A 72089-nucleotide genomic window follows, 5' to 3' on the forward strand; every position below is an offset into this window, starting at 1 on the left:
GCGCTAGGAGAGTGGACGACATGTGAGACTTTCTGCATGACAGATTTCTCCATGCCCGTGTAGTCACATGCCTGCGGGAGACAGGTTTCTACAGGATTTTGGAGATCGGGCAGCTGCAGCTCGATTGTCTTTGGTCACGGTCCTGATAGAGCGGTGGAGACCAGAGATGCAGACATTCCACTTGCTCATTAGCGAGGCCATCGTCACACTGCACGACGTGGAGGTTTTATATGGGCAGCCCGTTGATGGACTACACGTTGCTCTGCCGCCTGGCATGAGAGAGATAACACGTGTGCAGTACCTGAACATGCTGCAGTGGCTCACTACTTTCCGACCAGAGGATGAGAATGTACTGCATGGGACCAGTCATTTTTTGTTGACAACTATTCGACAGTGGTTGGAGGCATTGCATCCTGAGATCTATGGCGATACACCAGATTATCATGTTGATTGATATACGAGGTTGCTGCTACTCCTTATGGTTGGAGGGGTCTTGTTCCCGAACACTTTGGGGAACCTAGTGAGCTTGAGATTTTTTCATCATCTTTAGCGGCTAGATAATTTACTCCAGTACAGTTGTGGCTCTACTGTTCTCGCCTACTTGTACAAGCATATGTGTCGGGCGAGCATGGGCACCCAGCGTGAGGTTGCTGGATTTTTGCTGCTACTACAGGTGACAACATATTCGAATACTCTATTCATTTTAATATACCAAGTAAAAATATATCTTAAATTTTACGTCAACTTTTTATGTTAGGTTTGGGCCTGGGAGCAGTTTCTACAGTCGTAGCCACCTCTACCCCCATTAGATCTGGATGTACCACCGGAGTTGCTCCCTCCAGCTAGGAGGTGGGTTCTCCGGTGGGGACATACGCGCGAGTACGAGGCTCGACATAATCTCTCCTTGTGCAGGGATATATTGGATTTGCTGGATGGCACACAGATAAATGTATATCTAAGTTTACTTGTCATTGCTTCAAACACAAGTTGCGTATATTGACGTTTTCTATTCTCCCTTAATAGTTCATTTGGATGCCATACAGCGACGTGGTGTTAGCTGGCTTGCCCTGTTATTGCTCAGTCGGCCGACTTATGTGGGGCTCTTCCATCCCATTGTTCTGCCTTGATATTGTGGAGCATCATGCCACCGAGCGGGTACTTCACCAGTTTGGCAGGCCGTAGATCGTACCGACATGTCCCACCTGGTAGACCATACATATTACCGGCGGGATGATCGTACCAAGGTGGACGATGCATATTTGCCATGGTACAGGATCAGATATTTACTTGGGACCAGCGATTTCACCTCCTCCCCCCCCCCTCCCTTCACGGAGTCGGAAGGATACTGAGCATAATTATATGCCCTGGTACTGCAGCGTTAACCTGACTTTTTGTCGGGAACCTCATTCTTCGAGCTAGTAGTCGGTACGTTCGATACGCCGGGAGGCATGAGGAACTAGTATGTTATTTGGTATTCTTACTTATAATTGTGATCTAGTGTTCCGTGATTTATAGTTTACATGTTGTGCAGGCTATTGGCCTACATTTAGTCCACCAGTTGGGACTACAGATGCAGCAGCATACTGGCGATCCTGCGGTCACTTTGCAGGAGTATGGCCGGCAGGTTACAAAGTTGGCTGCCCGGACACTGCATCAAGCCAGAGAGGACGAGCGCTTAGAGCACGTCCCTACTTATGTGGCACCAGAGCACTACCATCGAGGTAGTCTTGTACCACAACCGAGGGGAGCACGAGGTAGGGCTGTCCTACGAGGCAGGGGTGCCCCACGAGGGGCCGGAAAGGAGGTGTCCCCAGTAAGGGGGCGTTGAGGCACCTATTGAGGATGTTAGAGACGATATGCCGGGTGACCTCTATCAGCCAGACGAGCTTTACAGCAGCATGCCGTCATATAGCCTTCAGCTGGCGCTGATTCCAGCAGCATCGCAGGTGACCCCGTCAGATCCATTATTGATCATAGGCACGAGCATTACCGGAGATTGAAAGTAGTTCTTTTCAGGCCCATTGACCGCTGCTGAGGATCGGCCGACCCGAGATGTGGATGGTGGACGCCGGTTGAGTAATGGCTCATCGTCGACGGGTGCTGTGGATCTTTCATATGCACATGTATGTTTGTATTACTATTAAATTTAAATTTATTTTTATCTCATTGATTCGCCATAAATAACTTTATAATTTTCTTTTTAAGGGTTCATCCCAGCCCGTCATGGAGGCCACTTTGTGCGATGCTGAGCAGGATGCGACGGATGCTTATATTCAAGAGCCGGATAAGACCATGGTAATAAAAAAAATTTGACTTAACACGTACATAACTAATATATATTTTCATATACTAAGCTGACTTATTCTTTTGTAGGTTGTTGATGGACCGACGGCCCTTTCTACCATCCTACTAGCACTACTGACGATCATGTTGTAGCGCATCCTCCGATAAAGTGGCGACGTGATGAGGATGATCCTGATAGTGTATCCGGGCAGAATGGGATGCGCCTCAGGCCAGCAGCTACATTGAAGCACACAAGTTGTGGGACACATTGATTTTCTTTTTTTTTGTATTTTATGTACGCTATGTAAATGTTATTTTATGTAAATAATAATAACAATTTTTTATGTTTACATAATATGCGCATTATGTTTTTATTTTTCCGTTTCTTCTTTATTTTAATACTACAACACAAACATAGAAACTTAACATAATTTAAATGTAGTACAACTAATGAAAACACATGACATGGGAAACTATTACAACCCATATTCACGTACGTTAGTTTATTTCATAAGGTAGTCAATGTAAATCCATGAAGATATTATATTTCTATCTTATTTTTTTCTTCTTCCACCTCTTTGAGTTTATCTTTCAACTCCGCAATTTCTTGTTTATATTCTCATTCATATTTCCACCGTTTTTTTGTCAAATCATGAAGATTTTGCAAAGATTTTTTGTAGCATTCCTACTCACAGGGTTCATCAAGTCATATCTCAAAGTTGCAAAAAATTCCGTTTTTGCCTCCAAACCTGTTGTCACACATCCAGTATCTGCACCCAAGTTGACCGGCATCCCAACAATCCGCCATCATATAGCGTTTGCCACATTGGTACATACATATGGTCAGACATTTGTTAAAGCTAAAAAACCTACTTTTATGAAACGTTTTGCTATTTGTTATGGTTAAGCGCAGAAAACAACTATAATGTGCCCGTTATTTATAGGCAAGGCAACACATAAAACATAGTATTTAACCGTGCTATATATATTTACACAATGTCCACTTGTGAAGCCCATGTTGCATCAACCAATTATAGGCTCTTTCGTTTATCTACCGGATCGATTCCATGCGCCTCCTGAATTTGCACTGTTGGTGATCAATTGCAGCCATCCACATTAAGTCAGACAAGTCCTTATTGGGATATTTATTCTGAAAATTGGCTTTCAGGTACCTCACACAGTAATAGTGGTATGCATAGGGTTCCTGCCATTTAGCCAAATGCTCTAGAGAATTTAATATACCACCATGCCGATCAGATATTAGACAAATACCTGAACGTTGTTTGACAATGTTCTGCTTCAAGTGGTTCAAAAATAGCATCCACGTCTTTTGGCTTTCATTGGCACAGAAGACAAAAGCTGTGGAAATATTTGTTCATTGGCATCTACTGCAACAGCGATCAATGGCTTAATATCATACTTTCCATAGACATGAGTACCGCCTATGGAAATTACCGGAAAGTAATGCACAAAACCATCAATTGCTAGTTTAAATGCCCAGAACACGTATCTGAATATATATTCTGGTATTCCTGCACTCCGTTCAAGCTTCCATTCAACAACAGTCCTGGGGTTAAAGTGTTTCAATGCAGCCATATACCTGGGTGGAGATGTAAATGACTTATCCCAGTCACCATAAATAATTTTAAATGCACGTTTGCGCCTGAGACATGCCTTTCTTTTGGTAATAGTACAACCATATTCCTGGTGGACGCATGTAATACACTCTTTGATCTTGTACTTTATGAACGCTTCAATATGTGGAGTCAGTTGAAGAGAAATCAAGTCAACATCCAAGTTAAAGTGATTCCTATTGAATATGTCCATTTTACAATTGTGGGTGCCAATATATTTACTCACTTTCCAAAACCCTATTTCCTTCTTGCTCGCACGCAGCATCCAATGAAAACTCGTAAACCATCTATGGCAAATAGCCTTGTATACATCCGGACTTGACTCCATACTATCATCTCACGACACTTTCTTACGCTGTACATTTTTGCAACCCTGGTAAGGAGAGCTTTATCAGAAAAAACATGTCATTTGCCAGCACCGTTGGTCTAGACTCATCCCACATTGTTGTCCGAATTTCGTCAAGATCCCTTGTGAGGGCATCCACATCCGGCATACTTGGCAAATGATCAAGGTAGGGAATATGCCTTGAATGAAACGACACGTGGGACTCGTACACTCTTGGTCTAATGGGAGGTGGAGCATGCTCCCTCTTCAGCTCAGGTTCGGCATTCTATTCCTCCTCATCATCATCCTCGTCACGGAAGGGTGTGTCATCTCCAGAATCGTCGGTATTGTTGTCATAATCACTATTATCTTTCTAACTCTGCGCATCTACTAAATTCCGAGTAAATACGTCGTCTACGAGCAACTGACTGAGGACAAGACCATCAAGTTGCTTGTTTTCACTGCACAAACAACAAAATAATAAGCTACTGAAATTGATAAATACTTTACATATAGCTATATCACTACACTTACAAGTCGTAATGTGTTGACATTCTATGATGGACATTATTCTGTTGGTAATGACTCCGAATGGACCACCGTGATCCGACACACCAAAAGTACGCATATTCCAGCTGGGCGTGGGTTCTTAACTTGTTTCATATCTGGACGGTACCCCTTGTGGAATATATGAGTATTAATACAAATTCAATACGACAAAAATAAACATCGTAATACAAAGGAAAATTAAAGTTTACCAGTCGTCTTGTGGATTATGTAAAGTAGGAGAGAAATTATTTCCTCGCTCCTCGTTCGCCCGTGGAGATAAGTTTAGATCCGGCCAAGCTCTTTCAGCCGGAACATGTTCGGCTAAAACTGCTCCAGAATAATCATCCGATGATTGAGGGTTATCCCTATTTTGCGCAACCTCATTATTGCGAACGTCTTCAATCTTCACGTACATTTCCAATATTTTTATCAAAATAAGTTCCCAGTATTCATCCGGAGTCCCAAAAAATCTCTCAGAGTTTCGTAATCCTCGATGTTAAACTCAGTGTAACAAACAACCCCTTGCGGAGTCACAGAATACGAATATCTTCCGGTTATTTTAATATTTACCAAACGTTTGCTCAACCTCATTTTATTGCATAACAACGATACCAGTCTATCATACTCCATTGTAAGTGGCAACTTAAAATGACTCTGTGGAGATAAGCCATGACTCTATGGAGATAAACTATAACTCACTGAGTTATTCGCCACCACAACCTCCCCCCTCCCCCCAATATAATGAAACCCTTACTTTTCGCTCTTTAGACATTATGAAAAAAGTTTGAGTATTTAACAAGAAGAAAAATTTATCACGAAGTTGGAGTATTTCTGAATGATATTTTTCAAAACCCTTCACGCCTTTAAATAAGGCAATGCCCAATCTGAGGGGGTCAAATTTTTGGAAGTAAAACGCAGTTTAAAAGGGTGTTTTACATATTTGAATTATTGTTATGTCAGTTAAGCGCAAAAGAGTTATTGGTGGTCCCACAAAATATGTAAAATGCGGTAATGAACCGGCCGTTATATAGCCGTCTTATCAGCTAATATGTAAAACACGGTTCATTACCGCGTTTTATATAAACGCAGTAACGAACCGTGCTTTACCTTAGCGTTCCGAACGGCCGTTAAGGCATAACATAAACCGCGTTTTATATAAAATGATAACTTTTTTTTTCCACCAAAAAAAGTATTTTAAGTCCAAAAAATCACATTTATGCTCCGGGTATATATGCGTTGGAGTTGGTGCCTCCGCACTTCGTGGTATCTAATGAAAATGAAAGGCTTCTGTCAGTCAGTGACTGAATGACATATTGACATCATCAGTCTTGTGTATAGGAAATGTTTATACATCTCTTCTTTCTCCTTGATTGTATAATTCAACTATATAGTCACTAGTATGATCTTCCTTGAGCTTCTAATATCTGAAGGTGTGACACATTAACGCTTTGTTGAACTTATACCGACAAAATTAATGTATATTAAATTTCAACCAGTATACCATTACCAATCTTATGTTCTGAGCGGCCTGGAAAATTATGCCTGAAAATGTTTATTTGTGCTCTTTATTCGTCAGGGATAAATTACTATGTGGTAGACACCAGATCTTGTTTCCTCCTGTATAATCAGCAACATGTATAAACTGAGATAAATTGTCTCATGAGAATGTTCATTACGTATATTAGCACTCTAGAGCATACATAAGCGGCGAAACCAAAATTTAAAGTTAACAAGTTCATAATTGTTGTTTGTTTAAATTATTGGATTTTAAATTAATAAATTTTATATTCAATAAAATTATTAAGACAAATATAAAATTTGGACCAAAATTACTAAATTTTGCCGAATCCGTATTCCTCGTACTAGCTCTGCCCCTCGTTTACATGTGATGTTTGAAATGCACTTTTTGAGTTACCTTTCTTTGCTTTCTTTACCGTTGGAAGGAAAAATAGTGTATGATTGAATGTGATAGTGGAGTACATCTAGGTAAAGAATGAAGAAGAGATAGTGTATGATTGAATGGGAGAATGCAGAACCCCACCAAAGTGATAAATGAAGGAAAAGTAGTGTATGAATATTGAATGAGAAAGTGGAGACCACCAAAGTGATGATTTGATGGACACAAAGGCATTGATGGGGTTTGCTTTGCCTTTCCCACTTTGACCAGCTGGCTTTTCCATATTACTAGTATAATTTTTTTCAGGTGTGACATTGCCCCTAGGCCTTAGTTGCCCATAATGTAAGAGGAGTCCATCATAATTACTATGAAGTTATTTGCTTTGATCTAGGACTTTATATCAGCAGATGAAAGTCTAGTGAGCTTTATAGCTTATTATAAATCTAATTGGGACTTGGGAGGACGATGAAAAGTGAACATAGTAGTAGTTGTTTCTGACTAAAGTTAACAAAGTGAAGGGTGAGTCAAAGGCTTTTCTTGAAGGGTCTATGTTCAATAATATACTTCGGACTCTCCGTCTTATTTCTATTTTCTTATATCGATTTCATAACTCAAACTAAATTAAAGGAACAATAGCTTAATATAAGAATAGAGAAATTATGTCCTTCCTTCGCTTCGTTAGACAGGTAACTTTCTTTTCTAAGAAAGTTGCAAATCCTTAAAGATTGCAAATAAGTTTTCCTTTCAATTCCATTTTTTATTCATAGTTCATATTTCAACCGGTCAATATGTCAATACCAACCACTATTGCAATTCCGATCATGAGCCTACACCTGCATAAAATGAGATTATTAAATCAATGGTCAATTAATCTAGTGGATTAAAATTAAGTAGATGTCATCAAGGGTGGAGCAATGTTTGTCGAAGGAGTTCAACTGAATTCCTTCGTCGAATATTTATATATATATATAGCCAAATATATATTTGACCAAAAAGTAAAAAACCCTTTTGTCAAACTAATTATCAGTAATTTAGAAGGTAAATCTTAGCCAAATATAATTAATCCCAAATCCAAACACACAGAGTGCGAAAATGGAAGAAGAATAAGAACGCGCAATATTTCTTAATGTAATAGTCATACAAATTGTTTGATCAAAAAGTATAAAACCCTTTTGTCGAACTAATTATCAGTAATGTAAAAGGTAAATCTTAGTCAAACATAATTAATCCTAGATCCAAACATACATAGTGCGAAAATGGAAGAAGAATAAAAACAAGTAATGTTTCTTAATAAAATAATCATACATCAAACATGAAGGATAAGCTTACATCTAGGATAGATTTGCGTTGCAATCATGGGAGCAAGGAAGGGGAAGAGAAGGAACTGTTGAAGGCGGAGAGATTCCTCTTGTTGACTCTTATCACCGTAGCTCTTTGGAAAAAATCCCCCCCCCTTTATCTATATACATATATATACATACATATATATATATATATATATATATGTATGTATGTATTAACTTCCCCTGTTATCCAATGGTATTTAACCGACGTACTTTCTTACGATTGTACCCTTCATCGTTTGCTCGAACACAACACTTGTTCTATGATGTAAGCTTTCCAACGATTTGACCCCAGCAATGGCCGAGGTGCTCTTTGCTATCTCGCCCCGTAGGCATGATTACGGCTTGGTTGACCCCTTATCATTCCTCTTGAGGACAACCATTCTAGTCAGATTTTGACCCATACAGTTAGTCCATCCGCCCGTCAAGGTCGCCTCTTAGCGGGCTCAACGGATGGACTTTGTCTATTCAAAAGTTAGGAGAAATTTAAATGTTATGCATTGAGCGAGATCCTTAGGTCAAGGTGGCGACATGACGCATCAATGGTACCATCGGACTGTTACGTCATCTCGGAGCTGAATCATTGCATTGATTCAATGCATCATGAATAGACACTATGTATCAATTATGGCGCACGTTTCCCAGGCACCATATCATTTCTCGTGCCCTATCAGTTTTGATTGGCGGCTCTTAGGTTTCCCGCTCCGGATATTTATGTTCCTACATATAGGGGAAACCACCATTCGATTACTACACTTTTTGATTTATCTGAAGAATTTTGCAAACCTCCACCTTCTTTAATATTTCATACTTCTGATTTCATACTCCTGTTCGTCAAAACTTGACGCTGCTCCTCGCCGCTTGAATCTGCCTCTACCGTTGTTCCTCGCCACTTGCATGAGCTTTGGGTTCATATCGAGGCCCAACGATACATATACATGGGTTGTGTTCGCCTTTGTATATCCTTTGATTTTCTTTTCCTTTCCCTTGCTTGTTACACCTTTTTCTTTTGGCGTAGACCTTGGGCTTTATGTATGGCGAGTCTTTGATTTTTTAATTTTGGAATCCGACCTTGATCGGATCGAGTAGGATCTCGTCATGTGAGTCTGAATGGGGTTGCTTCGGACTTGCACATTCAGGCGAGATTGACGTCTGATTTATCGCTTTGGGCAGAATCGCCTTTGATTCAAACGAGGTTGAATTCGAATTTGCCGTTTCAGACGAAGTCAGTTTTGACTTGAACATTCGAGTGGAATCGAGTTCAGACTCGCCGATTTAAGTGAAGTCAACTTTTTCATATGTATTCGAGCGGGGTCAAACTTGGAATCTAGAGCGAAGTCAATTTCTGACTTATTTGAACAAGTTCAAAGGAAATTTTTCATTTGACGATGGCTGGTAGTCGTAAAGGTGTTATTTCAAGTGATCGGAATAGTAACCTATTCGACTCGGTGATGGTCAGTGGCCCGTAAGGGTGTCATTTCAAACTAGAGCCGAAATGTTAACCCGTTGTAATTCGAGTGAGGTCTAATTTTTGGCTATGGCCTTTGGCTGTAAGGGTGTTATTTCGAGTTAAGGTCGAAATTTTAACCTGTTGTAATTTGAGCGAGGTCGAATCCTTCTTTTGGTGATAGCCTTTGGCTGTAGGGATGTTTTTTCGAGTTAAGGTCGAAATGTTAACCCCGTTGTACTTCGAACGAGGTCGAATTTTTCTTTTGGCTATGGCCTTTGGGTGTAAGGGTGTTATTTCGAGTTAAGGTCGAAATTTTAACCCGTTGTACTTCGAACGAGGTCAAATTTTTCTTTTGGTTATGGCTTTTGGTCGTAAGGGTGTTATTTCGAGTTAAGGTCGAAATTTTAACCCGTTGTACTTCGAATGAGGCCGAATTTTTATTTTGTCTATGGCCTTTGGCCTAAAGGGTATTATTTCGAGTAAAGGTCAAAATTTTAACCCGTTGTAATTCGAACGAGGTTGAATTTTTCTTTTGGTGATGGCCTTTGGCCATAGGGGTTCCATTTCGAGTTAAGGTCGAAATTTTAACCCGTTGTACCTCGAACGAGGTCGAATTTTTCCTTTGGAAATGGCCTTTGGCCGTAGGGTGTTATTTCGAGTTAAGGTAGAAATGTTAACCCATTGTAATTCGAGCGAGGTCGAATTTTTCTTTTGTGATGACCCGGCCAGTCGTCTCATGAGTTACCACTCCATTTTTCTCCATTTATGCTTCTTTAAGATTCATTATTCGCGTTTTATGTGATCGAGTTGATTAGTTTGCGTTCGGGGAGAATTTGGTAAGAAATGAGACACTTAGTCTCTTTTAAGAAGGTTTAAGTTGGAAAAGTCAACCGGATGTTGACTTATGTGTTAGAGAGATCAGATGTGAGTTTCGATGGTTCGGTTAGCTTCGGGAGGTGATTTATGACTTAGGAGTGTGATTGGAATTGGTTCTGGAGGTCCGGTGTAGAATTAGGCTTCAATTGGCGAAGTTAGTATTTTGGCGATTTCCGGTTGGTAGGTGAGATTTTGATCCGAGAGTCGGAATGGAATTCCGAGAGTTGTTGTAGCTTCGTTATGTCATTTGTGATGTGTGTGCAAAATTTCAGGTCATTCAGACGTGGTTTGGTTGGGTTTTTGATCGAAAGCGTATTTCGGAAGTTTTTAGAAAACTTAGGCTTGAACTCAATGTGAATTGATGGATTTGGTGTTTTTGGGGTGTTTTGATGATTGGAACAAGTTTGAATGAGATTTTAGGATGTGTTGCTTCTATTGGTTGAGGTCCCGGGGGCCTCGGGTGAGTTTTGGGTGGTCAATCGGACCACTTTTGAGTTTCGAAAGTTGCAGAAAACTGATCTCAGCAGTTGCAGCAATTTATCTCTTCGTGTTCGCGTAAGGGTCCTCGCGTTCGCAAAGAGTAAGCGGAGGGAGGTGTGAAATTGGCCTTCACTTTCGCGAGGCAGGCCACGCGTTCGCGAAGGGGAGTGAGCTTGGTGCATCGCGTTCGCGAGGGGTACTATCGCGTTCGCATAGAAGGATTTGAGTCAGAGGATTAGAAGTGAAATTGTGCTTCGTGTTCGCAGGTGTGTTGTCGCGTTCACAAAGGGTCGCCTAGGCAAAGCATCGCGTTCGCAAGTCCTATGTCGCGATCGTGTAGAAGGAAAATCTGGTCAAGATAAGTTGTGCATCGCGAACGTGAGAGTTTGACCGCGTTCGCGAAGAAGGAAGGGTCAGACCTGGGCAGTAAGTTTATAAAACATTTCATCCGCGATATTGAGCCCTTTTTCTACCATAGTTGATCATTTTGAGAGCTCTTTGAGGGAGATTGAAGAGGGATTCAAGGAGAAGTGATGGAGGTAAGATTTATGATCCTAAAACGTGATTCTATTGTGAAATTAACCTAGAAATTCATGGAACCTAAGCTAAAAATGGAAGAACTAGGGCTTGGGATTTTGAACATTTAAATTGGGATTTGAAGGACCATTTTAGGTCGGATTTGAGAACTTTTGATATGTATGAACTCGTGGGAGGATAAGGAACCCGTTGATGTAATAATTCCTGAGTTTTGAGAAGTGGGCCCGGGGCTCGGGTTTTGCTAATTTCGGGATTTTGATATTTTTCGATTGTTTTCGCTTGGGCTTTATACCCTTAGAATATTGTGACGTAATTGTTTTGATTTTGGATAGATTCGACACGCGTGGGAGGCCGATTCGAGGGCAAAGGTATCGCGAACTAGAGTTGTAGCCGGCTCGAGGTGAGTAATGATTGTAAATAATGTCCTTAGGGTTTGAAACCCTGGATTGCACATCGTAGTGCTATATTGAGGTGAGACACGCGTTGGATGATGAGCGAGGGGTCTTTTACTACTGGGGATTGAGACTTGGTCCATCCCGACTGATGATTTTACCGCGTATTTGACTAAAACTTAATTGTTATCGTCATGATTTGGGCTAATTTCCATATTTGGGCTTCGTGCCAACTATTTGAACCCTTCGGGGATTTTGACTGATTTTCCTCACTATACTTGTTAAAACTCATACCCTCGATCATGTTTCAATCTGTTTTAAATGATTCAAGCCGGTTTTATCAAACTATTCCTAAATGAGAGGAATTTGTGGGCCGAGATCCCTATCTTCTATTATTGTGCTCGAGAGGCTGTGAGGTTAATGACTGAGAGGGGTTGAGAACCCAATGGTGAGGATATTATACATATTATGGATTGGGCTGCACGCCGCAGCAATACTTATATGGATCGGGCTGCACGCTGCAGCAATATAGCGCTTGGGCTGTAGGAGCCCCGCCGGAGTCTGCACACCCCCCAGTGAGCGCAGTCGACTATCTATATGGATCGGGCTGCACGCCATAGCGATGTACGGATCGGGCTGCACGCCACAGCGGTTATTCTGAATTCTGTTATTATGAGAGATATATGGGTCGAGAGTTGAGAATGAGCACTAAGTGATGAGAGTGAGCCCGAGGAGCTGATACTGTTCTGAGTGATTGATACTGTGCCCGAGGGGCGGATTTCTACTTGTTATTTACCTGCTAAATTACCTGTTACCTAATTTAAAGAGATTTCACTTGACTTCTTCACTGATTTACTGCTTTACGTGATTTTTACTGCTTTGCTATAGAACTGCTTTGTGCCTTTACGTGTTTTCATGCTTTCAGCCATTATTTATAATTATTACTTACTGGGTCGGAGTACTCACATTACTCCCTGCACCGTGTTGTAGATTCAGGATCGCAGATTCCGTTCCTGAGTGTTGATCTTCCCGTTCAGGTAGTGTTTCGAAGATCACGAGGTAGTTGTTGGCGTCCGCAGCCCTCGTGCCTCCCTTATCTTATCATTCTCATGTTCTTAGAACTATTGTATCAGGTTTAGTGATTAGTAGACTGTATCAGGATTTCTCTTAGTTGCTCATGACTTGTGACACCCCGGTTTGGGCTGTGTCGGAATGGTTTTTTTTTACTGTTGTTATCGTTAATTCTGCAAATTATGGATATTATATCATGCTTTAGAACTGTCTATGATATTTAACTGTTTAAAAGAGGTGTTCTATTTTGGTCGGGCTGGCCTTGTCTTCACGAGAGGTGCCATCACGATCGGATTCTGGAATTGGGTCGTGACAAGTTGGTATCAGAGCCTAGGTTACATAGGTCTCACGAGTCATGAGCGGATTTAGTAGAGTCTCGTGGATCGGTACGGAGACGTCTGTATTTATCCTCGAGAGGCTGCAGAACCTTTTTAGGAAAAAACTTCTTATTCTTGAAATTCTTATCGTGCGACCTTGTTGATCCGAGAACTAAACTTCTGTTATTCTATTCTCTCACAGATAGTGAGGACGCGAGCTACTGGATGAGGTGGATGACCATCAGTGCCACCCACTAAGACCACCAGAGGTCGAGGACGCGGTCGTGGTCGTGGCAGAGGCAGAGCAGCGAGGGCAGCACTTGTTGATCCACCAGCTGCCCCAGCTCCGGATCAGGCTCCAGCAGCACCAGTTTAGGCACCAGCTGTGCCCATCGTGATCCCGGGTCTACAGGAGACCTTGGCATAGATCTTGATAGTTTGCACTGGCTTGGCCCAGGCAGTTTCAGCCACCACAGCAGCAGCAGCTACTTCACAGGCCAGGGGAGGCAATCAGACCCCCGCTGCTCGCACACCTGAGCAGGTAGTGCAGGGACTACAGACACCGGGGGCACCTCCAGCCCAGCCAGTTGCACCAGCCCAAGAGTTCATTGTACCAGTTATGCCAGAGGATGAGCAGTGTCATCTTGAGATGTTTGGTATACTCTAGCCTCCATTATTTGGTGGTGCTGAGGGCGAGGATGCCCAGGGTTTTCTTGATAAGTGTCAGCGGATGATCCGTACAGCAGGGATTCTTGAGACTAGTGGTGTGGCATTTACTACTTTTCAGTTTTCTGGGGCCGCCTTCACTTGGTGGGAGGCGTATGAGAGGCGTAGGCCGGTTGGTGCAGTGCCCCTTACTTGGCAACAATTCTCCACTCTCTTCTTGGAGAAGTATGTATCACAGTCCCGCATAGAGGAGTTGCGTAGATAGTTTGAGTGGTTGAGATAGGGGGATATGACTATGTCACAGTATGAGTCAAGGTTTTCTGAGTTGGCTCGTCATGCCGTTTGGATGGTTCCGACAGACCGTAAGAGGATCAAGAGATTTTTTGATGGCCTAAACTACCATCTCCGTATTCTTATGACTAGAGAGAGAGTATTAGATGCTACGTTCGAGAAGGTGGTTGATATTGCGCACAAGATTGAGATGGTTCGCCGTCAGGATCAAGAGGAGAGGGAGGCCAAGAGGCCTCGAAGGTCTGGCCGTTACAGTGGTGCTCCTTTGAGGGCCCAGTTCCAGCATGGTAGAGGTCGTTCTTTCAGGCCCGCTCAGTCGGCCCGTCCAGAGTATCGCGGGGCATCTTCGGGTCATGGTCATCATGGATCTCAGCGGGGCCAGTCATCACTCATTGCCCTACCAACTCAGAGCTCGTCACGTGCCCCATCAGTCCAGGGTTCTTCCATACCAGGTCCTTCTACTGGTCATTCTGGTGCAGAGGTTCCCTTCAGTCCCCATCTCCAGCACCGGGTAGTTGTTATGAGTGTGGAGAGTTTGGACACATAAGGAGGCAGTGCCCTCGACTTCGTGATGGTCAGCTTCAGCAGAGGGGTCAGCCCTCGACTTCTTCTCCAGTTAATTCACCACCCGCCCAGCCAGCTAGGGGTGGGGGTCAGGCAGCCAGGGGTCTCCCCGGAGGGAGAGGTCAATCAGGCGGTGGCCAGGCTCATTTTTATGTTATTCCAGGCAGAACAGATGTTATTGCTTCAGATTCTGTCATTACAGGTATTGTTTCAGTCTGCCACAGAGATGCCTCTGTATTATTTGATCCCGATTCCACCTATTCTTATATGTCCTTGTATTTTGCTCATCATTTGGGTACGTCCCGAGAGTTTCTTGCTTTACCTGTTCATGTATCTACCCTAGTGGGCGATACTATTGTTGTAGACCGTGTGTACCGATCATGTGTGGTGACTATTGGGGGTCTGGAGACCTAAGTAGATCTATTTCTATTGAGCATGGTGGATTTTGATGTCATTTTGGGCATGGATTGGTTATCTCTTTGTCGTACTATTCTAGACTGTCATGCTAAGACAGTCACTTTGGCTATGCCGGGTGTACCGCAGATCGAGTGGCGTGGTATGACTGATTATGTTCCTAGCAGAGTGATATCATTCTTGAAGGCCTAGCATATGGTTGGGAAGGGTTGCCTTTAATATTTAGCGTTTTGTGAGGGATGTGGGAGCTGAGACTCCTAACATTGATTTTGTTCCAGTTGTGAGGGATTTTCCCGATGTGTTTCCTGCAGGCCTGTCGGGCATGCCACTGGACAGGGATATTGATTTTGGTATTAACCTGGTGCTGGGCACTCAGCTTATTTCTATTCCTCCGTATCGTATGGCACCAGCAGAGTTGAAAGAATTGAAGGAGCAGCTTCAGGAACTCCTAGATAAGGGGTTCATTCGTCCTAGCGTGTCACCTTGGGGTGCGCCGGTTCTGTTTGTAAAGAAGAAGGATAGCACAATGAGAATGTGCATCGATTATAGGCAATTGAACAAGGTAACAATTATGAATAAGTATCTTTTGCCTCGCATTGATGATTTATTTGACCAGCTTCAGGGAGCGAGAGTGTTCTCCAAGATTGATCTCTGTTCGGGCTATCACCAGTTGAATATCAGGGATTCAGATATTCTTAAGACTGCTTTCAGGACCAGATATGGTCATTACAAGTTTCTTGTCATGTCTTTCGGGCTGACCAATGCCCCAGCAGCGTTCATGCATTTGATGAACAGTGTATTTCTGCCTTATCTAGATTCGTTCGTTATAGTATTCATCGATGATATTCTGGTGTACTCTCGTAGTCAGGAGGAGCACGCAGAGCATTTGAGGGTTGTATTACAGAGACTGAGGGAGGAGAAGCTTTATGCAAAGTTTTCCAAGTGTGAATTTTGGCATAGTTCAGTGGCTTTCTTGGGACACATGGTATCCAGTAAGGGAATTCAGGTAGATCCAAAGAAGATAGAGGCAGTTCAGAGTTGGCCTAGACCGTCCTCAGCCACAAAGATTCGTAGCTTTCTTGGTTTGGCAGGCTATTATCGCTGGTTTATTCAGGGATTCTCATCTATCGCATCGCCCTTGACCAAGTTGACTCAGAAGGGTGTTTCATTTGTATGGTCAAACGAGTGTAAAGAGAGCTTTCAGAAGCTCAAGATAACTTTGACCACAGCTCCAGTATTGGTTTTGCCATCAGCTTCAGGTTTATATACTATGTATTGTGATGCTTCGAGAGTTGGGATTGGTTGTGTATTGATGCAGGAGGGTAGGGTTATTGCTTATGTTTCTCGTCAGTTGAAGCCCCATGAGAAGAACTACCCCGTTTATGATTTGGAGTTGGCTGCCATAGTTCATGCATTGAAGATTTGGAGGCATTTTTTATATGGCGTATCTTGTGAGGTATTCACTGATCATCGCAGTCTTCAACATTTGTTCAAGCAAAAGGATCTTAATTTGAGGCAGCGGAGATGGTTGGAGTTGCTTAAGGATTATGATATCACTATATTGTACCATCCGGGGAAGGCCAATGTGGTGGCCGATGCTTTGAGCCGAAAGGCAGTGAGTATGGGGAGTTTGGCATACATCCCAGTTGGGGAAAGACCTATAGCAGTTGATGTTCAGTCCTTGGCCAATCGGTTCGTGAGGTTGGATATTTCAGATCCCAGTCGGGTGTTGGCATATGTGGTTTCTCAGTCTTCCTTATATAATCACATCAGAGAGCGCCAGTATGATGATCTGCATTTGCTTGTCCTTAAGGATAGAGTTCAGCATGATGATGCTAGAGATGTGACCATTGGTGATGATGGGGTGTTGAGGATGCAGGGCCGGATTTGTGTGCCCAATGTGGATGGGCTTCGGGAGTTGATTTTGGAAGAGGCCCATAGCACTCGGTATTCTATTCATCCGGTTCTGCGAAGATGTACCAGGATTTGAGGCAGCACTATTGGCGGCGAAAAATGAAGAAAGATATTGTGGGATTTGTAGCTCGATGTCTCAATTGTCAGCAGGTGAAATATGAGCATCAGAGACTAGGTGGCTTGCTTCAGCAGATGGTTATTCCTGAGTGGAAGTGGGAGAGGATTACTATAGACTTTGTTATTGGACTCCTACGGACTTTGAAGAAGTTTGATGCTATTTGGGTGATTGTGGATTGGCTAACCAAGTCTGCGCACTTCATTCTGGTGTGTACTACCTATTCTTCAGAGCGGTTCGCAGGGATTTATATCCGAGAGATTGTTCGGTTGCACGGTTTTTCGGTTTCCATCATCTCAGATAGAGGTACTCAGTTTACTTCGCAGTTTTGGAGAGCCGTACAAAAAGAGTTGGGTACTCAGGTGGAGTTGAGCACAACATTTCATCCTTAGACGAACGGGCAGTCCGAGCGTACTATTCAGATATTGGAGGACATGTTGCGTGCTTGTGTTATTGATTTCGGAGGTTCATGGGATAAGTTTCTACCGCTTGCAGAGTTTGCCTACAACAACAGCTATCAGTCGAGTATTCAGATGGTTCTGTATGAGGCTTTGTATGGAAGGCGGTATAGATCTCCAGTTGGTTGGTTTGAGCCCAGCGAGGCTAGACTATTGGGGACAGATTTGGTTCAGGATGCCTTAGAGAAGGTGAAGGTGATTCAGGAGAGGCTTCGTACAACGCAGTCGTGTCAGAAGAGTTATGCGGACCGGAAGGTTCGAGATGTGTCCTACATGATTGGTGGGAAGGTCTTGCTGAAGGTTTCGCCCATGAAGGGTGTTATGAGATTTGGGAAGAAAGGGAAGTTGAGTCCACGGTTCATTGGGCCTTTTGAGGTACTTCGGAGGATTGGGGAGGTGGCTTATAAGCTTGCTTTGCTACCCAGCCTATCGAGTGTCCATCCGGTATTTCATGTTTCTATACTCCGAAAGTATATTAGGAATCCGTCTCATGTTTTGGACTTCAGCACGGTTCAGTTGGATGAAGATTTGACCTATGAAGTGGAACCAGCAGCTATTTTGGGTCGACAGGTTCGGAAGTTGAGGTCAAAGGATATAGCATCAGTGAAAGTGCAGTGGAGAGGTCGGCTCGTGGAGGAGGCTACCTGGGAGACCGAGCGGGAGATGCAGAGCAGATATCCTCACCTATTCGAGGTTTCAGGTATGTTTTTTTGACTCATTCGAGGACGAACATTTGTTTAAGTTAGGTAGGATGTGATGACCCGGCCATTCGTCACATGAATTACCGCTCCGTTTTCCCCTATTTTTGCTTCTTTATGCTTCGTTATCCATTTTTTATGTGATCGAGTTAATTAGTTTGCGTTCCGGGTGGATTTAGTAAGAAATGAGACACTTAGTCTCTTTTAAGAAGGTTTAAGTTGGAAAAGTCAACTGGATGTTGACTTATGTGTTAGAGAGCTTGGATGTGAGTTTCGATGGTTCGGTTAGCTTCGGGAGGTGATTTATGACTTAGGAGTGTGATCGGAATTGGTTCTGGAGGTCCGGTGTAGAATTAGGCTTGAATTGGCGAAGTTAGTAGTTTGGTGATTTTCGGTTGGTATGTGAGATTTTGATTCGAGGGTCGGAATGGAATTCCAAGAGTTGATGTAGCTTCGTTATGTCATTTGTGATATGTGTGAAAAATTTCAGGTCATTCGGACGTGGTTTGGTTGGGTTTTTGATCGAAAGCGTATTTCGGAAGTTTTTAGAAAACTTAGGCTTGAATTCAATGTGAATTGATGGATTTGGTGTTGTTTGAGGTGTTTTGATGATTGGAACAAGTTTGAATGAGGTTTTAGGATGTGTTGGTTCTTTTGGTTGAGGTCCCGGGGGCCTCGGGTGGTCAATCAGACCACTTTTGAGTTTCGAAAGTTGTAGAAAATTGATCTCAGCAGTTGCAGCAATTTATCTCTTCGCGTTCGTATAAAGGTCCTCGCGTTCGCGAAGAGTGAGCGGAGGGAGGTGTGAAATTGGCCTTCGCATTCGCGAGGCAGGCCACGCGTTCGCGAAGGGGAGTGAGCTTGGTGCATCGCGTTCGCGAGGGGTACTGTCGCGTTCGCATAGAAGGATTTGAGTTAGGGGATTAGAAGTGAAATTGTGCTTCGCGTTCGCAGGTGTGTTGTCACGTTCGCGAAGGGTCGCCTAGGCAAAGTATCACGTTCGCGAGTCCTATGTCGCGATCGCGTAGAAGGAAAATCTGGTCAAGATAAGTTGTGCATCGCGAACGCGAGAGTTTGACCGCGTTCGCGAAGAAGGAAGGGTCAGACCTGGGCAGTAAGTTTATAAAACATTTCATCCGCGAATTTGAGCCCTTTTTCGACCATAGTTGATCATTTTGAGAGCTCTTTGAGGGATTCAAGGAGAATTGATTGGAGGTAAGATTTATGAACCTAAAACGTGATTCTATTGTAAAATTAACCTAGAAATTCATGGAACCTAAGCTAAAAATGGATGAACTAGGGCTTGGGATTTTGAACTTTTAAATTGGGATTTGAAGGACCATTTGAGGTCGGATTTGAGAACTTTTGATATTTATGAACTCATGGGAGGATAAGGAACCCATTGATGTAAAAAAATTTGAATTTCGAGAAGTGGGCCCGGGGCTCGGGTTTTGCTAATTTCGGGATTTTTGATATTTTCGATTATTTTCGCTTGGGCTTTGTTCCCTTAGCATATTGGGATGTATTCGTTCTGATTTTGGATAGATTCGACGTGAATGGAGGCCGATTCGAGGGGCAAAGGCATCGCGAGCTAGAGTTGCAGCCGGTTCTAGGTGAGTAATGATTGTAAATGATGTCCTGAGGGTTTGAAACCCCGGATTACACATCGTAGTGCTATATTGAGGTGAGACACACGATGGATGATAAGTGTGGGGCCTTTTACTACTGTGGATTGAGACTTGGTCCGTCCCAACTGATGATTTTACCGCGTATTTGACTGAAACTTAATTGTTATCATCATGATTTGGGCTAATTGCCATATTTGGGCTTCGTGCCAACTATTTGAACCCTTCGGGGATTTTGACTGATTTTCCTCACTATACTTGTTAAAAATCATATCCTCGGTCATGTTTCTATCTGTTTTAAACGATTTGAGCCGGTTTTATCATATTATTCCTAAATGAGAGAAATTTGTGGGCTGAGATCCCTATCTTCTATTATTGTGCTCGAGAGGCTGTGAGGTTAATGACTGAGAGGGGTTGAGAACCTAATGGTGAGGATATTATATATGTTATGGATCGGGTTGCACGTCGCATCAATACTTATATGGATCGGGCTGCACGCCGCAGCAATATAGCGTTTGGGCTGTAGGAGCCCCTCCGGAGTCTGCACACCCCTAGTGAGCACAGTCAACTATCTATATAGATCGGGCTACACGTCGCAGCGATGTACAGATCGGGCTGCACGCCGCAACGGTTATTCTGAATTCTGTTATTATGAGAGATATATGGGTCGAGAGCTGAGAATAAGCACTAAGTGATGAGAGTGACCCGAGGAGCTGATACTGTTCTGAGTGATTGATATTGTGCCCGAGGGGCGGATTTCTACTTGTTATTTACCTGCTAAATTACCTATTTTACCTGATTTAAAGAGATTTCACTTGACTTCTTCACTGATTTACTGTTTTACGTGATTTTTACTGCTTTGATATAGAACTGCTTTGTGCCGTTACGTGTTTTCATGCTTTCAGCCATTATTTATAATTATTACTCACTGGGTCGGAGTACTCACATTACTCCCTGCATCGTGTGTGCAGATTCAGGCATCGCAGAGTCCGCTCCTGAGTGTTGATCTTTCCATCCAGGCAGTGTTTCGGAGATCACGAGGTAGTTGTTGGCGTCTGTAGCCCTCGTGCCTCCCTTATCTTATCATTCTCATGTTCTTAGAACTATTGTATCGGGTTTAGTGATTAGTATACTGTATCAGGATTTCTCTTAGTTGCTCATGACTTGTGACACCCCGGTTTGGGCTATGTCGGGATGGTTTTTTTACTGTTGTTATCATTAATTCCACAAATTATGGATATTATATCATGCTTTAGAACTGTTTATGATATTTAACTGTTTAAAAGAGGTGTTCTGCTTTGGTCGGGCTGGCCTTGTCTTCACGAGAGGTGCCATCACGACCGAGTTCGGGAATTGGGTCGTGACATCCTTGGGCGATGGCCTTTGGCCTTAGGGGTGTTATTTCGAGTTATGGTCAAAAATTTAACCCGTTGTAATTCGAGCGAGGTCGAATTTTTCTTTAGGCGATGGCCTTTGGCCGTAGGGGTGTTATTTCAAGTTAAGGTCAAAATTTTAACCCGTTGTAATTCGAGCAAGGTTGAATTTTTCATAGGGAGATGGTCTTTGGCCGTAGGGGTGTTATTTCGAGTGAAGGTCGAAATTTTAACCCGTTGTAATTCGAGCGAGGTCGAATTCTTCTTTGGGTGATGACCTTTGGCCGTAGGGGTGTTATTTCGAGTTAAGGTCAAAATTTTAACCCGTTGTAATTCGAGTGAGGTCGAAATTTTTCTTTGGGCGATGGCCTTTGGCTGTAATGGTGTTATTTTAAGTTAAGGTCAAAATGTTAACCCATTGTTTCATTGTCAGATTTTGGAGAATTTCATAGGTCGATGTATTGTTGGTGTGTACGTCGAGGTGAGTCATGGCGTACTCAGTTTTGTTTTTACTGGAGAATATTGGGTGTCCCCTGAGGGGAGTCCCACTTTTTCTTCGCTTCTGCATTTCCTGGGTGAGTACCAGTTTGCTTAATTTTGCTTGCATTGGAGAATACGATGTGTTTACTGGGCGAGTCCCAGTTTGCTTTACTTTGCTTGCATTGGAGAATACCTTGATGGGGATTACAAAATTTTGCTCTGTTTCATTCACTGGAGAATGCTATACATGTTTGTTTCATACATATATTGGAGAAGTTTCCATGTATCTAGTCCCTTTGTCGCCTGGCCTGGGGAAGTAGTTGACATGCGGAGTGATGAATCATACTTGAACTTCGAGACGTCCCTTTCGTCGCCTTGTTTGGAATCTCCTCGAGAGGACCCAACTGGGACGAAACCTGGGTGAGGGAAGAAGGGTACGACTTGAGGGTTGTCCTTTTTCAGGGATTGAAGTATTTGAGGTGGGTGACATTCCAATTGTTTTATAGTAGTTTTCCTTCCATTGTTTCTAGTTGGAATGCTCATTTGCTCGCTTGCCCATGCGAGTGCTCGCGTTCCTATTTAAACCAACAAAAGAGATGAATCAAGATGAAATTTTCCGTACCTCGACCCAACGAGTCAGTGAAAAGAGCGGCGTTGTAGTGTTACTCGCTCCGCTTGGTGTTCGAATGGTGGTTCTAGATTTGGAGGCCATGTTCAGCTCCGTTGTTAACAGCGTCTAGGCTTCGCATGGGTTGGGCCCACCTCACTTGCTGAAGTGTTGAAATCGAGTCCCGGTCTGATCTCGTTCGATTTGTACCAACAACAAGGAAAATATGTCATACTTCGTTCATAGACCATCCAATACGTGGGGGAATGTGAAAATAGGGCAGGGTGTGCCCATTCTTTCAAAGGACTGCACAGCAAGCTACCATCCCTCCTAAGGGTGGGAATGCAGGTTAATATATAAGGTAAATGCGTCAAATGGGGATGTGGTCACGCCAGATGACCGTGATCCTATTTTGAATGTGCATACGTCATGCTAAACATATCCTTACAGGCGAGATGTGGGTTTTGCATAGATATTGGTTGTAACTCCTACTTATGCAGCGGCATGACCTAGATTAGTACGGTTCTCTCGAAGGTTTATTTACCACTCTTTCGAGTGGGTGGTGACATTTCGCCAGTTCTAGAACTGAGGGAAACTAAGAAATTTGGCTAAGAAATTCCCATAGACGACGCCAAATTGTTTGACCAAAAAGTATAAAACCCTTTTGCTGAACTAATTATCAGTAATAAAGGTAAATCTTAGCCAAACATAATTAATCCCAGATCTAAACACACAGAGTGCGAAAATGGAAGAAGAATAAGAACGCTTAATGTAATAATCATACAAATTGTTTGATCAAAAAGTGTAAAACCCTTTTGCCGAACTAATTATCAGTAATGTAGAAGCTAAATCTTAGCCAAACATAATTAATCCCAGATCCAAACACACAGAGTGCGAAAATAGAAGAAGAATAAGAACGCGTAATGTTTCTTAATGTAATAATCATACATCAAACATGAAGGATAAGCTTACGTCTAGAATAGATTTGCGTTGCAATCATGGGAGCAAGGAAGGGGAAGAGAAGGAATTGTTGAAGGCGAAGAGATTCCTCTTGTTGACTCTTATCACCGTAGCTCTTTGGAAAAAATCCCCCCCTTTTATCTGGGTTTTCCCCCATATATATATATATATATATATATATATATATATATATATATATATATTAACTTTCCCTTTTATCCAATGGTCTTTGATCGGCGTACTTTCTTACGACTGTACCCTTCATCGTTTGCTCGAACACAACGCTTGTTCTGTGATGTAAGCTTTCCGACGATAGCGATTGCCGAGATGCTCTTTGCTATCTGGCTCCGTTGGCATGATTACGGCTTGGTTGACCCTTATCATTCCTCTTAACGGCAACCATTATAGTCAGATTTTGACTCATATATATATATATGGTTAAATTCCTTAGATGAAGAAGAGTATGTTTTTTTAGGCCGTCAGCCATGACTTGCCATTCTCTTTTAATTTCTGTGTTAAATTCCTTAGATAAAAAAGAGCATGTTTTTTTAGGCCGTCAGCCATGACTTGCCATTCTCTTTTAATTTCTGTCATTATAGTGGTGCAGTTCAAGTATGTCTTTCGATATGATATAATTGATGTTGGCAAAAGCGTTTTCGTCTGGCCATCTTGCGGATCTGCATGATTTATGGGGTTGTTTTCTCATCATTTGGTGTGTAATAGTGCTGTATCAAGATTTTTTAAAACAAAACAAAAGAAAAAAGTTTTGCCATGTTGGTGGCAGGCAGATCCATCTGCAATGAGAGCCTATTTCTCTTTTTGTTACCAATATGTATAGATTGGTCCCCAATGATCCGTCTTACCACCTGACACAGCCCCTTAGTCTAACATTAGAACAGACCCAACGGTCCCAATCTAATCTTACAGCTAACTAGACTGTTGTTAGTGGACTAACCCAGATGCAGGCACGTGCTCAATGCTCGCCTCTCGCCTCCCAAATTGCCCTTTTGGTGCTTTCTTGTTATGCTCCCTCCCTTTTAATTTCGATTACACTGCGGAAATAACTAACCAATTATGTTATGGAGCTAAAGGCAAGGAAGATGTCCAATTGAATCTCCTTTATCTAAAAATTACATTGTGCAATGTCGGGGAATCATGATATTCCCTTGTTAGTATTTTAGTTCCGCCATGGTTAAACTAACATTATATTCAATGAAAAAATATCACATGAAATGAATTGGATAAATTATATTTCACTTCCTCCGTTTCAATTTAAGTGTCTTAGTTTGATTAACTATAAAGTTTAAAAAAAATAAGAAAAACTTTTGAATATTATAATCTTAAACCAAAGATGAGTATAATGTACAATATACCCTTTGTATCTTACAACCTTAAACATTTCATGTAGGATGCTAGATTTAAAAAGTTACTAAACAAAAAAAGAGATATTCTTAAATGACACCAGGTAATCACATTAAAAAGCTGTTATTTAGGAATTAACCAATATATCTTGAATTTCGAGTTTGTAGTTTGATTTTTGGGACACAAATGTACTAAATTATCATGAAATTAAGATTTATTTTTAAAATTTCAAAACAAAATAAATATTATTAATCCTTGGACAGCCGTAGTGGCAGTTTGTGTACTCCCCACATATAGAGTAGATCTAACATCTTATTGTCAGTCTAGAGTTCAAAAGCATTACGTAGGTAATGGTTGGATAGTATTCAAGGTTCATTAAGAATTCAATTCCAACATCAAAAAATAATTAGATGAGCACACAATTTGTGCCTTTGTTGCAGTGGCGCCTGTGTTGGCCTCACTGTTTGTTTATTTATAGGGAGGGAGAGAAAAGTAAACAAAATGGGCCAATGTTTTGGCCTTTTGTTGACTATATGATATGGTACTTTACATAAGGGGATCACGTGAAAGTGGCAGTAATCGAGTCCTCTCGCGTGCTTCTTAGGGCCACTTCGGCCTCGTCAATTGTTGATGGCTAATACGTGCGCCGAACTCTGTCACGTGTGAAGTTTTCCTCTGCATTTGATTTTTTCTTTTTTCTTTTTTTACATTAAATTTAGGGGGTTGGTTAGAGCCTAAAGGGCGGAGTCGTTGGCACGTGACGCGGTTGCGTCATTGTTCGTGCAAGTGGCCCCCTAATCCACTTACTCCTGTTCTGCGGTTTCTTTTTTAATTATTTAATTGGAAATTAGTCGCACAACCTCTGTTTTAAAAGGCAGAATTAGGACTTGTCCGGAGCTTGCCCCAAAGTGGAGCACTCGTAAAATACCCTTGGACTTATGTGTGAGACTTAATTCCGTGAGACTTACGTTTCGGTCGTTGGGGCTTGCGCCTCGAACACGCTCAATGCCTATTGTACTAGGCTCGCCTAATAGAACAATATGCAATTGCATGTAACTAACCTTGTAAATCCTCAAATTTTTCTAATAAATTGTTGACTATTCAAAATTACTTTTTTCTTAATCATTAATCATTAAGTTGAGAGTATTTTATGTCATAATTAAAATAAAAATTATTGCACGTTATCCACTAAGATTTCTATAATAGTAAATTTTAAATAAATCTTTCATTTAAAAGTATTTATTTATTAACTTTTGTTATGTCTTTATTATATAATAGTCCATATTTTTTTTATAATTATGTTTCTAAATATTATTTTCTCACGTTTACGAGATATAATACTTATTAATTTAATCGCTCATTATTAGCTAGTAACTATTTACAAATAATTAGTTATCATGGTGAATTATGTGTCACTTATGTTGAAACTTAAAAATAAATGATGCTAGAGAATTATATTTAAATTGTGAATTAATATAAATGCTCTTTCAAATAGAAAGCATATTAAATAAAAGGAGTATTTACAAAAATATCAAATTATAATATCGAAATTCTTTCAAGATTCATTACTCCTTTAGAGATACATATAAGATTTCGCATCAAATACATTACTTTTGATGTTTGAGTTATAACGACGTTGCAACTAATTTGCATATTATGATATATGTCATACTTTTCATATTATTTATAGTCGAATTATAATTTATAAATATTTTAAATAGATTATATGTTATAATTTTGTGATTCTATTGTAATTTTATAATTATTTTTTATTTAATACTATCTTAAAATTCTTGAAATTAGCAAAATTTAAAGATCTATGGGACTTACGCCCCATATCTCAGGGCTTACGCCTCACCTCATTAGAGGTAAAATGCCCCGCCTCAAGCTCCCGCCCTTTCATTGCGCACAACACGACATCTGAATTCTTGATAAATAAAAATTAATTGGGGACTAGTCTATAGTTAGTAAATTCATACACACTAATAAAACTTGTTAATTTATGAAGTGAAACTCAAAAGAACTACTAGTCCTCGGTATTCATCATCAATTTTTCATTTATATGCATTTACTTGTGTCAAATAGTGATCGAAGTTCGGGCTAATTACTTAGATTTTATTTGGGGCATCTGTATCTATACCTGCTTTTTGGGTCACGTTTTAACCTGTACCCGCTTTGCAAAAATATTTGCAAGCGTACTCACTTTTTTCGCGTAACTTCACGCAAAGTTTCAACATTCTAGTAGACAGGTCTGAAGTAGCAAAAATTGCTGAACCAAGTGTGCTGAAGTTTTTGTTTGTAATTGCTGAGCTTAAGCATAGTAGCTGAAGTTTTGTTCTCTATTTGCTGAAGTTTTTATTTGTAATTGCACTAAATAAGCTGAAGTTTTTCGTCTTGGATTCATTAGTTTTGTCATTAAGCTTTTTCAAAAACTTCAGCAGAAGATGCTGAAGTTATTTAGTTCATTTATAAAAACTTCAGAACTAAATAAGCTGAAGTTTATTTGTCTTGGATTCATTAGTTTTGTCATTAAGCTTTTTCAAAAACTTCAGCAGAAGATGCTGAAGTTATTTAGTTCATTTATAAAAACTTCAGCACTAAATAAGCTGAAATGTTTTTGTCCTAAATTCATTAGTTTTGTCATAAAGCTTTTTCAAAAACTTCAGCAGAAGATGCTGAAGTTATTTAGTTCATTTGTAAAAACTTCAGCACTATATAAGCTGAACTTTTTGAAAAAGCTTTCTAACATACTAGATAAATAATCAGATTGCTAACAGTATCTAAATCATAAATTTTGGAAACAATAAACATGAAAAGAACAGAATTATCATGAAAAGAATTACTAAGTGTGACCTTAAACTTCCCGTACGTGGAAATATTCATAAATTATTGTCTACTAACTTACGTAATTATTTATAATTTATTTTTAAATAATCTGATAAACATACGTATACAATCATCCCATGAACTGAAGTTTCATAGCAACACCAACAGCAACAGAAGAAAGAAGAAGAAGAAGAAGAAGAAGAAGAAGAAGAAGAAGAAGAAGAAGACGAAAGAGAAGAAGGGGGGGAGAAAGGGAGCTGAACTTATTTAAAAAGTGGGTACAAGTTAAAAAAAATTAAAAATGGGAATAGATTAAATGGGGGCGACCAAATAGGACGTCCCGTGTAATGTTTACATTTTATTTCTAGCTAATTGTTTAACTTATAATTTGGTTATTAGGCTAAAAAAAGAAAATTTACGCGTTTGGACCACAAGCAACTGATATAAAACAATTTTACTTAATCCTTTGATGATATATATGTTATTGAAATAAACTATAAAAGACGATAAAATATACAATTATACTCGTTACGTGCTGACAATTTTGGGATCAGCTCCTTGGTGTTTAATCTTGGGAAACTTTCAGAAACCACTATGTTTTAGTGGTTATTAGTTAGTTGTAGCTACCATTTACTTTATTATTTTCTATAGCTATGTTTTCAGATTTTTTTAATATAGTCGATGTATTTAAGCTACTGTATTCATGAATACAGTAACATTTCTTGGCGTGAAACAGGGGATTACAGCTAGATAGATTTTTGTATTCGAATGTATTCAAATGTATTCGACTGTATTCATGGCGTGAAACATGGGATTACAGCTAGATAGATTATTGTATTCGACTGTATTCACAGCGTGAAACAGGGGATTTCACTGTTTTTAAACGAAAAGTGAATCAATTAACATAATAGACTCCTAATATAACTCAACAAACTCAATTATAACACATAAATTTTGTATTTCCAGTTATAAAAAAGATTCTCAACCGAAGAACACCCCAAAAACATAGCAATCTTCAGAGAAAATTATATAATACATCTGAATACATAAATTATATTAATTAAAAAATATATATGAATACATTCATGGAATATAGCGAGACAGTGAATACAATGAAATACATAGAATACATCGGGATACATTGAAATATAATGAAAAAAAAAGATAATGAATACAATGAAATACATAAAATATAGCGAGATACATTGAAATATATTAACATAAAATTCAAGTTGCTCAGCCCCCAACTCCGTTGTCTTTGTTCAAGAACAACCATAATGTCATCTCATCAAGAGGGCCATGATTCTGACTCAAAACTCTCAAATTTGGCGCTAAAGCAAAAGAAATTCCTTATTTTCAATAGCAGATTGTCTTCTTTTGTTAGTAATTGCGAATTTGGTAGATGAAGAAAAACAATAATGGAGTTGGTGAGAGGCAACAGTTGCAGTGGCCATGTCTAGATTTCATTGCAAACCAACGGCCATCAGAATGGAGGTGGATCTTTCTTTCTAGGGCTTTAGTAACCAACGCCGGCGGAACCTCTGTCGCCTCTAGCGGTGCTTCAGTGACCATTGATTTTTGCCTCAACCTTCTGTGCTGATTTTTCACGAATGGAGAGGCGTAATGGAATTGTTGGAAAGAGGCTCATGTTATGGAGCTGGAGTTTTATTTAGAGAAAAATAATAAAAAGAGTATTTTATGGCTTAAGGGTAGGAAGTAACCATAAATAGATATTTGGCTATAAAAATCAAAAGGTAGCTATGGAATATAATATTTTTAAAAGAGTATTTATTTATAATAAATAAGGTATCAACCTTTGCTATAGGAGGTAAAAATTCCTTTAATCTTCCATCTAAGTGATGCCGACTGACATGGAGCTGACTCGATTATACATGCCACATGCTGACTCTTGTGTCGGCCACATGTCAGGTACTGTATAGGTCCAAATTTGAACAACCACAACAGTTGATGAGTACGACAAACGACGAGATCCTCGTAGCTCGACATCCTATGGGGGGACAACCTACAGGTGAACAATAGACTGTATGAATTTTGCAGCAGTGTAGGCTCATTAGGGGACATTAGGAATATTCTTTCGAATATTGCCTATGATTTGTCTTTTATGGCTTAGAAGGGGCTTGTCCCTTCTATATAGAGGGTAAGACAATCTTGTAAGCCTCCCGGCATTTTCCTAACTCATAACACTTGCTATAACACGGGTTTACATAAACAATTGATGTCATTATTGTTTAAGGATTGATCTTGACAAAATAAATAAATCTTATCGTCTATGTTCTCCTTATTTATTTTTTGTTTTAGAGATTATTATACTTATATAAGATTTTCTCCTTCATTTTATTTGATTGATTTATTCAAAAAGATTCCGATATCTTTTGAGTCAAATAATTTGGCGCCGTCTGTGGGGATTTCTATAGCTGAGATCTTAGTTTCATCTAGATCCTTGAAAGAAATAATCGCCTCTCCTTAGCCTCGCAAAGGTCAACAATGGCAAGAAAGGGAGAAGCAATATTAAAGTCAATAGTAGGTGTCAGGAACAACCTCCTGAATTCCCTCAATGAAGTCGGTAGGGAAGACAACGAAAACGCAACGCCAAGTGCTACACCTGAGGGAGAGATCTCACCCCCCCTCCCGCACGAGAGCGTGACTGTCTCGCACGAGAGGGAAACCTCAACATCCACAGAAGGAAAAGCACCACCGGCTGTGAAAAGGCTATTAGAAGAGTGGTTGACAAACACCTTGAGCAATATACTCGACAAACCCGTTCAAATGGATATTGAAGGCACAATACCCGCAGAAACTGTAGTTGTCGCCGATGAGTCAGAAATTCCATGAACAAGTAACACTTATACTGTCATTGCTACAGGTAACGATGCACTTGCAGCCATCTTAAAGAAAATGGAAGAGATGGAAAATGAGAACAAAACGCTCCGCGATCAGATGAAAGAGCATCAGGAAAGGGTTGACAAAATACCGGGCGCTTCGAAGTTGCTACCAAAACACGACATGGGCCGATTCTTCGAACAACCATACAGTGAAGGGGTGGCTCCACACTCTATTCCGAAAACCTTCAAAATGCCGCCATATTTGAAAATATATGATGGCACCATGGACCCGAAAGATCACTTAATCCATTACGTTACTGCAGTAAAAGGTAACGATCTATCGAAAGAACAGGTGCCATCGGTGCTGCTGAAAAACTTCGACAAAACTTTGACAGGGGGAGCGTTGACATGTTATTCCCGAATACCAGCACGATCGATATCAACGTTCGAAGAAATGGAAGACAATTTCGTCACCGCTCACGTGTGAGCGAAAAAGGTAGAGGCCAAAGTAAATAACATCTTCGCCGTCAGGCAGCTAACAGGCGAAGGACTTGGGGATTTCTTAGCCTGATTCAACAAGGTAAGAATGAGCCTACCAAACGTGTCAGAAGGAATGGCGGTAGCAGCCTTCCAAAATGGGTTAAACAGAAACAGGCCAAAGCAACCAAAAAGCTGCTGAGTAGACTCATGAAGTACCCCCTACCACGTGGGAAGAAATCCATAATGCCTATTGCGCCGAAGTAAGAGCAGTTGAGGATGAACTAAACGGCGCGATCCAGCGGCTAACATCGGTCCAAACCGAAATAAGGAAAGATCGTCGCAACGACGACCGAAGGGACCAACTACCCGTTTCAATCGAGAAAGGCACTAGCCCTATATCCGAACATCCAACCCACCTCATCCACGACATGCAGACGTCGCGCCTCGACACCGCACCACCCTGAAATGCAAGAGGTATGCCTCAACTATTATCTGCTCATAACTTTTATGTGTCTCCTTCAAAAATAGTGTATGCAATGGAAAATCTCGGCATAAAAGTGCAGTGGCCGCAAAAGATGAAGTCAGATTCGAGCACTCGGAGATCGAACGCTCTGTGTGAATTCCACCAGGAAAGGGGACACAAGACCAAAGACTGCATAGGTCTACGATAGGAAGTGGTAAGAATGCTAAACCAGGGACACCTGAAAGAACTGCTGAGCGATCGAGGACGGGTTAACTTCGCTCGTGGACGCGATCAACCTCATGGACCTCCAAAACCACTATCACCAGCTCGTACCATAAATGATCATTGGCGGCGGCGATGATACAGTAATCAACCATGTGAAATTCACCATCACGCACAAACTTAAACGGACAGTCGCCCATGAATGGTATGACGACCTCGAAGATAGTATCATCTTCGATAAGTCAGATACCAATGGTTTGTTTTTCCCTCACTATGATGCTTTGGTTATAACTTTATGCATCGCAGCTACCCATGTAAAGAGAATAATGGTGGATGACGGAAGCGGCGCGTGTATTATTCACCCACGAGTCCTCATACAAATAAGGCTCGAGGATAAAATAGTACCGTGTTGCATAACACTAACGGGTTTTAAAAATGCAGTGGAACGAACCTCTGGAGAGATAGTGCTACCCGTTCTGGTAGGAGGAGTCACCCTGGAAACGACGTTCCACGTCATGAATCATGAAACAGCCTACAACACCATCATAGGGCATCTATGGATACACGTCATGCGAGCCGTCCCGTCAAGTTTCTATCAAGTAATTAAATTTCCTACCCCATGGGGGATATTCAACATCCGAGGTGAGCAGCGCACCGCCCAAGAATGTTATCGAATCGCCCAAGATTGCACACACACCCAACAACTAAAGGGGGCAAGTGCGGAAGTATAACAATCAGCCATATCGGGAACCAAACCCGACATAAAAATAGAGGCCATCAAAGACCCGGATGTCATAGAAGCTTGCAAGGCAACCGTAGAAGACCTCGACCCCGTTCAACTAGATAACACTGATAGCACAAAAAAGGCTTATATTGGACACAACCTCTCAAAACCAGGTAAGTACCATGAGTTCTTAACTAGCAGTGCCGATTTGTTTGCCTTTTCCCATTCAGATATGCCAGGAATCCCAAGAGACATCGCCATGCATAGGCTGAATGTCGACCCTCTTTACCTGCCAGTACGGCAAATGAGGAGAAAGTTCAATGCCACCATCAATGAGGTGGTCAACGAAGAAGTTGATAAGTTACTCGCTAATGGTTCCATCCGAGAATCGAAATATCCCCAATGGGTCGCCAATGTGGTTATGGTAAAAAAAAGAACGGGAAATGGCGGATGTGTGTCGACTTCAGCTACTTGAACAAAGCATGCCCGAAAGACTCTTTTCCGTTACCACATATCGACCAGCTCATTGACACAACAGCGGGACACGAACTACTAAGCTTCTTAGACACCTATTCTGGTTACAACCAAATTCTAATGGCTGAAGAAGACCAAGAAAAGACCACTTTCATCACTCACCAAGGAACGTACTTCTACAAGGTCATGTCGTTCGGACTCAAAAACGTTGGGGCGACGTATCAAAGGTTAGTCACCAAGATGTTCAAAGAACAACTCGGTAAGACCATGGAGGTTTACATCGATGGCATGCTAGTAAAGTCGAAAAAGAAAGAGGATCACATTGATAATCTGAAGGAAGCCTTCGAGATATTGAGGCAATACAGGATGAAACTAAATACTGAAAAATGCGCCTTCGGCGTAACTTCAGGAAAGTTCCTTGGTTTTCTGGTGTCACAAATGGGTATCAAAGTCAACCCGGATCAGGTCAGATCCATCGATGGAATACCAGAGACATTAACCAGCAAGAAGCAGGTGCAGAAATTAACAGGACGAATAGCCTCCTTGTCAAGGTTTATTTCACGATCGTCGGACATATGCCACAATTTCTTTAATGTGCTAAGGAAAGACCACGGACTATAGTAGAATTCAGAATGCGTCAATGCCTTGAGAAAGTTGAAAGCATACCTATCATCGCCACCACTAATTGTCAAGGCGGACCCGGGTGAATGCCTACTGGTTTACCTACCAGTCTCCGAAGTCGCGGTAAGTGCAATCTTGATCCGCGAAAACAAAGGTACACAATCTCCGATTTACTACGTCAGCAAAACCTTAATTGATGCCGAAACAAGGTACCCTCACCTTGAGAGATTAGCTCTGGTATTAGTCATAGCTTCACGAAAGCTTAGACCATATTTTCAATGTCATCCCATAAAAGTGATGACAACCTTCCCCCTCAGGGGATCCTACACAAACTTGAACTATTGGGTAGGTTGGCCAAATGGGCCATAGAATTAAGCGAGCACAATATAACATACCAGCCGCGAACTGCTATTAAGTCGTAGGTGCTTGCCGATTTCAGCACGGAAATATTGCCTGAAGTAGAGTAGGAGACATTTCGTGCTTCTGTACAGTCCGACCTCTGGGTCCTCTACACTGACGGCGCATCTAATACATCAGGATTGGGACTAGGACTCGTCCTTGAAGTCCCTACGGGCGAAGTAATTCGCCAGTCCCATATGACTAACAACGAGGCCGAGTATGAAGTTGTGATTGCAGGATTGAAATTAGCCCTCAAATATGGCACTCGATGACTCGTCCTCCATTGCGATTCTCAACTTGTGGTGAACCAAGTCATTGGGACTTTCCAAATCAAAGAACAGAGACTACAAGGGTACCAGTCAAAAATTCACAAACTGCTACCAAAATTCGATGAATGCCGCCTTGACCAAATACCCAGGGCATAGAATATCGAAGTAGATGGTCTCGCCAAGCTAGCGGCAGCCACCAGAAATATTAGCAAGGAAAACGTGGTCACTCTTCTCCATTCCGCAATAGACCAGGTCGAGGTACATTCTGTAAATCTAACTTGGGACTGGCGCAACCATATCGTAACATATTTGCAGGATGGAACACTCCCACAAGATAAGACAGAATCCAAAAAGCTTCGAATAAAGGCAGCCAGATACAGCCTCGTAACTTGTGATCTTTACAAGAGAACGTTTGGTGGCCCCTTGGACAAGTGTCTTGGGCCAAATCAAACAATGCGAGTACTAGAAGAAGTACACGAGGGGCACTACGGTGCCCACACGAGAAACCGTACCCTCGTCCGAAGCCTTATCCGCGCTGGATACTACTGGCCTACCATGAAAAAAGAAGCCGCGGATTACGTCAGAAAGTGTGAACAGTGTCAAAAGTACGCTCCTATGATACACCAAACAGGAGAACTCCTGCATTCCGTCACTTCGCCATGGCCATTCATAAAGTGGGGTATGGATATTGTTGGACCCCTCCTGGCAGGACGAGGTAAGGTACGCTTCCTTTTGGTTTTAACTGACTATTTTTCTAAATGGGTGAAAGCAGGTGCATACACTCAAATACGTGAGCAAGAAGTTATCGCGTTCATATGGAAAAATATAATATGTCGTTTCGGCATCCCTAAAGAAATCAGCTCTGACAACGGACCTCAGTTCGTCGAAAAGAAAATGATCGATTTTTTCGAAAAATGACACATCAAGCGAATACTCTCCACCCCATACCATCCCGCCGGCAATGGCCAAGCCGAATCCTCCAATAAAGTGATACTGAATATATTGAAAAATAAGCTCGAGGACGCCAAAGGGCTATGGTCTGAACTACTACCAGAAGTACTATGGGCATACCGCACTATGCCAAAAACTAGCACAGGCGAGACGCCATATTCACTAGTCCACGGGACTGACGCAGTTATACCCGTCGAAGTCGGAGAACCTAGCTTGAGATAGTCCAATGAAAGAGGACCAAACAACGACCAAAGTAGACTACAAGATCTGGACGAAGTCAAAGAACGAAGGGATATGGCCCACGTAAGAATGGTAGCCCAAAAGCAACAAGTAGAAAGATACTATAACAAAAAGGCCAAAATACGACCGCTCAAGGTCGGAGACTACGTCCTCAAAGCTAAAACACAAGCAGCGAAAGACCCTAACGAGGGAAAACTGGGAACAAACTGGGACGGACCATACAAAATCACGGTGGCAACAAACAAAGGAGTATTCCAATTAGAGACAATGGAAGGAAAACTACTCCAAAACAATTGGAATGTTGCCCATCTTAAATACTTCAACTTCTGAAAGGAGGCGCCACCTAAGTCGTACTCTTTTTCCCTCATACGGGTTGTATCCCAATTAGGTTTTCTCGGTGAGGTTTTTAATGTTGCGGCAAGGGGGACGTCTCGGGTTCGCAGTATTGTTCATTAACCCACCCGTCGACATGATCTCCAGGCCGAGTAATGAAGGGACTGGATATAGATGATCAAATCTCCATTGTATGCACAAAGTCGACATGTATTTCCTACAAGAATGTAATCAAATCTCCATTGTATGTACAAAGTCGACATGTGTTTCCTACAAGAATATAATCAAATCTCCATTGTATGTATAAAGTCGACATGTATTTCCTACGGGAATATGATCAAACCTCCAATGTATGAGCGAAATCGATGAAAATATGAGTTCGACCTCATTCGAACTACGATGGGATCCTACTTCGAAGACAGTTCAAAGGTAACATCCCAATGGTCAAGGCCATCGACAAAAATATAAGTTCGACCTCATTCGGACTACGACGGGATCCTACTTCGATGACAGTTCGAAGGTAACATCCCAATGTCCAAGGCCATCGATGAAAATATGAGTTCGACCTCATTCGAACTACGATGGGATCCTACTTCGACGACAGTTCGAAGGTAACATTAACCATCCCAATGGCCAAGGCCATCGATGAAAATATGAGTTCGACCTCATTCGAACTACGACGGGATCCTACTTCGACGACAGTTCGATGGTAACATCCCAATGGCGAAGGCCATCGACAAAAATATAAGTTCGACTTCACTCGAACTACGACGGGATCCCACTTCGACGACAGTTCGAAAGTAGCATCCCAAAGGCTAAAGCCACTGCCAAAAGAAAAAGGGATCGACCTCACCCAAGGCAAATTCGGCTTAATATTTCGACAAGTACCCTGGATACCATAGGTATTACAAAAATCATCACCGAATCGGCGAAACAAATTCTAAATTACCTCAAAATGTTACTTACACCTATCTTTACAACCGGCTCAAGCCTGCCCTTACAAAAGTCCCAAAGTAAAAAGTAAGTACAAACAAAAAGTTACACATCATCCCCGGTTGGACACGCATCTTCACACCAAGAGTCATAAGTAAGACGGTTCGCATCATCAGAGTTGATGTCATCCCCGTCAGGTGTAAGAGGGTCATACCCGCATGCCTCACGAGCTGCACAAGCTTCGGCACGCACGCCCAGAAGTTCTGCTTCAGATGTCCTCCCTTCAGCTTGAAGAGCCTTGTACACGTCAAGCAGGGCCTCAACATGGACCCACAACTCATATAAGTGATAAGGCATGACCGGATCGGTTGAGGCACAAGACGTAGAAGTTTGTGAGCGTCGACTCGCATCCTCCGCTCTCAACAAGGCCACTTGCCCATTCAACACAGATAGCTCCGCCTCCAACTCCTTAACACGCCCCTCAAGCCCCGTTACCTTAAGCTTAGATGCCTCATTCTCCTCGGTCAGCTCCGACTTACAAACACGGAGGGTATTCTCCAAGGCCGCCATTCCAGAAATAGCAGTCGCCAGCTTATCAGCACCGACACTCAGTTCGCCCTTGAGCCCCTCAATCTCCACCGCCTTCGTACCTAATTCAGCGGTCAAACTGGCCACCTTCGCTTGCAAATCGGCATTCTCGGCCATCACCCTCCTGCTTAACTCAAGCTCATCCTCCTTCACCTTAAGGGAGGTCTCAAGTTCACTGTTGCGGGCGACAGCCTTCATAAGCTCCTCATCTCGCTCCCTCAGCTCCTCAACCTTGCGCGCCAGTTGGTCCTCCCTCTGTTTGAGTCCCTCGCGGAACAATTAAAAATCAGGGTCCTGATTATAAATGTCGGCCATTGCACGATGCTTAGCGTGATACTATTAATATTTGGAAAACATCTTCCCGTAGATGGTCGTCCTCTTTCTTTCCCAGCGCTCATGCTCGGTCTACATGATAAGGGTCTAGCTCAAAAAGAAAAGTTAAGACAAAAACACAGGTCGACAATAACAACACGAGCCCGACGACGAAAAGGAAAATAAAAACACCTACCCTCAAGGCCATGTCGGTGACGTTTTGAGACAACTCCATGTCGCTCATCGCTCTAAGCACCTCACTCTTAAGGGCAACACATAGAGGGGCTAAAACAGATGCCACTTGATCGCAGTTCGACAACAGGTTGTAGTCCCCCAGGACAATTATGTGACGATCAGACCCTTCCACTTTGACCTCCACGTGAGTATGGCGACCTACAAACTCGCGAACGTCCTTCGGGTCAACAACCGAACCTGAGGCTTCGCCTTTGACACGCCGGCCTCCCCAACGTTGGATGATGCACCACCCTCAGCGGAGCATACAGAGCCGGCCCCTAGGTAAATCCCTTTTGTTTGGGGAGGCCTCCCCGCTAAGATGGAATCAACCATAAACGTAGGTACAGGTGCCATCTGCGATGCCTTACTTCTACCGGCGTCCACGGCCACATCCTTACCAAGCTCCATTTTCCTCCTTTTTCTCAATAAAGACTCATCCCTGTTAGAGGATTTGTCCAAGAGATGAGGGGTCGGTACGGAAGAAGCCTCCTCCCTTACAACCATATCCCGAGAGGGACCTTCCATTTGAATCGATTGAGGACAACCCCCTCGAACAGATTCAGTCAAAGTAAACTGTATTCTTGCAACAACGACAGCCTATCAAAATGCAGGGATTGGTGCCCTCTGCCTGGAAGCTCCTCGACCTGTCGTCATGAAAGGTCGTATCAATAGACGAGGACGCATAACCAACAAAGTGATATAGGGGAAAACATTTATCGGATGAAACTCTCGGGCCATAACATTTTATGAAGGTGGCCCAATCTCGGGTCTCCGCTGCATGGGGTAAGAGACGGGCTACCCAATCCCTTATATCCGTAATAGGGCGGGGCGGACGTCCCATAGCTGCAAACAAGAAACAAACAAACACTATAATAAATGAAGAGGAAGAGAGAGTAAAATAAGTGGTGACACTTACGAGTCTCGTTACACCGCTCTGGGAACCTGGCGGGGTCAGAAACAATATGTTCGGTTTTGACAAAAAAGTACTTATGCCAAAACTTGCGACTTGCTCGGTCATCGGTCCCAACCACCTGCCCTTTTGTTCTACGGTGACTCAAATGCGCCATAGTACCCCTGTGGAAGCTGGGCGAGAACATGTGCAAGAGGTGGTGGCTAGTAACCTCGCATTCTGCCACCTCCGCATACTTTGTCAACAACAGGAGTATCTTGAGCGCGTATGGCGAAAGTTGTGCTGGGCAAACTTGATAGAATCTACAGAACTCTTTCGCTAATGGAAGGAGGGGGAAAGAATAACCAATCACAAAAGGGTACTCGTAGAAAGCGTAGTATCCAGGTCTATGGACTTCCACAAAATCCCTTCCCGCTAGAACCATATCAACATGAGCGGGGATGCCGTACTTTGCACGGAGAGCGTCAAGATGAACTTGTTCCGTTTCAGAGAGTACAAGGGTAGGAGTAGAAGGAGGATCTTTGAGAAAGTCGCTTCGAGACATGGGGTGTCTCGGCAGCAACTCCTCCACCGTAGGAAGGCTATCCCCTTCTTCCACCATCATATCTTCACCGCCTGAGGGGGGCGCCACAGACAACGGAGCGGCCTCAGAAACCCCCTCACGGGATCGATGTGATCTTGGCATGTTTTCGATGAAAAAGGTGTTAGAACAGCAGAAAAGGTTGTGAGCGAAGAATGGGAGAAAAAGAAGCAGAAGGTTGTTAGAACAAACTCGGGAGGGATGAGAAAGGGTAATCTGAAATGAAATGGCCAAGAGTTTTTGAAAAAACAAACCCTCCACCTATTTATAGGATTGGGTGGCGCCAGAATCGAAGCGGAAGGTCGCAGAGTGGCACTGAAATCGAAGCAACAAGCCATGAACCCCTGTCTCGAAAACACGCATAATGATGACGCACGTGGAGATGACGTCATTTTCCGGTAAAATACACTACCGGGTGTCTTGCTGAGCACGCTGACCGTCCATTATTGGCCAAGCATAAGGTCTCTTAGGATCAAATTTCTCCATAAAAATGCATGGTGTCCGCTTATCGAGGACGCACCAAGTTGCAATCTCGACAAGCAGAGGGACTAACTGTATGGGTCCAAATTTGAACAACCACGACCGTTGATGAGTATGACAAACGACGAGATCCTCGTAGCTCGACATCCTATGGGGGGACAACCTACAGGTGAACAATAGACTGTATGAATTTTGCAGCAGTGTAGGCTCATTAGGGGACATTAGGAATATTCTTTCGAATATTGCCTATGATTTGTCTTTTATGGCTTAGAAGGGGCTTGTCCCTTCTATATAGAGGGTAAGACAATCTTGTAAGCCTCCCGGCATTTTCCTAACTCATAACACTTGCTATAACACGGGTTTACATAAACAATTGATGTCATTATTGTTTAAGGATTGATCTTGACAAAATAAATAAATCTTATCGTCTATGTTCTCCTTATTTATTTTTTGTTTTAGAGATTATTATACTTAGCTAAGATTTACCTCTTTATTTTCTTTAATTGATTTATTCAAAAAGGTTCCGATATCTTATGAGTGTACATTTTGTACCAATACACTTACAAAAGATTAAAAACTAGACCACATGGATCAAACATCAAGCTAAACTCAGTAATTTTGAAATTTGTTAATATCAATTTTCAAACTGCGTGAAATAAAATAAAATAGACCCGATCTCACTTCCATGTTTTGAGTGAGTTTTCATATTATACAGAAGGTATTGGAGGGCAATTTACTTTTTGATACATGCTTTTAATCGTTCTAATACTAAGGGAGATTTGTTTAGTGGAGCATTAAATAGATAAGAAGTGTTGGACAATAGATATTCTCAAAGTAGAAGAAAGGTCAATCTAGTTTCTGTAAACTATAAGAGATCTCTTCGTGATTCACCCAATAAAGTTTTGAATGAATTATGTATGTAACAAATAAAACAACATGTAATAAAAACAAGTAAAATATATGGTCATATTGGTCATAAATATCTGACATTATTATCCCAATTTTTCCCTTCAAGATATTTTAGCGGGCTCAAATGGTTGTGATCCATTACAAATTTATTTTTAGTTTTATGATCTCATCTTTTTTTTACACATGAAAAATTTATTTTTACACATAAAAAATCTATCTTTTATACATAAAATATCTAAAAAAAAATACTTTCTCAATTTCAACATTATAAAAAGCCATGCAAGCGTATTTTTACTATTTAAGTGAATCATGGGCTGCATTCTGAGGAGTCGTTTGGTACGAGGAATAAGGTGAGATAAGATGTAGGATTAAATTTATACCGTATTTGGTTGGAGGTATAAATTTATTCTAGGATAAATTTATACCTCCAACTAAATACAGCATAAATTTAATCTCAGACTTAATCCAGGATATTCCATCTTATCCCACTTTATACCTTGAAATGTAGGATTATTTTGTCCCATCTCTTATGTGTTATAAGTTAATCCTGAGATTATAATTCCGAAATAATTTAGTTCGCCTACCAAACGACCCCGGGATAATTTATGAAAAAAATTATTCAATTCTTCAAATGAATATGCAAGGTGAACTAACATTTTTTAAATTATATTTACTATTTAGTACCATATAACAAACTAAATTCATTTAACTTTTTTCCTTAGATTAGTTATTTTCTTCAGCTCACAGTAACATTTCTCTTGAACGTATGAGCATTAATGAAAGTCTTATACTCCTTGCGTTAAAAGAAAAAATAAATGAACTATGTATTTTATGATTTTACGCATAAGTATTTTATGATTTTACGCATAACAACGATAACGAAGTCTTGGGAAATATTTTGAGATTGAATAGTTCATGATAAGGGTAAAATAAAAAAAAAAATTATCTTTCTCTTGATTTAGTATAGTGGACAAGTAAAAGTGAAAAAATATTTTTATGGCCTGCTTGGCCAAGCTTTTCCCCAAGCCAAAAGTTTAAAAAAAATTCCTTAATTTGAGGTGTTTGACCAAGATTTTTTTTTTTTTGAAAAATGGCTTTTGAAAAAAAAACATTTTTGGCTAGAAGCAGAAGCAATTTTGAAGAATAAAAACAAGTAGTTTCTCCCCAAAAGAAGAAGTAGAAGAAGTTTTGACTTTTCTTCTTACCAAAAATATCCTTAGCAAAATATTATATATACCAAAATAGCCTTACTTAATTTAAGCTATTAAGTAATATATAATGAATTTTGGGATGAACTTTCATATTCATTGAATATTTTTAGATATATGCAAATTATCTTAAAAGAATAAAATACTTTAATTTTGTTTTTATATTAATGAAAAGACTTAATTATTATCTTTAATAATAAATGTTTGTGATTATTTATCGACTTATATAACATTAACTATTAAGCAAATCTCTTTTTTTTTTGGTAACTATCAACTTTCATTAATTACCAAGTAAAATATTTACAAACCCAGCTAGACTTTATACTCAGTCTGCTGTTCATATGGCAAACATATCCACAGTAAAAGAAACTATCCTATACACATTATCTAGGAAATCTGAAATTCTGTAAAGTCATCTTAAGATTCTCAGCAACACGAACATGACAGGTATATGCTATTTCTCTAGCTATAGCATCACTAGTTTTCACTTTCTGGATAAAAAACTATGTTGTTTCGTTCAATCCATATAGCATATATGAACTCCGTATATACCAGCTTCAGTATTTTTGCTTGCTTTGTCTTTCTTCTTGTTCTCTGCTCTATCCAGCTCCGCAGTTGTCCCCATGTCATCATTGATGGCCAATCAGTTTGTATCCATGCTATTAGTTTACTCCACACTCTTCTGCTAACTTCGCATTCAACAAATAAATGGTCTTTGATTTCCTCTGCTAGTTTGCACATTTGATAACTTGTATCTATCTGTATACCCCAGCTTTTTAGTCTTGTAGCTGTGAGTAATCTGTCTTGAAATTGAAGCCATGTTATGAAAACTGCTTTTGGTCTTGCTGCATTCCCACACATTAGGTTCTTCCAGGTGACTTTTGGTAGATCTCCTATCATTTTCAGGTAGATGGTCCTAATTATGCTCCTGGTCTCTAGTGATTTATGTTCCACATTGCTCAGTTCCTCCTTGAATATTTTCCTTACCATCCAACTTGCTTGTTGGGGTATAGGCATATTTGCTAACTGCTTCCTTTTTATATAATACTCATGTATCCATTTGATCCACATGGTATCTTTCTTACTATATAATTCCCAGCAAGTTTTAACTATAGCTGCTTTGTTCCAGATCTTCAAATTTGTGAGGTTAAGTCCTCCAGCTGACTTTGGCACACACATTCTACTCCAGACGACCAATGCTTTTCTAGTTATTTCATTTGCTCCTAACTAAATATAACTTATGCAGTAAGCTTCTATGGCCTTCATCACTTTGACCGGTATTATGAACATTTGGGCCCAGTAGGATTGAACTCCAAACAGAACTGACTTCACCAACTGGACTTGACCAACATATGACAACTTCTTTGCTACATATGAAGCCACCCTTTGTAGTGATCTTGGATATTAATGGTTGTCATTCTACCATCTTCGGCTTCCATGTAGCCAGTGGGATCCCTAAATACCTAAAAGGTAATTCCCCTTATCCATATCCCAGCAGTTGCTGAATATCATGTCTGAGAGGATCTGGTACTCCACCAAAATATATAGCACTCTTTGACATGTTAGCTTGTAAACCTGAAGCATTTGTGAAGTTACCAAACTTTCTGTGTCGTTGAGCTATAGAAATTAGATCTCCTTTAGCAAACATTAATAGGTCATCCGCAATTTGACATCTAAAAGCACTTTTTGAAAAGCTTGGCGAAACACAACTTGTTGTTCAAAAGTACTTTTCAAATTGATCAGCCAAACACAACCTGCTTTTCTCCAAAAGTATTTTTTCGAAAAATATTTTTTAAAAAAACACTTCTCAAAATAAGTTGATTTTTTCAGCTTGGTCAAACGGGCTATTAGTATAGTAGACAAGTAAAAATGAAAATATATTTTTAGTATACTAGACAAGTACAATTGAAGGGAGAAAGTATTCCCTCCGTTCACTTTTAGTTGTCAAGTATTCTCAAAATAAATTTTTATTTTTACTTGTCACTTTTTGATAATCAATAGAAAAATAGTAATTTATTTTCATATTTTGCCCTTAGTATTACGTATTTTAAATTATTTTTCAAATTTATTAAGATTATATATCAATTAATATGAGTATCATGGTAAGTTATGTATTTTATTTATTATTTTTTAAGGGTCGTGTGAAATCCAAAGTGAACAAGTAAAAGTGAACGGAGGGAGAGTATTTTAATATTTTTCCACGCTTTCATCAATTCCCATGCAATATGAAACTGGACAACTAATTAAAGAATTGATAACTTTCATACTTGTTAGATGAAGTAGATTGCATAGGAAATTCTATTTTTTCCCCAATGGGGGCAGTATTGTCATTTACTTAGTAACGTCTGGACGTCATTGAAATCCCCTGTTTCTTTTTTCCTTTTCCTCGTATTAAAGTGGAGTGCTTCACAGTTTGTTCATCTACTTCCATAATCATCACTGTTTCGATTTTCACGTTTAAATTATTCCATCTTCTTTCATCAAATTTTCAGCTCATAAAACTCTTATCAATTTCAACAATATATTCCTTTTCCTTTATCCGGTTCGTTTCATATTTCGGACTTCAGCATTTATTGCCCATTTGTTTGTTTCACTTCTCAAACCACTGATAAAGTATAAACTCAGAGGTTTTCCCACTTGAAGTTTGTCCTGCTACTGGGTTTCAAATTGGTTCAGTTTTGCTCAGTGCTGATCTTTTTTGACGGCGTCGTTTTGCTTTCGATCATGACGTCGGGAACAAGGATGCCGACGTGGAAGGAGAGGGAGAACAACAAGAGGAGAGAGCGTAGGAGAAGGGCCATTGCTGCTAAAATATTCGCCGGATTAAGAATGTACGGTAATTACCAACTCCCTAAACATTGCGATAACAATGAAGTTCTCAAAGCCCTCTGCAACGAAGCCGGCTGGACTGTCGAGCCCGACGGTACTACCTACCGCAAGGTATTTCATAGTGCATTGAATTTACGTAGCAGGTTATGTACTTTTCAAGTCTTAAATTTCGCAATTTGTAATTAATTTTTTAGGTGCTATTATTAATTCCTACATGTTCAAAAATTCTTCATTAGAAATATAGAACTACTGAACTAGTACCGTGGCGCACGTTAGATGGTTGCGGTTTTATGTAGCAGTAGTACAACTAGCTTTGGCTAATATCGGATCAATTTATGCTAATTAAAGTGCGCAGGTTGCAGGCTGTACTACGTACTGCAAAAGTAATCTGCACCGGGCAGGTGTTTGTTGAGATTGCTGTTAATACTTGCGTCATAGTATTAGATTAGATTCTTCTTTGGGCTTGCTTTAATCATCGGCTTACGTTAGATATACAGAGGTTGTTCAACACTTTATTTATTTATTTTAATAAATGTGGTCCGACGGGTTTGCACATACTTATCATTTTTTTAAGTATAATGCATGTCCTAATTCATTTTTAACATACAAAAATTATTTTTTATTTCATCTTCAAAAATTCATTATTTTAAATTTCAATCAAATCTATGTTCAAACACTTCATCAATATTTCGACATTGAACACACGAGACCCTTTCTGCTTGTTTTCTGCTTTATTGAACCCTGAGTTGCAAATTTGCAATGATTCCGCAGTTTAGTCAGTTCACACCTGAAAAAGTGCGTTGGGATCGAGAAGACAATAATACCCCTGCAATAATTTTACTCTAACTCCTTGGGTGTTCACATGTCTGCCTCGATTTAGAGGTGGGTCTTTAACAATATCGGAGAATTGTACTGACTTATGTTTCTTTTTTCTACTTTTTGTGTCGTGCCAAACATTCTTTTCTTTTGAGGGAGAAGGTGGGGAGTTGAGGTCATCACCTTGCTTAAATGTTGAAAATGTAGCAGTTTTTCAGCTTTAGAAATGGGTATTTCCCTCTTTCTCTTGCGGTTCTTGTGAAAGATTCTTTATTAGAGAGCTACATTATTTAGGGAGTGATATAAAGGGGTGTTCAGCATTGCCTTCAGGGGCCCTGCCTATAATAATTCTTTTAATACTTGCTTAGGTGCCGGTCCTATTTCACATGTCTTGCCTTGTAATCAGTGAAAAGATGTAGTGAAGTGCATAAACTAAAATGGGAGGGAATTAAGTAGGAGACTAATTTGAGTGAACTCAATTATTGGGAGTTCAGATTAAGTGATTCTCTATGCATTCTCTTCCCTTCATGTAATAATACACTTTTGTACTATTATTTATCTGATTAACTATTCTCATGTCTCAATGAACAATGTGAGATGGTATCTTCTCTTCCTAGTTGTACCTTTTAGTTGAACTGATCAAGTAGAATAAAATTGGAGGCCCTTTTATGTTAAAAAGACTGATAATATCATAGTGTTGTCTTGGTCATATAAGTTGTACTGTTATTATTATAGAGCAGAAGGTACCTTCTTTAATATGAGGAACTTAAAAGCAGCAGAGATCTGGAAAATGTTAAGACTTTCTTTTTTTGAATTTTTTCAAGACAGTAGATGTTCAGGCCACTTTCCGCACAATTCAACTTATGTAGAGCTTACTTCTCACGAACAATGTAATTCTGTAACAGGTAGAATTAGTGATTTTAATGTGTGGCTATACCTGGCTTGCTAGATATGGTAATCAAAATGGCTAATGCAACAACACCTCATGAGTTTTCTTGATATCTTTCAACTTTTGCAGGGCTGCAAACCAATGGAGAGATTAGATTTTATAGGTGGTTCCACATCAATAAGTCCATGTTCTTCATATCAGCCAAGCCCTTTCACTTCCAACAACCCAAGCCCTGCTTCATCTTCCCTGCATAGTCCAGCTTCTTCCTCCTATGCTACAAACCTGAACATGGATGGAAAATCCCTCATCCCGTGGCTTAAAAACCTCTCTTCTGGATCCTCATCAGCTTCCTCCTCCAAGCTCCCTCATTTTCATATTCATACTGGCTCCATTAGTGCTCCAGTTACCCCTCCTTTTAGCTCACCAACTGCCCGAACTCCTCGATTAAAAACTGATGCTGGCTGGGCTGGATTTCGCTACCCTTTCCTTCCCTCATCTACACCAGCAAGCCCTGTTCGTCAGACCTTCACTGGTTCAGAATGGCTTACTGGAATTAGTGGACCACCTTCTCCAACATACAGTCTTGTCTCGTCGAACCCGTTTGGCTTCAAAATGGATGGCCTTGCTTTATCTCACGGTGGATCTCGTATGTGTACTCCTGGGCAGAGTGGTACATGTTCACCTGCAATTACTGCTGGCTTGGATAATACCGCTGATATTCCCATGGCTGAAGTGATTTCAGATGAGTTTGCATTCGGAAGCAATGCAGGAGGTATGGTGAAGCCGTGGGAAGGGGAGAGGATCCATGAGGATTGTGGTCCAGATGATCTTGAGCTTACTCTTGGCAGCTCAAAGACCAGGTTTGTCGGCACAAATCCTATATTTGTTCTTAAGAATTTATATACTTCAGTAAGCCTAAAAGATATTGCAGTTGATCTTCCATAAAAAAGTACTTACATTGTCAATGTATATACTATACGTTGTTAAACTGATTTTCTTTCCCTTGTTTGGTTTTATTTATTATTTTTTTCTTTGGGGTGTTTCTCATAAACAATACATTTTGCAGGTAAAACTTAAAAGTGTGAAAGCCAGCAGATGGGCTTCTATTAAACGAGGTATGCTGGGGTTAAAATGGAAAGGATTTAGGCTGTTACAGGAGTTGCTGTTTTTATTGCGTCCACCCCTTCCCCTCCCCAATTCAACTGTAATCTCGTTTAAGTCAAGAATACGGTTCTTAATTATGAGCGGAACTTTGAAATCAGGACATAATCTTTGTGTTCTTTCAGTACTTTAGTGGTGGATAAATTTTTTTGACTGCGCTGAAGGTAAGAAAGGGAAACTAGAGGACCATCCGAGCTAATTTCCACAACCTTTAATTAGATTCTTGGGTGATCACTAGATTTCTATGGTTATATATTCCAATAAATCTATGGTAGAACAATAGTTCTATATTATATCATGTCTCCACTCTTATACCCAAATTACTGCTGGCATACCAATGATTCTTTCCCTTCTTACCAAGACTCGGCAATCAGCTGAAGAACAAGGAAAGTAGCCATTAGAACAACAATTAAGTTAGTTGGAGTTTGGTTATATAATACCTCATTGTACCATCTTCATATGAGCTCTTTAAAAAAATATAATGATGGACAAGGAAAAAAAATAAAAAAGTTGCAGAGCTTTTGTTCAATAGAATCACCTCTTGGATAAGAATTTGAGGCTCACAATTAAGGAGTTCAAGACTTGCACGCTATTAATGACGAGTGCTATCAAAAATTCAGTCCATGTGAAAGTATTTGCCACGGCATGAATTGTGGCACGTGACCTCTGTTTTATTTCATGAGCTTAGACAGATTTCAAAGGAGGAATGCGATGCTTTCAAGAGCAAGCAGGTAGACGAATCACAAAAAAGCAAGTATTGAAGAAATGGGTCCAAAAATATTTTGTACCAAATATTCAAAGAGAACAATGTACCACTTAGGTAAAGAGGTAGTGCCAATTTGAAACTTTGAGCGAGTGTATAATATGTTCAGATTTTACGATGATGAGTCAGAGGCTCATCTCCAAAGGTGATGAGGCTATTGCGTTGAGCACTACACCCATTAACAATCTCAACACCTCCTTATGTTCATAATTAATGCTGCTAACACCTGACTAATAGAAGGTAGCAGTTACACTGTGAAATTAATAAGAAGTACGCACAGGCTGGTCCAAACATGATGATTGAAGATTAATAATTAACTCAATGTGGATCGTTATGCTCATGTGGCTTTGAAGACTCAAAACTCAAAAAAAAAAAAAAATATAAAAACTCAGGGTCAAATCCTTCTCTTCTTTCCTACACTCATGGCTAGTCTTAGGCTACTGATTATCTACGCAAGTTTTGCTTAGCACTATTTTCATAAAACAGAGAGTACTCAGACGTTACATCATTAGAGGTTTTGGGTTAATCCTCTTTTCAAGTCTATTGCATGGTAAGAGTAAATTTTTTATTTATTTTACAAAGAAAAGAAAATATTTATTTTAGAGAGGGAAAAAGTTGAACTGCATCAGAGGAAAAATAAAAGTGGATATATCGTGCAAATGGGGAGGCCCCAGCTTCTAGCTGCTTAATAATTTTGAATTTAAATAAAGGAAACTAATAGCTATGTCCATTTATAAATAGTTTATTCCAAAAATTGGTCAATTCACAAAATATTACTAATATTAGTCAAATATTACCAACATTAGCCAATTTTTGTAGCAAAAAAAAGTCAAAATTTTTACTTTCTTTTGAGTGGGTATTATTAGAACAGAATGAGTGCGAGCACCTAATTTTTGCCCCGCATGGAAATAACTCCTAAAAAATAAACCAAGAGTAATTTTTGGATTTTCGGAGTTTTTCTTTATTTAGTTGCATTTTATACATGCTTAATATTCTAAAATCATAACAAAAATCATAAAAATTGTCACATTTTAATTTCATGTCATCTTAGGTTTAATTTGCATTTGTAAGAATTAATTACTCTTTAATTGTTAGATTAATATATGAAAATCACAAAAATATACATTAGCTTTAATCAATTAGTTTATTTAATTAGTTAAAATGCTAATTAGGTCGTTTTGGTAAAATAATTTTAATTGGTAGCAAGGTGGCTATTTTGAAAGATTAAATTTGCCTCTTATTTCAAATTGGCCCAATTTCAGGGCCCAAAATCCCAGGCCCAACCGATTTACCCACATTAAAATAAGGAATTTTTACCTCCTATAGCAAAGGTTAACACCTTATTTATTTTAAATAAATACCATTTAAAAAAATTATATTCTATAAATATCTTTTATGTTTATAGCAAAATATCTAATTTTGGTTACTACCTACCCCTAAGCCACTAAATACGCTATTCAGTTACACTTTTTTTTTTCTCTCTCTCTACTTTGATACATGCCATTCTCTTCCCTCATTTCCTGAAAATACGATGCTCAATCTCAATCCAACGAGAAACCCTAGCTTTTCCTTAGTGGTAAGACCTAGTTGTGTTCCTGGAATTAGAGAATCGTTTGATGGAAGTAACCTTGAACTCTACACTTCGCATTCCTCCTCTTACGAGAAATAGATCACCCTTCCTCACCGATCGATATGCTTCAAGGAAATAGGGTTTCAAGTAAGCATAAAAAAGATTCCCAGTAACCCCTTCAATGGTGTCATCAATAATGGGAATCCAGAAACCTTTCCCTGTGTTAACGGCGTCATCCGTAACTTTTCAATCAAATTAGAAGCCCTGGTATTCAATTAATCGCGATGAAGAAGAAGATTTTTGTTAATATATTTTCAACGTATCACACCGTATTTTTATGTATTTCACTATATTCATTGTCTTTTTTTCCATTGTAATTCAATGTATCTCGCTGTATTCCATATATTTCATTGTATTCACTGTCTTTTTTTTCCATTATATTTCAATGTATCTCGTTGTATTCTATGTTTTCATTGTATTCACTGTCTCGCTATATGCCATGAATGTATTCATATATTTTTTTTAATTAATATAATTTATGTATTCAGATGTATTATCTAATTTCTCTGAAGATTGCTATGTTTTTGGGGTATTTTTCGGTTGAGAATCTTTTTTATAACTGGAAATACAAATTTTGTGTGTTATAATTGAGTTTGTTGAGTTATATTAGGAGTCTATTATGTTAATTGATTCACTTTCCGTTTAAAAACAGTGTAATCCCCTGTTTCACGTCGTGAATACAGTCGAATACAATAATCTGTCCAGCTCTAATCCTATGTTTCACGCCATGAACACAGTCGAATACACTCAAATAGAACAACTGATTAGCTGGACTTCCCTGATTCACGTCTATTTTTGCTACTGTATTCATGAATACAGTAGCTTAAATACATCTAATACATCTCATAACAACAGAAAACGTATCTACAATCCGTAATATAACAAATGGTATCTATAGATAGCTAATTATCACTAAAAGATAGTATTTTATGAAAATTATCTTAAAATAATCCTATTACACATTAAAAAACCTAGCTATAGAGACAAGGATGAGATCCCTTCTAAAAAAAAGAGCAACGGCGGATTCCCCATTTTTAACCTAAGGACCCCTGGACCTTCTTCTTTTTCCCATTTTCAGCAGCCAACGCCGAAACTCTCCAGCCGCTGCTGCTTCTTCAGCACACCACCAAACCAGCCGTTGCTTCTTCTTCTTCAACCCTTACACATGTAGACCCCCAAAAAACTTGAAAAAAACCAACGCCGTTCCCTCCCCTTCTTCTTCTCCATTTTCACTTTTACTCTCATACACACTCTTCCTTAACACACACACGCTGAAACCTTTAGTAACAAGTGGAATTATAGAATCTAGAGCTGAAATTCGAAAGTGACGAAGCTAATTTTCAGTCTCGAATTTTCATTTTACTTTTCGCATTTTTCTGGGGATTTAAGAGCTCGATGGAGCCGTTAAAGATTATTTCGAAGTTGAGAGATTTGCTGCTGCTTTTATTCGAATCTGCTACTTTCTGCTCTTGCTAAGTTCATTTCTCATCTAGCCTTTTATTTGACATTTTGGAATTAATCTCTGCACAATCAGGTACTTTCCTGTGATTTAAGGTACTGTTATGTCAAAATGAATGAACTACTGGGTCCTCAATGAATTTCTGACTACTTTTATATTTATGCAATTATCCCTTCCTATTAATGCTATGCAATTGTTCTGTGTTTTGGATAGAATGGAGATTTTATGTCAAATGGTAACAAATTACTACAAATAGGCACAGATATGAGTTTGGATTCGTTTTGAAATTTGTAAATCTTTGATAATCTTTAATTCTACAGTGCTCCTTTAATTCTTTCCATTTAGTGATCAAATGTGTATAATATGTTTGTTGTCCAGATTTCTATAAACATTGAAGTTAAAGTTGAAGCTCTAGACTATGTGTGATTTATTGTTAAATGATTGTGTAGGGATATAAAGCTTATACAGTTGCTTATGAATTGCAGTGAGCGTAGCTTTCTTTTTAATTCACTGTGGCCCATTCCATATATAATAATGCAAGTATGACTAGTATTGTCGATGTTGCTTTTACTTGATAAAACTTTTAGTTGTTCATGGCTCAAATATTTATTTTATTTTATAAAGCTTGCAAGTATAAAATGACCTTGAGATCGATAACATCTTCAAATGAAATGCCAAGATGAAGTAACCATGTCTTTTTGTTAGCGAAATGCGTTCAGAAGTTTGGTTTGCATAATTCGCACCTCACGCTCCTCTAATGCTGTATTCCATAGCCTTTTGATCCTTTATAATAATCTCCAATCTAGGAAATTAACAATTTAAGAATATCGTAGTTTGCTTTAGGCGCAATTAAAAAATCATCACGACTATGGGTACGATTCCCGTGGCATGGTCGTGATACATAATTTCCAATTCGGGTGTGCATCTTATGTGACCCGACCATAGTTTTGAATAATACTAAAATAAACATGTCGTAAATCACGGGTGCATTTCATGTAGCGCGGTTTGCAATGTATATCAAAATGACAAGTGTACGACAATCGTGGCTTGTTCCAGAAATAAATACATAAATAAATAAAAGCAGTTATAAAGTTAAAAATTCACAATAAGTTTAAAACATGTAATTAATCAGATAATTAGGCCAATTATTAATAGTTGAGAGATCGTGCTTGTACGACCCGACCGGTCGTTTTGAGCTCTAGAGCGTCGTTCAACGGTTTGAGGCCCCGAGTAGCTTCACTTCAGGTATTATGACTTGTACGCATGGTCGGAATTGAATTCCTGGAAGTTCGGAGTTGATTTGGAGAGAGAATTCTCATTTCGGAAGCTTTAAGTTGAAAGAATTGACTAAGATTGGATTTTTGAGTAAACGACCTCGGAATCGGGATTTAAAGGTTCTAGTAGGTTCGTATGATGATTTCGGACTTAGACGTATGTCCGGATAGGGTTTTGGAAGACCCAGAAACGTTTTGACACATATTGTGGAAGTTAACATTTCTGGAAGAATTTCATAAGTTTGGGTTGAAGTGTATTTCAGTGTTATCGATGTCCATTTGGGATTCTGAGTCTGAGAATAGCTCCATATAGTGATTCTGGTGTTGGGAGCGCAATCAGAAGTGAGTTCAAAGGTCCATGGGTCATTTTGGAATCATTTGGCTAAAGTTGGAAATTTGAAAGTTTTTGAGAAGTTTGACAGGAAGTAGACTTTTTGATATTATGGTCAGATTCCGATTCCGAAAGTTGGAGTAGGTCTGTAATGTCGAATATGAATTGTGTGCAAAATTTGAGGTCAATCGGACGTGATTTGATAGGTTTAAACATCGAAAGTAGAAGTTTGAAATTTTAAAGTCCATTAAGCTTGAATCAGAGTGCGATTCATAGTTTTAGCATTTTTTGATGTGATTTGAGGCGTCGGGTAGGTCCGTGTTATGTTATGGTACTGAGTTGTGTGATTGGACGGGGTCCCGGGAGCCTCGAGTGTGTTTCGGGTTGTATTGCGCTCTTATTTGATGTTTCAACATCGTTTCTTTGGGAATAAAGGGTACCACATTAAACAAATTCCAAATTTAGTTTTTATTGAACCATTAGATCCGTATCGTAATTACGGAGCTATAACAAAAAGAATCATCGAATTTGAACATCGTATGAGGAAGTTATGCTCATTTTTGTGTCGGTAAAACTGCTGCTTCTTGTGTGGTCGCCATTGTGAACATTTCCATCGTAATTGTGATGCGCAGTTCGCAATTGCGAACTTTTTGTTGCAAATGCGACCTTTTCCAGCCCTTCCTTGTTCGCAATTGCGAAGGCTTTCTTCTCTTTTGCGAGTATATTGCAAATGCGACATTTGCAGCTTGTTTTCAGCTGTGTAACTCGAGTTGTTGCTTCATTTTATTATATTTTGAACCCTAGGTTCGAGAGTGGGCGATTTTGAGATAGGATTTTCGTATCAAATCATTGGGTAAATGTCTCTAACCAATTTTCAATATATTTTGTGATTATACCTTAGATTTAACATCAAAATTCATGAGCATCTAAAGGAAAATTTGGGGTTTTAAAGAAAAACCTAGAAATTGAGTTTTTTGGATTTTGGCCACGATTTTTGGCATGGAATTGAGAATAAATTATATATTTGAGTTCGTGAGGTCATGGGTAAAGTTTATCTTCGAAATTTTTTGGAATCCGGGCACGTGGGCTTGAGGGCGTTTTTGTCAACTTTTCGACCGGGGGTTAGGAATTATATAAATTGGACTATAATGAGTGATTGAACATATATTAATGTGTATACATAATTATTGGCTAGTTTTGGAGCATTTCGCATCGATTTGAGTCTTCGAAAGGGCATGGAATGCCGGTTATGGAACTTCGGAGTGAGGTGAGTCTCCTTTCTAACCTTGTAAGAGGGAATTAATCCCATAGGTGAACCAGATTAAAATGTGCCTCTATTTGTGGGGGCTACGTACGCACGATGTGATGATAGTCCGTACGTAGATACTAGCTATGTCTATGTCCAGGTAGTTTTAGGTTTACACCACGCCTTGTTGATATTGTTGTTGATTTATGTTTATTGTTTACCTTGAGAAGAATTGAGATTGAGTTTGCTTAGTAAATCTCTAGCAAAGAGTTGAAATTGAGGAATTTGAGATATTAAAATTTTTTATTTGAACTTTGTAATTTTGAAATGAATTGAAGGAATATTATAATAGCTTAAGAAATCTATGTGTAACCGCATCGCATGTATGTTTCGCGAGCGGAGTAATTTTCTTAAAAAGCTACAAGCTAAATTTCCCTTATTTTGAAAAGAATCAAGAAAGAGATATGAATTTAATTTTCTTTTTATATTTGACCACGTCGCAAGTATGATCCGCGAGCGGGGTGATTCCTTAAATTTATATTTTACCGCGTTGCACGTATGATTTGCAAGCGAGGTATTTTCTTCTACTACTCTTATGTGATCGGGCCGTTTGACTCGACAGAATTTATGTACCACACTCTCATGGGAGCGGGCCACACCTCGGCAGGTTAATATATGCATCTATGATTCGCACCGTTCGACCCTCGGTAGTGCACATTTTACTTTTATGTTGGATCATGCCGTATGCCTCGGCATTTCCTATATATATGTATATACATCTTTCTTATGGGACTCGTGCTTAAAATTTGGCTAGAAGCCAGTGTAACTGAGGATCTATCCCTGATTTGAAATTATAACAACCATTTTATGAAAGCCACTATACCTTTATGTATATGTTCCGGTTACGGAGGGAACATGCTAGTTGGGGGCTTAAGCATAGTCGTAAAGAAGGGAATTGTTTCACTTATTTTATACATGTTTGTTTCATATGTTTACTCTACTTCATATTTATTCAATTCTTTACTGTATTCGATATCATTGGACCATTAGTAAGTATCGAAGTTGACCTCTCGTCACTAACTCTTCGAGGTTAGGCGGGATACTAAATTGGGTACACATTATTTTTGTACTTATGCTACACTTGCTGTGTATTTTTGTTGCAGAGGCACATGTTTGTCTTGTGGCTTAGTTCGGCGCAACGACATGGTTGATACGAAGACTGGGGTGAGCTGCATTTCTCGAGACGACCCACAACCAACAGAGTCTCCTTTAGAGTAGTGTATTTTATTTCCTTTACTGTTTAATTTGTATTTCAGATGGTTAGTGTATTACATTGTTTTCATGAAATTTCTCATGCACTTGTGACACCGGGTTCTGAGATGACTAAGGGATTATTCAGTATTTAAGTTTGTTAAAGACATCATTATTTATTCAGTGAAATTCTTTGTTAATTGTTTAATGTTTAAAAAGGAATGATTTCAAAATAGTAAAATGAGATATTTTTAGTTATTTGGTGTTGGCTTGCCTGATAGTGGTGTCCGGCGCCATCACGATCCTTAGTGAATTTTGGGTCGTGACAACATGGTATCAGAGCACTAGGTTCTCTTAGGTCTCATGAGTTATGAGTGAGTCTAGTAGAGTCTTGTGGATCGGTACAGAGACGTCTGTACTTATCTTCGAGAGGCTACATGACTGTTAGGAGCACTTCCCTTCTTGATTCTTCATCGTGCGGTTTGATTCCTTTGAGACTTATGCCTTTACTTCTTTACTACTCAATCTATGTGACGTGAAACGCTTATTATAAATTGAGAATTGAGGAATTTTAATGGTACTGCGGATGTGGTATGTGATGTTTCCTATTGCGAGTTTGACTGGGCAGCGAAGGATGAGGAAGGGCATGTGGGAAGTATCTTGTGGTGATTAAACTCCTAGAAGGCCAAGTGTTGGAAACAAGAGTCGTGTAGTTGCTTAAAGGAGTGAGTTTAACCAAAGTGGGAGAGTGATAGAATAGCATATGAGTTTAGTGGCAGGGTAACTATACACATTGAGGAAAAGTTAGAGTGATTTGGGAATTTTAATGGATGGTGATTGGGTCCATAGGCTTAATTTGAAATATTGGCTATCATACAATGGGAGATCGGCTGCAACAGAAAGAGGGTTACTTGATACGAAGAGAGATGCAATATAAATTTGAATTGGATGATATTGTCGCACATTTGGTTGATGTCCATAAGAAGTGAACAGACTAGTACAGTTGGTGAATGAGCACAGGATCAGGGTAGGTTATTGAGGTCGTAGTGATTGTACCCCGTGCAACAGCATTGGAAGATGTTGGCACGTAATTTCCACAGGTGGGTTATCTCCTGTGAGCAAATCAGCGGTAGCATAGTTGGCGAAGCTTCTGCGAAGAATTCCATTGGCTATATGACAAAGAGATCGGTCATGCGAATGTGGTTGATGATTTAGAGTATTCATAAAGGGTTTTACAGAAAGATTCCGAGAATTTTGGCGGTTGATTGCGCAAGCTTATGTCAATGAGAGATAAAGAATCTTGGTGGATTCTAGAGTTGTGTAATAGTAGCTCCAATCTAAGTGGGAGAGTCTCACCGCCTACGATTGGGTTGCATGGTTAACTACTTGTGAGGTTTCTGGCTATCGGCATAAGGGCGAGTTATTTCAGCTAAGGGAAAAGAATATAAGTGGTAATTTGAGCGAATGGTTCGAGATATGTGTGCCATAAATGGCCTTATCAATTATGTTCAGGCTTGGGGAAGGTTCAGGATTTATGCTTCGTGTAGATGCGGGTGCTTCATTGAGAGGGTGTTCATGTGCTAGAAGAGTCTTGGAGTTGATTATATTCAGGACCAAGTCAGAGTGGGTGACTCTTAATAACAGTCCTAGTGGATTCAAAGGTTAAGGCATGGAGCCTAAGGATTTCGAGTACATAAGTATTGTTAAGAATTGAGCTTTGCAGCAGATTATGAAAAGAGGGTCGGAAGGTTCCATGATATCTTTGGCTTGTAGTATAGCTTTTGGAGGAATGAAAAGGAATGACTCTGGATTCACAAAGGGATTTTCAGAATGGGTATATCAGATGAAGATGCGAATATGCGCACAAGGATGGCATGAGACGGTTTGTGGGATTTGAGACAGCATAGTCTCGTGATACAAGGCCACTTGGGAGGAGTGCAAATTGAGTAGTTATGTGTTGAATGGAGTTATTATTTTTTCTGAGGCGATTAAAGATAAATTAGAAGAAGTTAGATTGGTTAGCCATGGTTGAATTGACATATTGGTGGCAGTGGTCAGTTCCTCCAGCGTGATTGAGTTATGCCGGTGATTTGTGACGATACGTGCGACGCTTGACGGCCGCCGCAATTGATTTTATTCGGAAGTATTCTAGTGTTATGGCCCTGTTATGTGTAGGCGGATCCCGGAAGGGTTGTGGTAGCTTAGACCACTACTCAGAGATTTGCATATTCTATGGTTATGAGAATTCACTTGTATGTGGCTATGGTTCTCTTGAAATGAGTCAAGTGAAAAGTTTCTATAGGATGAAGTATTAATCTATTAGTGGTTCCAGAGTTATGATGAAAATCTTGTGCTATTGCATATTGACATGTTGGGTGCAGCGAGCGGTATGGAATTTGAACGTGAGGATCAAGGTTGGGGTTCGGTGTTGACAAAGATGTCACGAGCTCGGATGAGCAGGAAATGGGTTTGAATGTTTAGAGTAAGCTAGCATTGTCTTTGACGTCACCTGAGATCGGTGTTTTGTGAAAAGGGCTTTGCATCCTGGTTAAGGATTCTTGATCACTTTTCAGCATTAGTGCGGCCGGTGGTATGGATGTGCAGACCTGTTATCTGCTACGGAAGGTTGTGGGAATGTGCTCAACGGGAAGGTTGTATGAGTTTGGCATGTAGTCACTTGATTGATTAAAGAATTAAACCAAGTATGAAGATTGTGGCGATATCGTTAATTTGAGAATTTATGCCTGGAGGGAACTCGGTTTAATGGGTTGTGGACTGTGGAGGATTACTCCGGTTATGACGGTTGTTCTTGTGTGTTATGGGAAAAAAAGGGTTATTATGGAACCGGGAAAGATTTTTGGCCCAGTTCGGTACGATTAGAATTGGCTTAAGGTTTGTGAATGGATTTAAATATGAATGTGGACTCTATATCAGGCCGGAGGTGTTCATTTCGTCATAGCGCTCCTTATGGAGGAGCACTCGGACGTTAGATGTTATTTCGTCGTCGGTTATTCCATGTGATGATATATTGCATCATGTGAGTTGTGAGACGGCTTGCTAAATTTCTTATGTGTCGAGGTTCCGCGTAGCGACGGTGTTATGTGAGTAGGATGGCTCTTGAGATTCAGATCATATATCGCACCTCAGTTGTGCTTGAGTTTTGTAGCCTATGGCGCTATATGTCTCCCTAGGGATGGTATTGTGCACTTAGCATGCTTGTGGCCGATATCCGGTACCTAGGGATGGTATTGTGCACTTAGCATGCTTGTGGCCGATATCCGATTTTTTGTAGTAATGAGCGATTTAGCTCGGTGTGTATCTTTTTATGTGAAATTTTATGCGTGGATCGGGTGGCATGCCGCCACGCGTATGTTGTTTGGATCGGGTTGCATACCGCAACAGTGTGATGTTGAGTACAATTCCCTATATCTGTTTTGTGTGTTTTGTTTCCCATTTTTTGAGGAAAGTTCATATAAGTTGCGCGAGTTGAATAGTCCCTCCCTGAGTTTGCTTCCCTTATGTATCACGTTCAAGTTTGTAGCATATTGGCACATTGTGGCATCATATGAGGCTTCTGGTCATATCTAGGGTGGCTTATTGCCTAAACAGTTTGTACTGGGTGAGGCAAGATTATTGGGTCTAAGATCAGTGCGATCGGGTTATATGAAGTATGGTAAAGAGCAGATACCATTAATTGGTTCAGAATGAGGTAATGGTTCTTGTCAGGAGTATAACTTCAATGATTTGTTGACTCGGCAGTTGGTTATAAATTTCTACACATCCCTTTGTCGTGGCGGTAGTGCAAAAGTTGGGGGCAAGACTTATATATATCATGAGGTGCAATGAGAGCATCGGATTCATGGAATTTCAGCTATTGTTATCAGAGAATGCTATTATGGTTATGTGAATTATACAGTGCATAGTGTAGATTCAACAAGGGTATGCAATCATGTATTGGTGCAGCGTGTGGTGATTGATATGGTGTTCGTAGGTTGGCAGCAGACCCGACAGAAAATTTTGGGTGTTGAAATTTTGGTTCTAAGCTTATTTGCTTGAATAAAAGGGAATATCTTAAAATTTGCTCGAGCTAATGTGCTCAACTGAGTTGTGGTAGCATGGGTAGGTGTAACAGGTGTTAAGCAGTGATTTCAGACTACTTCAATGCAGTTCTCAGCACGTTCGAGGACGAACGTATGTTTAAATGGGAGAGAATGTAACGACCCGACCGGTCGTTTTGAGCTCTAGAGCTTCGTTCAACGGTTTGAGGCCCTGAGTAGCTTCACTTCAGGTATTATGACTTGTACGCATGGTCAGAATTGAATTTCGGGAAGTTTGGAGTTGATATGGAGAGAGAATTCTCATTTCGGAAGCTTTAAGTTGAAAGAATTGACTAAGATTGGATTTTTGAGCAAACGACCTCCGAATCGGGATTCGAAGGTTCCAGCAGGTTCGTATGATGATTTCGGACTTGTGTGTATGTCCGGTTTTGGAAGACTTGGGAACGTTTCGGCACCTATTGTGGAAGTTAGCATTTTTGGAAGAATTTCATAAGTTTGGGTTGAAGTGCATTTCAGTGTTATCAATGTTCGTTTGGGATTCTGAGTCTGGGAATAGCTCCGTATGATGATTCTGGTGTTGGTAGCTCAATCAGAAGTAAATTCAGAGGTTCGTGGGTCATTTTGGAGTCATTTGGCTAAAGCTGGAAATTTGAAGGTTTTTGAGAAGTTTGACAGGAAGTAGACTTTTTGATATTATGGTCAGATTCCGATTCCGATTCCGAAAGTTGGAGTAGGTCTGTAATGTCGAATATGAATTGTGTGCAAAATTTGAGGTCAATCGGACGTGATTTGATAGGTTTAAACATCGAAAGTAGAAGTTTGAAATTTTAAAGTCCATTAAGCTTGAATCAGAGTGCGATTCATAGTTTTAGCATTTTTTGATGTGATTTGAGGCGTCGAGTAGGTCCGTGTTATGTTATGGTACTGAGTTGTGTGATTGGACGGGGTCCCGGGGGCCTCGAGTGTGTTTCGGGTTGTATTGCGCTCTTATTTGATGTTTCAACGTTGTTTCTTTTGGAATAAAGGGTACCACATTAAGCAAATTCCAAATTTAGTTTTTATTGAACCATTAGATCCGTATCGTAATTACGGAGCTATAACAAAAAGAATCATCAAATTTGGACATTGTATGAGGAAGTTATGCTCATTTTTGTGTCGAGAAAAACTACTGCTTCTGGTATGGTCGCAATTGTGAACATTTCCATCGCAATTGCGATGCCCAGTTCGCAATTGCGAACTTTTTGTTGCAAATGCGACCTTTTCCAGCCCTTCCTTGTTCGCAATTGCGAAGGATTTTTCTTTTTTGAATTGTGAACCCTGGATCGCAAATGCGACATCTGCAGCTTGTTTTCTATCGGAATCCGGGCACGTGGGCTCAAGGGCAGTTTTGTCAACTTTTCTATCGGGGTTAGGAATTGTTATAAATTGGACTATGATGAGTAATTGAACACATATTAATGGGTATACATAATTATTGGCTAGTTTTGGAGCATTTTGCATCGATTTTAGTCTTCGGAAGGGCATTGAATGCTGGTTGTGGAACTTCAGAGCGAGGTGAGTCTCATTTCTAACCATGTAAGAGGGAATTAATCCCATAGGTGAACCAGATTAATATGCGCCTCTATTTGTGCGGGCTACGTATGTACGAGGTGACGAGAGTCCGTGTGTAGCTACTAGATATGCCTATGTCCGGTTAGTTTTAGGTTTGCACCATGCCTTGTTGATATTGTTGTTGATTTATGTTTATTGTTTGCCTTGAGAAGAAGCGAGATTGAGTTTTCTTAATAAATCTCTAGTAAAGAGTTGAAATTGAGGAACTTAAGATCTCAAAAGTTTTTATTTGAACTTCGTATTTTTGAAATGAATTGAAGGAATATTATAATAGCTTAAAAAATCTATGTGTAACCGCATCGCATGTATATTTTGCGAGCGGAGTAATTTCTTTAAAAAGCTACAAGCTGAATTTTCCTTATTTTGAAAAGAATCAAGAAAGAGATATGATTTTAATGTTAACTTTATGTTTGACTGCGTCGCAAGTATGATCCCCGAGCAGGGTGATTCCTTAAATTAATATTTTACCGCGTCGCACGTATGATTCGCGAGCGGGGTATTTCCTTCTACTACTCTTATGGGATCGGGCCGTTTGCCTCGGCAGGATTTATGTACCACACTCTAATGGGAACGAGCCGTTCGCCTCGGCAGGTTAATAGATGCATTTATGGTTCGCGTCGTACGACCCTCGGTAGTACACCTTTTACTTTTATGTTGGATCGGGCCGTACACCTCAGCATTTCCTATATATATGTATATACATCATTCTTATGGGATTCGTGCTTAACATTTTACTAGAAGCCAGTGTATCTGAGGATCTTTCCCTGATTTGAAATTATAACAACCATTTTATGAAAGCCACTATACCTTTATGTATATGTTCCGGTTACAGAGGGAACATGCTAGTTGAGGGCTTGAGCGTAGTCGTAAAGAATAGCATTATTTCGCGTATTTTATACATGTTTGTTTAATATGTTTACTCTGCTTTATATTTATTCAATTCTTTACTGTATTCGATATTATTGGACCACTAGTAATTGTCGAAGTTGACCTCTCGTCACTACCTCTTCGAGGTTAGGCGAGATACTTACTAGGCACACGTTGTTTTTGTACTCATGCTATACTTGCTGTGCATTTTTGTTCCATATACATATATTTGTCTTGTGGCTTAGTTCGGCGCAACGACATGGTTGATATGGAGAATGGGGTGAGCTGTATTTCTTGAGATGGCCCGTAGCCAGCAGAGTCTCCTTCAGAGTAGTGTATTTTATTTCTTTTACTGTCCAATTTGTATTTCGGACGGTTAGTGTATTACATTGTTTCCTAGAAATTGCTCATACACTTGTGACACCGTGTTCTGGGATGACTAAGGGATTATTCAGTATTTAAGTTTGTTAAAGACATCATTATTTATTCAGTGAAATTCTTTGTTAATTGTTTAATGTTTAAAAAGGAATGATTTCAAAATAGTAAAACGAGAAATTTCTAGTTATTTGGTGTTGACTTGCCTGACAGTGGTGTCCGTCGCCATCACGATCCTTAGTGAATTTTGGGTCGTGACAGTGCTAGAACCATGGAACCCAGGAATACCTAACACCTTCTCTCGGGTTAATAAAATTCTTTACCCTTCACGGACCATAAATTGAGTCAATTTCCTCGATTTGGGATTTAAAATAAATCGATGACTTGGTACACCATAAATTATTCCAAGTGGCGACTCTGAATCAAATAAATAATCCCATTTTGATTAATGTCACTTAAATTGGAAAAAACTCCCTATTCCTCTTTCGGGTAAAAAGGAGGTGTGACAATGAGTACATCTTAAGGAGCTTGAATCTCAGTTTTGGGATGATTTGGTGGAGTTTTGAGGTAGTTTGAATTAAAAATTTGAAGTAGAAAATGACCATGAAAAAAATTATATGTGTATCACATGTATACTCGTGTGTGAGATACATGCGTGATACATGTTTGATACATGTGTTGCACAAGAATTTTTTAAACTCGATTTTAACTACGAATTTTGATACCAAATCACATCCGATCTTCTTCAAATTTTGTATATTGACGTATCTATATGGTTTAGTTGAATTTCAACTATATCCATTAAAAAAAAAAAATCCTTTTTTGCTTAGATTTTTTAATCTTGCATATATTTTTTTGTTTTCATTATCTTATTTGCTATCTCAATCATGAAATTTCCTTTCCGCTTGCATCTAATGTTGCTAATCACACTTAAAAATATGGAAGGAGATCTTTGCGTATGATTCCTGGAGGGAAAGAACCTTATTTATTTGGGTTTTTAATTTTTATATTTGTTTTGCTAGTTTTGGTAAATCTATGATTAATGGATAGAAGTTGGTAAGTTGGGACTTATTTGGGAGATTTCTGTAAGATTCCCTCTAATATATGATAAAATTTTCAATTTGAACTTTCGGATATTTTTCTGAAGTGTGAAAGTATAAAAGTTGTATACTTAATTTCGTCACCAGTACTCAATATTTTCTTTTGTTGATTAATTTACCGAACATTTAAACATATGAGCTCTAACAAAACAATTATTGCATAATAATTTTTTATTTTTCTCAAGAAAATCAAAATTTGAATACAAACTGCACCACAAGATGTAATTATATCCGATTAAATAACAAATCCATGTTTAAATCAAATCTTAGAGCAATATCGTTGTATTGGTAGAAAAAAGACGTTACACATGGAATATTAGTAAGCTGACGAAACATGATGCGTGGAACAACAATATAGCGACAAGTGGCACTCTCAATTAACAGAATTAAGAATACAAGGAAGGTACATGAGAAGCACCCACGAGATAGTATAGAAAAGAGAACCGGACCTGATAGTTGTCAAAGAAGATATAATAATCTTTTCACTTTCTAAATTCTTTTTTCTGACAACCAACTATGTCAACTGTTAACAATAATAACCAGCTGAACCCATAGGAAGGAGCAACTCCACCACTCCTCTCTCTACCGGGATCTCCTCAACAGTCCCGTGATGGATCACCTGAAAGATCTACGTCACACGCTAATGATCAACAAGGGGACGAACAAACTGTCAAACAAGATGATCTAAAGCAATTGATTGTAGAACATGTGAACAATACTCTTCAAGCCTTTGCTAGGGGATTGCCAATTGCGCCACAAACTCCTCCACCAGTCAATACCGCGACCCTAGAAAACCCACACTCGGGCTCGACAATTCTGGAAGTGGAGGAACTCCCAATGAATCTCGTGATGGAAGGTCAGTTATACCAAATAATTCTGATTTACAAAGTTTGGTACTAACTTTGCAGAAATAGTTGAAAGAGCAAAATGATTGCATAGAGCAAATACCTGACGTACCGCCCGTGATTAAAGGGGTAGATATTGATAAATATTCATAACAACCCTGGAAGCCAAGTGCAACACCTTTGCCGATTCCTAAAAAGTTTAAAATGCTTGGTATTCCAAAATATAATAGAACAACTAACCCTCGAGATCACGTAACTGTCTTCACAACTGGCGTGAAGGGCAATGATTTAACCAAGCAGGAAATTGAATCAGTTTTGGTTAAAAAATTTGGTGAAATACTCACGAAAGGAGAATTAACATGGTATTCTCTTTTACATGAAAACTCCATTGATTCTTTTGTTGAGCTGCAGATTCATTTATAAAAGCACATTCGGGAGCTCAGAAAGTTAAAAAAAGGATGGAAGACGTCTTTAAGGTAAAACAAGGAAATACAGAATTACTTAGAGAGTTTGTCGATACATTCCAATGGGAGAGGATGATGTTACCACGAGTACCTGACAACTAGGCAGCTATGGTGTTCGCAAGCAATCTAAACGATAAAAGTTGAGAAGCCACGAGGAGACTGAAAGAAAGTTTACGAGAATTTCTAGCAACAACTTGGAATGATGTGTATAACCGGTACAACATGAAGCTGCAGATAGAAGAAGATACGGTTGCACAACCAAGGGTTGATGAAATAGCAGGATTGAGACGTTCAGAATCAGAAAAAAGGATCGGAAAAAATAGGTACGCGCCTTACATGGGACATGCAGGGCAAGATTATTAGTCTAAACAAGAAAACATATGATTTGAATCGAGATCAAGGAAAAAAAAGGCGAGTTCTTCATCTAGATTCAGAAAAGAACGGGATGCACGATGCAGTGACTCCAATACATATGCGAGGGTCAGAGATTACAGTTTTAATGTCAGTACCTCTGAGTTAGTAGCTATTTTAAGAGGCATGAGAGATAAGGTGCGGTGGCCTGGAGAAATGAGATCTGACCCGAGCAAAAGAAATCCAGATTTCAGGTGTGAATTTCACAATGACCATGGCCATAGAACAGTAGATTGTAGGTTACTACAAGGAGAAGTCGAGCATTTGTTGAAGCAAGGTTATCTAACTGACATGTTCAATGAGAAAGGTAGACAATTATATATGAATAATAGACAAGAACCCCCGAAACCCCCATCTTCAAAAAGAATAGTGAATGTAATAATTAGGGGAGATGAGGTCAATGGTGTGACATATACGGATGCAAAAAAGACGTCAAAAGTTACAGTCACACATGGAAAGCAAGTTTGCCAAGTCTTGGATGGAGACAATATAACATTTGATGACGAAGATGCGGATGACTTGATGATTCCTCACAATTATGCACTAGTAATATCTCAACTTGTACACGATACTAACATAAAATGAGTTTTGAGTAGTTCCGTGAATATCATTTTACTAAGGGTGGTGAATAAAATGCAAGCTAACGATAAGGTGATAGCAAAGGCGCGATTTTTGTCTGGATTTGATAATTCAAGAGTTATCACAAAAGGGGAAGTAATGCTTACCATGTTTGCAAAAGGGGTTATCAAGGACAAGATTCCAGGTGAGAGATGCGGACATGGCTTATAATATAATTCTATGAAGACCATGGATTCATGATATAGATGCTGTACCGTCCACATTGTATCAAGTTATTAAATTTCCTTCATAGTAGGGGATTCGACAAATTTGTGGAGATCAACAGGCTTCTAGAAGTATCAATTCAGTAGTGGCTACAAGCACGGTAAACGAAGTTGCAGGGGAGAAATAGCAACTATAGAATTCAGTTGAGGACATCGTAATACAAACCTCAACTGCAGGCATTCTAGGACAAACTGATATTGATTCAAGACCCGATATTATTCAAAAGCCAGAAGAAAATGAAAACATTAAGAAAACTACCAAAGAACTCGAAGTTTACATCGGAGCAAACCTAAGCCCAGAAATGAAAGGTAAGTTAATTGAATATTTAAAAGCTAACACAGATTGCTTTGCTTGGTCGCACTCAGATATGTCAGGTATACCACGGGAGGTGTTGACCCACAAACTGAATGAGGACCCATCATATCCACCTATCAAGCAGAAAACGAGAAAGCCGGGATCCTTCAAAAATCATGTAATCCAAGATAAGGTACAAAAACTTTTAAAAATTGCTTCGATACGAGAGGTAAAATACCCGTTGGTTAGCTAATACTGTGGTAGTTCCAAAAACGAATGGTAAATGGCGAGTTTGTGTAGATTATTCTGATTTAGATAAAGCTTGTCCTAAAGATTCATTTCCTTTACCGCATATAGATCAACTAATTGATTCTACCACAGGACATGAGCTGTTACGTTTTTTAGATGCATATTCAGGTTGTAATCAAATAAAGATGGATCCTCTAGATGAAGAAAAAACTTCTTTTATCACAGACATGGGACTTACTGGTACAAAGTCATGTCATTTAGTCTAAAAAATGCTGGAGCCACGTACCAAAGATTGGTGACTAAAATGTTTCACGAACATCTGGGAAAGACTATGGAGGTCTAAATTGATGTTATGCTAGTCAAGTCAACACAAGCGGGAGATCATTTCCAACACCTATCAGACACTTTCAAAATTGTCCACATATAAAATATTAAGCTAAATCCAGAAAAATATGCTTTTGGTGTGGCTTTAGGTAAGTTTTTTGGTTTTCTTGTTTCTAACAAGGGTTTTGAAGTGAATCCTGCACAAACTAAAGCTATCGAGGAAATATCAGATGTACTCACAAGTAAAAAAGAAGTACAGAGATTAACAAGAAGAATAACAGCCCCGAGGAGGTTTATTTTAAAATCATCGGAAAAGAGTTTTAAATTCTTTCAGTATTGAAAAAGCAGATCAATTTGAATGGACTGATGAATGCCAACAAGCCCTCAAGGACCTAAAATCGTATTTGTCAAATCCGCCCTTGCTAGCCAAACCAAAAGACAAAGAAAGGCTTCTTATTTATCTTGCCGTGTCAGAAGTAGCGGTAAGCACAGTGTTGGTATGAGAGGATAAAGGTAAACAATATCCAACTTATTATGTTAGTAAATCTTTGCTAGATGTTGAGACACGATATCTTCATTTAGAAAATCTTGCTTTTGCATTAATTATGGCATCTAGAAAGTTAAGACCTTATTTCCAATGTTATCTTATCTCTGTAATAACTACTTTTCCCTTGAGGAATATATTGCATAAACAAGAACTATCTGGTAGGTTAGCTAAGTGGGATAGAACTTAGTGAGTATGATATCATATATCAGCCCAGAACTGCAATAAAATTGCAGGTTTTAGCAGACTTCGTACCAGATTTCAGCACGAATTTAGTTCCTGAAGCAGAAAAGGAACTATCGGTATTTACCAGATTTAATCCAGGGACTTGGATTTTATTTACTGATGGTTCTTCGAATGTTAAAGGACCGGGCTTAGGAATTGTTCTAATTCCACCTTTAGGAGAAGTCATAAGGCAAGCAATAAAATGTTATCCTATCACTAACAATGAGGCAGAGTACGAAGCTGTAATTGCAGGTTTGGAACTAGTATGAGAACTTGGTATAGAACATATTGTTGATCAAAAGTGACTCGCAACTAGTAGTTAACTAGATGGGACTTACATAGCAAGAGAGGCACGAATGCAATAATACCTGGAAAAGGTACGGGAATTAGTCAGACAATTTTAGTCGCGGAAGGCCGTACAAATACCCATGGAGGAGAATGCAGAAGCAGATGTGTTGGCCAATCTCGCATCTATTGTGGAAATAACAAATGCAGAAAATGCTATTGTAATACATTTGTTTCATTTGACATTCGACCAAGACAAGAACAAGGTAAATTTTAATAATCTAACTTGGGATTGGAGGAACGAATTTGTTAACTTTTTGCAGTATGGAATCTTACCCGAAGACAAGAAAAAGTAACAGTTACTTTGCCAAAGGCCACCTGGTATTGCTTAATTTGTGGAAACTTATACCGAAAGATGTTTGGTGGACCTTTAGCACGGTGTCTCGGACCTTCACAAATGGAATATATGATGAGGGAAGTACATGAGGGGTACTGCGGCAATAATGCTGGGGGAAGATCATTGGTAAAGACTTTAATAAGAGTAGGATACTATTGGCCAAAAATGGAAGAAGAAACAGAAAACTTTTGTAGCCAGGTGTGATAAGTGTCAACGGTATGCCAATAACATGCACCACCCAACAGAATTGTTACATTTAGTTATTTCGCCATGGCCTTTCATGAAATGGGGCATGGATATCGTAGGTCCATTACCTCAATCTAAAGGAAAGGTACAGTTTCTATTAGTTTAACAGATTATTTTTCAAAATGGGTAGAAGCAGGAGCTTTCAAACAGGTGGGAGAAAAAGAAACCAGGGACTTTATTTGGCGAAACATTATCTGCCAATTTGGAGTTCCAAAGGAAATTGTGTGTGACAATTGCCCACAGTTCATAGACACGAATATCACCGAATTCTTTCAGAGTTGGCAGATTAAATAGATTACATTCGCACCTTTCCATCCAGTAGCCAATGGGCAAGCTGAGTCAACAAACAAAGTTATTATTAATAACTTGAAGAAGATATTAGAAGAATAAAAGGCAAGTGGCCAGAAATGTTACCAGGGGTTTTGTGAGCTTTATCGAATGACAGCAAAAACAAGTACGGGCGAGACTCCATTTTCACTTGTCTATGACGCTGAAGCCTTAATTCCAATAGAAATAGGTGAACCAAGTACGGGATACACACATTCTACTGGAGAGTCAAATGAGAAAGAGATCCGAATGAATTTGGATTTACTAGAAGAAAGGAGAGAAGCAGCGTTATAAGGATGGCAGATGAAAAATAGATTATTGATGGATATTACAACAGAAAGCTAATCTGAGATACTTCAAGATTGTGGACTTCGTCCTCAAAAAGGTGTTTCGATAAACAAAATCAGTTAATGCAGTAAAGTTAAGTCCGAATTGGGAAGGCTCTTATAGGATTCGAGGCGTCGCTGGAAAGGGAGCATATGAGTTGGAAACCATGGATGACAAGATAATACCATCAAACTGGAACACAATTCATCTGAAGAAGTATTACTTCTAGAAGAAGGAAGTACCTATGGTCAAGCATCACTCAGATACAATTTCATTTTGTTCTTTAGAATTTTACTAACAATTTTAGATGATAGGAAAAAATCTAGCTCGCACCAAATGATGATATTAAACCCAAAAGATACGCGGAATACTGAACTATTTCCAGTCTAGGTTGTAACCTTTCTGATTGAAAAGGGGTTATGTAGTCATCATCTAAATTTATATCTCCAAGTCCCGTTTGTATTTTCCTTTTCAAGGAATGGACCAAAAGGAAGGAGTAATCCAGTGTTCGAGATTTCATATTTCAAAACTCTAACACTGGAGGGACTATGCATATAGCAAAAAGCCTGAATCAAAAACCTTGGAGAAATCTTGAAAAGGTGTGAACTTGCGAAAAGGATGCAAGATACATTTCATATTCACGAGTTTTAGGTTAAGGCCAAAATTTAGTCACAGGATAATAGATCCGATTCTGTATCTTAGAATCTGCTACAAAGAAAGCAATATGAAAGTGTTGTACGAATAATTATGAAAATGATGTACAAAATTTATCTGAAAGTTCAAAGCATAAAACTTCTTCAAATTATTTTTTTCATGTCTACTTCATCTTTCATATATTTACACCAATATGAAGATGAGACGTCATCTTTATCAGTGCCGTTAACATAAAAGGGACCTCTTTTATAAAAACGAATGCAAGGAAAAAGCTCAAATATCAAAGAGCAGAATAAGCGGTAAAAGCAACCGATATATATATATATATATATATCTTGAGAAAAATAGAGGAATTAGTTTGTCATTAAACCCCAAAAGAAGACACAGGTAACCAAAAACAACCTTCCCAAAAACAACAACCTTCCAAAAAGTTGTTAAGCTAAGAGAAAAACAACAAAAATAAACAAAAAAGTAGGAGAAAACTAAGGATAATCATCAATGAGAGTATCATCCATGGGAGCATCATCAATGGGAGAAGATGGGTTAACTTCATAAGAAGAGGCTTGAACATCAGCCTCACCAGGAACAAGTCCATCTCCATCACCCTCGGGACCTTCGTCTTCAGATGAGGAAAATCTTTGACATTTCTGAGTTTTATGAATTGCTTATTTAGCCTTAGCAATCTCGGCATTAAGGTCAAAACCCTCCTGGTTGGCTTCAATTAGAGTCTCAAGGCAAGTATTTAAGAAAGCCCAGCTCACATCCAATGATGATTTATCCTCGAAAATCTCATATTCCTTCTCCCATTGGTCAATCTCAGCTTTCAGCTCTTCCTTTTCTGCTTCAGAGACGTCATAAGCCGTCTTTAAAGGAGCAAGTAGGGGTGAGCGTTCGGTATTTCGGTTCGGTATGTAAGAATTTTGGTTCGATATTTCGGTATTCGGTTTATCAATTGTGTATACCAAATACTATACCAAAATATTCCGGTACGGTTCGGTATTTCTTATTTTGGTTCGGTACGGTTTCGGTACGGTTTCGGTTTAACAATCAATGAATAATCAATGCTAAGTGATAACGCCTAACAGTGCACATGCACACAACACAATTGAAATTTTCACTCTAAAAGAATATGTTTTCCTATTTATAACAGTGCACAACTACACAATGTGCACATGGCTGAAACAAGAATAACATATTATATTCTCTTAATTCTGGCTGAAACCTGAAAGTCTGAAACCCCTGTGATGTGAATCTGTGATAACCAATTCTCAATTTCACATGGCTTAAGAATAATTGAAAAGCAAAAGCTGAACAAGACAACAACTTCTTTACAATCTGGCAATCTGCAGTTGCACGCCAGTATACTCAATATTGTATGTCATATTATACAATTACAATCTGCACAATGCACAATGAATCTGGACAGTATACTGTAGTTGGCAAAAGCTGGCCAACTGCACAATGCACATTACACAACTATATTAAACAACTTAAACACAGTTAAACACTTAACACAGTCCAACAAGTCCAACAACTTAAACACAGTTAAACAAGTTAAACACAATCCAACAAAAACAGTCTTAAGTCTTAACACTTAAACACAGTGCAACTGGCCAACTGCAAGTCTGCAACAGTCTTAACAGTCTTAACACTTAAACAGTTAAATATAGTGCAACAAAAATAGAGAGGGCATCCCTCAACAAACAGTCTTGAGCAGTAGCACGGGGCGTTGAGCAGTAGCACGGGGCATGATTGCACTTGAACCTAAAAAAAATATAAATCATAAGTTAGAATATTATAGTTTGATGATAATAAAACAAAACTACAAAATATTAAGTATATCATTATCACCAAACAAATAGAGTATTAAACTTACCACTCAAGATGCAAGTTGCAACTATACATCAAACAATGCTAGTAGTGCTTCCATTATTTTCCATATCTAAAGATAATACGACCAAATATGTCATACAAATGAAAAAGCATGATATATTATTTTGAATTAAAATCCACACAAAATATTAAAGCTTACCAAGCTCGAGTTCCTCAAGATACTTCAAGTCTTCTTCAACACTAATAGGATTATTCTCTTCTCTAAGCCAATCTTGAACACAAATAAGAGCTTGCACACATTTAGGAGTCAATGAACTCCTAAATGAATCAAGAATACGGCCACCGGTGCTAAACGCGCATTCTGAGGCCACACTAGAAATTGGAATTGCCAACACATCACGAGCCAACTCCGAAAGAATAGGAAATCTAGGAGCATGTGTTTTCCACCAACTCAAGATATCAAATTCTTCACTAAAAGGCT

At 39.6% G+C, this 72089-nt stretch overlaps 3 protein-coding genes and 2 long non-coding RNA genes across 5 annotated transcripts in view; 3 read left to right on the forward strand and 2 right to left on the reverse strand.

Moving 5' to 3' along the window:
• Positions 1–42063: 42063 nt before the first annotated feature.
• On the reverse strand, positions 42064–42859 carry LOC142165315 (uncharacterized). Its single transcript, XM_075223894.1, has 2 exons — positions 42233–42859; positions 42064–42171 (listed from the first exon to the last, which is right to left on the reverse strand). Exons 1-2 carry the CDS (start codon positions 42857–42859, stop codon positions 42064–42066), a joined length of 735 nt encoding a protein of 244 aa, XP_075079995.1.
• A 1108-nt stretch (positions 42860–43967) lies between these two features.
• On the forward strand, positions 43968–47455 carry LOC107794561 (BES1/BZR1 homolog protein 4-like). The gene is made up of 3 exons (XM_016617055.2): positions 43968–44620; positions 46344–47074; positions 47281–47455. Exons 1-3 carry the CDS (start codon positions 44405–44407, stop codon positions 47282–47284), a joined length of 951 nt encoding a protein of 316 aa, XP_016472541.1. The 5' UTR covers positions 43968–44404; the 3' UTR covers positions 47285–47455.
• A 3283-nt stretch (positions 47456–50738) lies between these two features.
• Positions 50739–55529, forward strand: LOC107794562 (uncharacterized). Its single transcript, XR_001649950.2, has 2 exons — positions 50739–51302; positions 55242–55529. It is a non-coding gene; the product is annotated as an uncharacterized LOC107794562 (long non-coding RNA).
• A 9687-nt stretch (positions 55530–65216) lies between these two features.
• On the forward strand, positions 65217–65645 carry LOC107794563 (uncharacterized). The gene has a single exon (XM_016617056.2). It carries the CDS (start codon positions 65217–65219, stop codon positions 65643–65645), a length of 429 nt encoding a protein of 142 aa, XP_016472542.2.
• Positions 65646–71501: 5856 nt separating this feature from the next.
• Positions 71502–72089, reverse strand: part of LOC142164891 (uncharacterized) — a 2876-nt gene continuing 2288 nt past the window's right edge. Inside the window, exons 3-4 of the long non-coding RNA XR_012695974.1 lie at positions 71652–71717; positions 71502–71539 (exon numbers count right to left, since the gene is read on the reverse strand). This is a non-coding gene — a long non-coding RNA (uncharacterized LOC142164891). The remainder of the gene's footprint in view (positions 71540–71651; positions 71718–72089) is intronic.

Source organism: Nicotiana tabacum, chromosome 10 (genome assembly GCF_000715075.1).
Source record: "Nicotiana tabacum cultivar K326 chromosome 10, ASM71507v2, whole genome shotgun sequence".
NCBI classification, from domain to species: Eukaryota; Viridiplantae; Streptophyta; class Magnoliopsida; order Solanales; family Solanaceae; genus Nicotiana; species Nicotiana tabacum.

Coding starts and splice junctions, on each gene's coding strand:
- LOC107794561 (XM_016617055.2), top strand. CDS start 44,405: ATGACGTCGGGAACAAGGATGCCGACGTGGAAGGAGAGGGAGAACAAC. Junction 44,621..46,343: donor ACGGTACTACCTACCGCAAG/GTATTTCATAGT, acceptor CAACTTTTGCAG/GGCTGCAAACCAATGGAGAG.
- LOC142165315 (XM_075223894.1), bottom strand. CDS start 42,859: ATGTGTGTGCCAAAGTCAGCTGGAGGACTTAACCTCACAAATTTGAAG. Junction 42,172..42,232: donor AAGCAAAAATACTGAAGCTG/GTATATACGGAG, acceptor TTTTTTATCCAG/AAAGTGAAAACTAGTGATGC.
- LOC107794563 (XM_016617056.2), top strand. CDS start 65,217: ATGAGATCTGACCCGAGCAAAAGAAATCCAGATTTCAGGTGTGAATTT.